Here is a 72089-nt window from a genome sequence, read left to right as displayed (position 1 = left end):
AAGTACATATTGTATCCTTTTCTTCAAAAGTTTTTAATACACACCACTCTTTTTCCAAACTTTCTTTTGATTTTCCTTTTACTAAAGCAGATAGAATGTCCGTATTTCTCGCTTCATATATTCTAATCAGCCATTCTTCCTTAGATGGATTGTTCGGTGTTTTCCAGTATTGAGCATATAATATTCTAGCACATGTAACCATGTAAAGTACAATTCTATTATATTTTGCGTTTTTTACATTGTGGGTCATGTTCAATAAAAATACATGTGGTTCGAAAGGAATGTTTATTTCAAGAAGGCGTTCAATTGTTTCGTGGATCATTTGCCAAAATTCTCTAGCTTTAGCACATACCCACCACATATGGTAAAAATTTCCCTCTGGTTTCTCACATTTCCAACACTTGATGTTGCCAGTTTTATAGATTTGATGTATCTTTTGAGGGGTTAGATACCACCTGTATAACATTTTAAGGTAGTTTTCTTTGTAATTTTGGCAAAGCGTAAATTTATTGGTTCCTTTCCACGATTTTTCGCATTCTTCTAATGTGATTGTTTTTTGTTTTTGTTTTTTGTATCCTGTGCCCATCTTATCATACTATACTTAATGATTTCGTTTTCCAGATCTCTCTCTTTTAGTAGCTTATAATACTTGGCTATATGTTTCCCTTGTTTATCCATCACAATTTTATCTATTTCGTTGGTGTCTGTGGTCAGACCAGGTATTTCTTTATCTATCTTAAAGCGACTCTTTAGTTGGTTATATAAGAACCAGTCTTGCATTTTTCCTTTCTCTTTTAGTTCTTCGTACATTTTCTTAGTGTATTTCCCTTCTGGTGTTTTGTTTATTAGTTCTCCATATCTTAACCATTGCGTATTTTTGTTTTTTGTTCTTCCATAGTATGCTTCTTGTAAAGACACCCATGGGGAAATCGACTTATAAAATTGTGGTTTCACTTTGTACCACACCTTTAGTAATGATCTTCTTACAACGTGATGATTGAAAATATTATTGTCTTTAGGCTTTAAGTACCACATATATGCGTGAATTCCCAAACTTAAATTAGTGCTTTCCAAGTTTAGCAGATTCTCATCCTTCAACGTAATCCATTCTTCTATCCAGTTAAGACAGGTAGCATAATAGTAAAGCTTAAAGTTTGGTAAATTACATCCCCCTTTTAATTTCTCTTCTGTTAAAAGTTTCCATTTTATCCTCGCCTTTTTGCCCTCACATATGAATTTGGTTAGGTCTCTCTGCCATGAGATGAAATATTTGTCATTGGTAATAATCGGAATATTACAAAACAAATATAGCATTCGAGGTAAGATGTTCATTTTAATTATGGCAATCCTTCCTAAAAGAGACATGTTGTATTTACTCCATTTTGCTAGATCTTTTTTAATTTCTGATCACATTTTTGTATAGTTATTCTGAAAGAGTTCGATGTTTCTTTTAGTAAAATAAATTCCCAAGTATTTAACTTTATTTTTTATACAAAATCCTGACATTTCTTTAAGTTTTTGGTCTTCCTCCTTTGAAAGATTTTTAGTGAGGATTGTTGTTTTCTCTGAGTTGATTTTAAATCCAGCTAAAATGCCAAATTCTTGGATGGTTTGTATCAAATAGTTAATGCTTTTGTGTGGGTCCTCTCAGAAAACCACTATATCATCTGCGAAAATTTTTAGTTTACATTCTGTGTTTCTGGTTTTAAACCTTCTAATTTTTTCATCTTCTCTTATTTTGTTAACCAAAACTTTGAGTATAAATATAAATAATAAAGGGGAGAGGGGACATCCTTGTCTCGTACCCCTTCCAATGTAGATTGGATCATTTTGAGTTTGTAAATACTGATGAAGTGGACAAGATTCTTCGATGTGTCAGGAGGACGATGTGCCCTCTTGATCCTTGCCCATCATGGTTGACCACCCAGGGAGGGGATGCAACAAAAACATTACTACAATCTATAATGAATGCATCCCTCAGGGCAGGAAGATTTCCATCACAAGTAAAGCAAGCAGTTGTTAGACCGCTTTTGAAAAAACCCTCCCTGGATCCCCTGGTGAGAAACAATTATAGACCCATCTCTCTTTTACCATTTTTGGGCAAGGTGATCGGGAGGTCAGTCGCCTTACAGCTCCAAGCTGTCTTGGATGAAGCTGATTATCTAGACCCATTTCAAACTGCTTTCAGGGTGGAATATGTAGTTGAGACCACCATGGTTGCCTTAGTCGATGATCTCCGTCTGGGCATAAACAGGGGAAATGTGACCCTGTTGGTGCTCTTGGACATCTCAGCGGCATTCGATACCATAGCCCATGGTATCCTTCTGGAACGCCTGAGGGAGTTAGGTATTGGGGGCACTGTGTTCCAGTGGTTCCATTACTATCTCTCGGGCAGATTCCAGATGGTGATGCTGGGGGAGAACTGCTCTTTCAAGAGAGAGCTGACATCTGGCATCCCTCAGGGCTCCATTCTGTCCCCCATGCTTTTCAACATTTACATGAAGCCGCTGGGAGAGATCATCCGGAGACATGAGGCACGGTGTCATCAGTACACTGATGACACCCAAATTTATTTCTCTGTGTCCCCAACTATTGCAGTGGCTAGGGATGTCATCTCTCCTCTGGATGCCTGTCTTGGATCAGTAATGGGCTGGATGAGGGAAAACAAATTCAGACTGAATCCAGAGAAAATGGAGGTACTCGTGATAGGTACCCCAAGTCCAGGGATGGAGTTTTGTCACCCAGTCCTGGATGGGGTCACACTTCCCCTAAAGGACGAGGTTCGCAGTTTGGGAGTACTCCTGGATCCGTCCTTACAATTGACATCCTAAATAGATACAACGGCCAAGAGTGCTTGGTGTCAGCTTCGGTTGATACGCCAACTGCGTCCCTACCTGGACTGAAATGACCTTGAAGCAATAGTACTTGCACTGGTAATCTCTCAGTTAGATTTCTGCAATGCGCTCTACTTGAGGCTACCCTTGTACCAAATTCAGAAGCTTCAATTGGTTCAAAATGCACTAGCCAGATTGGTTACCGGAACTTCTAGGTTTGACCATATAACACCAATACTGAAATCTCTTCACTGGCTGCCAATTAGCTTCCGGGTGCAATACAAGGTGTTGGCTATTACCTTTAAAGCCCTACATGGCTTGGGCCCGAGTTACTTGAGGGAGCGCTTCTCCCTACATAATCCGCCCTGCACTCTCAGAACATCTGGGAAGTTCTTGCTAGAATATGATAATACCAGGTTAATGACAACTTCACATAAGGCATTCACTGTCGTGGCCCTAAGATTATGGAATGACCTACCGGAAGAGATCCGTCTCATTACTACCTTAGAGGCCTTTAAGAAGGCACTCAAAATAGATCTCTTCCGGTGGGCTTATCCACTGAATTCCATATAAAAAGGTTATGACGACTGCTCTTCCTTGACTGATTGTTGGCTAATGGATGAATTGTAATTTTTAGAGAACTAATAGGAATTCTTGGTAAATTCAGCGTTGGTATTTTAGTGTCTTTTTTTAAAAAAAAAATTAAAATAAATTTTATGAATTAAAATATACTTAGACAAACACTACATAAAGTTTGACATCACATATTTACAACAATACATACAACCATATACATAAATACAATTACATTGATATCCCTGCCACCCTTATACATGTACACCTACCCTACAGACACATTCAACCACCTACATCACAATTACTAAAAAAATATATAGTTCCCATCCTGTTAAGCTGTATATTTCTGTTTCTGGGGTGGGTTACAAACGGCCCTCAAGGGGCTGTTTTCCTGCCGCCGCCATTCGCTGCGTAGGGAAGCCCCAGTGGCCAGACCATGAGGCTTCCCCGCGCAGAGAAAAAGGAGCGCCGAAATGGCGCGCCTTTTCAGAACACGGAAGTGGCGCCGCGAGGGGCGGAGCGCGCCCTCACGGCATCACTTCTGCCGTGACACGTCTGGACGCACAGCGTCCAAGACATCAAAATGGCGGTGCCCATGTGGATGGGCGCCGCCATAAAGTCCGCGCTCCGCACGTACTGGGAGGAAGGGCCGTCAGGAAGGTAAGAACCTTCCTAACCCTAATACGGCCCTTCCTAACCCTAGTACACGCGGAGCGCATACTTTATGGCGGTTTATAACCCACCTTAATTTACTTTCTAGAAATTAAACAGAACAAAAATACCTTACAATTTACCGATGGTTCCACAGATCATCCCTTTTCCTTATATAGTTAATATTTCCACTCAATTCTGTGTTGCCTTTCCATTAGTGAAACACAATATGGATTAATCCGTTATCACACACTCTGTGATTATTTACTATTATTATTTCCCATATAGATTATCTCTATTTCTTCTTTAAGACCGATATCATTACTGACAGATTACTTTCTCTAACCCAAATCTTGTACTAAGTGTCTTTTAAGGTTGTAATCCCACCTCAATCCGTGGGAGAGGCAGGAGGTATAAATAAACTATATTATTATTATTATTATTATTATTAATATTAATATTATTATTAGCCCTTTTTTTTAACCTGGAGGTGAACCCACACCACTCAGCTGTGTTGCCCATGCACCATCATCATACCCTGCCCCCCCTCCCCCGTTAAGGGCTCAAGGTGGCTTACGCCAGTTTTTAGAAACCACATAGTTAAAAATTCACAAAACATAAAAGTTAAAAAGTGATTTAACTATCAAAAATTAAAACCAGTTGAACACATTAATATTATTATGATATTTATTTATACTAAATTAATCAATAAATAAGAAGAGGGCTGCACTCTTAGTTACTTTTGCAGATATACTTTTAGTGTTTGTTTTATGGGGGACATGTTCTCAAATTCCTCCTGGTACAGAGAGTGTCTTGGACACCACATGTAATGTTTTTGGCTTATCAGAAAGTCCTCTAAAAATCTCAGGGCTCCCATCATTGTGTCCACTAGTCTTTCCATCAGCCAGTGGATTTGAACTGTGAGCCTTCACATATGAACTTGGACAATGAGCTGATGGTGGCCTTTCTTGCACTGACTTAACTCTGGCAGGGAAACCGCTATGGACCATGTATGTCTCCATGAGCAGACATTAAACATACTCACCCCCAGAGTCTTGGTCTCCACTTTGAGAAATTTCTCCAGTGGTCCCACTTGTGGGTTGCTGGGATTTCCAACCGGCTGGCCTCCATACTGCACATATTGTACTGTTCCTGGTGGCTGGATAATTGTAGCATCAGGAAGCCTCTGGCCTGCTTGGTTGGCACCATTTGGGGCAAGAAAGACTACTGTTCCATTAGCCATTCTCACAGGATGCCTGGGGTCAGTCACTGCTAAGTTATCTGGAAACTCATCAAAGAAAGACACAAATGAATAGCACAGCCTTGGATTTCAACAAATATAAATCATGCCATTACAAAAAAGAATTGGCATCAGCAAGGGGCAGCTATATATATGATCACAATCTCAGGGATATGCATCATGTCTGAGGATCTCTTGGGCTACTACTGTGGTTCTGCAAACAGTTTTCATCCTGTTTCAGAATCCTACACAGTCCTTTAGAAACATAGTCCTCAATTAGAAACTGAGAACAATATTGAGAACAAGGACTCCACAGTTAGGGAACAAAGTGAGCAGCTATACTGAATCACTCTGGAGCAGGCTAGATTTCCAGAAGAATGGCAACGAGTGTTAAAGAGCTCTCACGTGCACCTTATAAACATGTTTTATATACTCAACACAGGAATAATCAGTGATCACCTACTAGTTAATCAAACAAGCCTCTAACAATAATACTTTTAATGCAGTTTCTCCTCAGCTGTGGCTGAGCTATGGCTGATGCTCAGCTATGGATGATCAGTTCACATTCTAGAGCATACTCTTCAACATTTCACAGATTAAAATTGGGACATGTGTGCAGCAAAGCAACACCAGAGTATGGTCAAAGGGACAAAACGTATTAAAGACTGGTTCCTTTTGTTTTAGCCTAATAGATTCGGCCCCTCCTCTCCTCTTTACCCTACTGAGTTAATTGAGTGCAAACTGCTAGTGCACTTTGAACTCGGTTTGTAGCAATTGAAGCAAGCCAAAGAGGAAGGAGGGAAATGGGAAGAGGAGAGAGAAACTGGGCATTTTAAAAGCAGCCGAAAAAGTAGGATGATAGAGAATTAATCAGAACTGTCCCTGCTAAATCAGGATCATTGGAGGGTATGGTAGAGATCAAACATTCTGCTTTAGAATGCTTGGCAAACTGCTCCATTGAAAAGTGGAGAGCAGAGAGGACTCTTCCTTGGTTTGTGTATGTGTCACCACTTTCCAGAACCAGGAAATGTGTCACCACTTCCCAGAACAATTGTTTACAGTTCAGAGATAAATCAAGTCAGTGATCTGGTCTTGAATGGGAATATTTGGCCATAATCCAGCCCAGGAACCCAGTCTGTGGGGTGACAGTTCCTTGTGAGAGCTGGGCAAATGGAAGTTGTGACAAATGGTAGCTTTGGGCAGCTGAAGGGACATGAGCTTTCTTCCTCTTTTCTGCCCCCCATTCTTAACATCTCTATACAGTTAATAAGCCTATTATGATGATAGCTTTGACTCAGCAAGTACAATCACTATATGTATTCTATGGGAGTAGTCCTTGGCCCTGAGTTCACAGATTAGAATGATGCCTGTAATATAACTACTATGTGCTTTGCAAGAGCTTCCTCATCTTACTTAGGCCAACTTCTTTTAAATGCTGTCTTCACTCTTCTATTCTCTTCTCCTTCCTTCAGTAGCTATTTTCTTGATGTTAATACCACACAAACCTTTCAGTGATGCAGACATGATGATATTAGTATGGTAATGCTGACAGAGTGAAAAGGGTAGGAGGATTTTCCCCCATGTCTTTCCATTTTAAAGTTTTATTCATTTTATTTTCTATTGGCTTAAATTGCAAACATTCATACAAATCCTATTGTTTTCAATAGACAAGCCAGACAGTCTTCTGCTGCTCTATCCTTCCACATTTTCAACTGAAATGTCTGAAAATTTGCAAACTTTTTTTTAAAAAATATCCCCATAATATTAAGTTGTTTGTTGCTGTTGTTGTTGTTTTAAAAAAGAAAGGAACTTTTACACATCTGTTTCAGAATTAGGGTTGCCAGACTGAAAACTAGAATGAGAGCTCCTGTACTTTTAATAGCTGCATAGAAGATGGAATTTCAGCTGGTGTTGCTGGCCATGCAACCAGGTAACAAGCAACACCTGACAGGAGCCCTCCTCTCCAGTTTTCCCTCTGGCTTCAGAGATCGATTTTATTCATGCTCCTTATTTTCATGGAAGTTACAAGTTTTCTATTTGTACAATTAGAAGGCAAACAACTCTTTTCCTTCTTCTATAGCGTTCATCGAACTGGCATTAACTTTTCAGGCACTCCATAGGCAAAGAGATAATTTTTAGAAGTTCACATTGATAGTCCCAGCTAGAGCAGAACAACTGATTTAGTTATGTGTGAGTCACTATTCAACAGCTGGTTGAAATAGTCCTATATAAATAGTTATATTTATGTCCTGCTTTCTCCTGATACGGGACCCAGGGCAGTTTACAATATAAGTTAAAACAGACTGCAGTTAAAACAAGACGTAATACAAAGTTGAAAACGATTTGTTATATTTTAAAACCATTAATTTACAACAATTTTAAAAAAAAGGTTACAACATAGTAACAGTGATAAAAACATAGCACATTTGTTTTGATTTGAAAGACCTCCTGCAATGGACTATGAAAGATCTGGATAAACAAAAAGGTTTTTGCCTAGCCTCATGTAGAAGGGAATTCTATACCCTTGGAGCAGCCACTGAGAAGGCCCTCCTCCATGTCCTCTCCAGACTTACCTGTGATTGTGGTGGGAATAAGAGAATGCCCTCCCTTAAAGGTGTTAAAACTTAGGCAGACTCATATTGGGTCTGGACCAAAGCCATTTGGGGCTCCATATGTTGTAACCAGCAAGTTGAATTGTGCTACAAATGAACCAGAAGCCAGAGTCTACTCTAGTTGGGACCAACTCATAGGATTACAGCCACAGAGTCACAGCTATCTAATTTAAATTGCATTCTCCAGTGTCAAATCTACCCTTTAGAGAGCTTCTGGTCCTCAGATATTAATGGAAAGGGCCTCTGCTTATGTTCAACTGTTCTTCTTGTTATTCATTCAAGTCATTTCTGCTATTTCTTCACAACATTCTGGGTCAAATTATACAGAGTTCCCAAATCAATTGAACCCCCTTCAGAAGAACTTACCTTATACTCTTAGATGTGTTTCCTGCTGTATTGATAATACCACAAAGAAGCAATGAGAAATGAGAACAATAAAAGGAGAGTGTTATTACCTTTGGACTTTGATTCTTGCCTCCCACATTATCCCTTAATGTTATCTCATTTTGCTTTGACCTTCTAGACTTCTGCTTCAGATATTCTCAACAAATTTAGTGTGAAAGGCTCAATATGTTCAGCTTATTGTTAATAACCAGCCCCCCTCCTATTGGGTTAGATCAGGGACAGGTGCAGGGTGTGTGGAGTGCACCAGGTGTCACCCTAAGGGTGCCTTTTAGAAGAAACAGGCTGTAGAGTTTACCTGTGTCCCTTTAAAATGCTGGAGATGGTCTGAGTGGGTGAGGTTCAGTAGGTGGAGAAAGGAGAAGCCTCAGGGTAAAATTTTAAATCATATATATATATATATATATATAATTTTGTTAATTATTTTAATTTTTTCATTAAAAACATCACGTCTTACCAATTTTTCACTTCAACCACACAAAACTATGTACATGTAAATACAGTTAGGCTGTACATATGATATAGTAATTCAAAGATATAATTTTAATTTTGCTTGTTTTTTATGTCACTATTGCCATTACATTCAGTGACAGACAAGAATTATGATTTATGAGTAACATTACTACAAAAAATTTACTAAGGATTCTGTATGATGTGGGATATGGGAGGAGGTCAGTGTGGGGTGTCACCATGAGTTACCACACTGGGTGACACCAATCCTAGTGAGTAAGATATAGAACCTTACCACACAGGGGCTCCACAGAATGTGACAAGAACGGAACGGAAGGGGCCTGGAACAAGTGGGGGACCAGTGGGGGACACATTTTACTGCACACAGAAGTTCCTCACTCATTCCGTTCCCTTCTTTTCCATTCCCAATCTGTCCCAGAAGGGGCGATTTTTGAGAACTGTTCTGAACAGTTCTCAAAAATCACCCCTTCTGGGACGGATTGGGAACAGAAGGAGTGAGGGACTTCTATGTGCAGTAAAATGTTTCCCCCACTCATTCCGTCCCCTTCCTAGCCCCTTTGGGACTGTTCTCGTCATGTCCCAGGAGCCCTGTGCAGTAAGGTCTATAGATTAGCAGAGGAGAAGGTAACTGCCGTGTTTATGTGAAACTGCCATTTAAGTTAAAAGATGTATTGCAAGAATGAAGCTGGAAAATGTCATGCATGATTTTCTTCATCATCCTTTTGTCTTCTTCGTTTGAGGGTCATTATTTCATATGAAGTTCAGGTGTTTCTACAAATTTCTGAAGTCCTCCAGATTTTATAGATATACTTGTCTGGTTCCAGTTACATGGGTCCTTTGTTATTATTAGAAATGTGGGTGAAGTAGGAGGATCAGTTACTGAAAGTGCTCACTTTAAAGCTGTTAAACCAACAAACCCCTCTGGAACTACTCTTGTGGATGTATTTTGATTTTGTCATTGCAATTCCTCAGCTCTGCGAGACTGGCAAAAACATGGGTGTTTTCCCCCAAAAAATCCTCCAAGATAAAGTTGGGTAAAGAACCAAATAGTAAATATAAAAGTAGGTGTATCTTTATCAAAGTTTCTAATTTAGTTTAAAAACTGAGGGCTGGCATCTTGTATTGCAAGATGTATTTCATAACTTAGAGTTATGGATTTGTAAATGGTCACTAATTATTAACTATTATTATTATTAGTAGTAGTAGTTATTGGGCTAGGACCGTGACGACCACACGGCCTGCTCCTAAAGCGGCCTGCCACTGCAGTTCCAAACTGCCACCACCAAGAGGTGGATTATATCCACTTTTTTTTTGATCCGGTCCAAAGGACCAGCTGGTGGGGCTGGATCAGCTTCTGGCTATTTGGGAGTGTGAGTGATCTGAAAGCCATGCCCCCACAGTGGCCGGAAGCCACTTTATTTGGCCTGTGTGTTTCAGGCCACAGACTGGAAACAGAATGACTTTCTCACCCAAGACCCATATTAGTAGGTGTCACAGACTGACCTTGCCTTGTCCCATAAGGGGAGGAAAATTGGCCAAAATAGTATCTCCTAGGATTACCAGAATGAAAACTGGAGAGGACTCCTGTATCTTTAATGGTTGTGTACAAGAGGGAATTGCTTGTTACCTGGTTGCCTGAGAAGAAGCATCTCCTGAAATTTCCTCATCTACACAAGCATTTCAGAGCCAGCATGGTAATGATTTGGGCATTGGACTATGACTCTGGAGAACAAGGGGCCCGAACAGACAGGTCAAAATAAAGCTGCTTTGGGTCACTTTGGAGGTATGCTGTTTAAATGACACACACATCTTAAGAGGCCAAAAGTTGCACCAAAGCTCCTTAGAACTGGATCGTGGCTTTGGCATGGCTTCCAGCTTCTTAGGACACATGCAGCATTTAAACAGCATACCTCCAAAGTGACTCAAAGCAGCTTTATTTTGACCTGTCTGTTCGGGCCCCTTGTTCTCCAGAGTCATAGTCCAATGCCCAAATCATTACCATGCTGGCTCTGAAATGCTTGTGTAGATGAGGAAATTTCAGGAGATGCTTCTTCTCAGGCAACCAGGTAACAAGCAATTCCCTCTTGTACACAACCATTAAAGATACAGGAGTCCTCTCCAGTTTTCATTCTGGTAATCCTAGGAGATACTATTTTGGCCAATTTTCCTCCCCTTATGGGACAAGGCAAGGTCAGTCTGTGACACCTACTAATATGGGTCTTGGGTGAGAAAGTCATTCTGTTTCCAGTCTGTGGCCTGAAACACACAGGCCAAATAAAGTGGCTTCCGGCCACTGTGGGGGCATGGCTTTCAGATCACTCACACTCCCAAATAGCCAGAAGCTGATCCAGCCCCACCAGCTGGTCCTTTGGACCGGATCAAAAAAAAAGTGGATATAATCCACCTCTTGGTGGTGGCAGTTTGGAACTGCAGTGGCAGGCCGCTTTAGGAGCAGGCCGTGTGGTCGTCACGGTCCTAGCCCAATAACTACTACTACTAATAATAATAATAGTTAATAATTAGTGACCATTTACAAATCCATAACTCTAAGTTATGAAATACATCTTGCAATACAAGATGCCAGCCCTCAGTTTTTAAACTAAATTAGAAACTTTGATAAAGATACACCTACTTTTATATTTACTATTTGGTTCTTTACCCAACTTTATCTTGGAGGATTTTTTGGGGGAAAACACCCATGTTTTTGCCAGTCTCGCAGAGCTGAGGAATTGCAATGACAAAATCAAAATACATCCACAAGAGTAGTTCCAGAGGGGTTTGTTGGTTTAACAGCTTTAAAGTGAGCACTTTCAGTAACTGATCCTCCTACTTCACCCACATTTCTAATAATAACAAAGGACCCATGTAACTGGAACCAGACAAGTATATCTATAAAATCTGGAGGACTTCAGAAATTTGTAGAAACACCTGAACTTCATATGAAATAATGACCCTCAAACGAAGAAGACAAAAGGATGATGAAGAAAATCATGCATGACATTTTCCAGCTTCATTCTTGCAATACATCTTTTAACTTAAATGGCAGTTTCACATAAACACGGCAGTTACCTTCTCCTCTGCTAATCTATAGACCTTACTGCACAGGGCTCCTGGGACATGACGAGAACAGTCCCAAAGGGGCTAGGAAGGGGACGGAATGAGTGGGGGAAACATTTTACTGCACATAGAAGTCCCTCACTCCTTCTGTTCCCAATCCGTCCCAGAAGGGGTGATTTTTGAGAACTGTTCAGAACAGTTCTCAAAAATCGCCCCTTCTGGGACAGATTGGGAATGGAAAAGAAGGGAACGGAATGAGTGAGGAACTTCTGTGTGCAGTAAAATGTGTCCCCCACTGGTCCCCCACTTGTTCCAGGCCCCTTCCGTTCCGTTCTTGTCACATTCTGTGGAGCCCCTGTGTGGTAAGGTTCTATATCTTACTCACTAGGATTGGTGTCACCCAGTGTGGTAACTCATGGTGACACCCCACACTGACCTCCTCCCATATCCCACATCATACAGAATCCTTAGTAAATTTTTTGTAGTAATGTTACTCATAAATCATAATTCTTGTCTGTCACTGAATGTAATGGCAATAGTGACATAAAAAACAAGCAAAATTAAAATTATATCTTTGAATTACTATATCATATGTACAGCCTAACTGTATTTACATGTACATAGTTTTGTGTGGTTGAAGTGAAAAATTGGTAAGACGTGATGTTTTTAATGAAAAAATTAAAATAATTAACAAAATTATATATATATATATATATATATGATTTAAAATTTTACCCTGAGGCTTCTCCTTTCTCCACCTACTGAACCTCACCCACTCAGACCATCTCCAGCATTTTAAAGGGACACAGGTAAACTCTACAGCCTGTTTCTTCTAAAAGGCACCCTTAGGGTGACACCTGGTGCACTCCACACACCCTGCACCTGTCCCTGATCTAACCCAATAGGAGGGGGGCTGGTTATTAACAATAAGCTGAACATATTGAGCCTTTCACACTAAATTTGTTGAGAATATCTGAAGCAGAAGTCTAGAAGGTCAAAGCAAAATGAGATAACATTAAGGGATAATGTGGGAGGCAAGAATCAAAGTCCAAAGGTAATAACACTCTCCTTTTATTGTTCTCATTTCTCATTGCTTCTTTGTGGTATTATCAATACAGCAGGAAACACATCTAAGAGTATAAGGTAAGTTCTTCTGAAGGGGGTTCAATTGATTTGGGAACTCTGTATAATTTGACCCAGAATGTTGTGAAGAAATAGCAGAAATGACTTGAATGAATAACAAGAAGAACAGTTGAACATAAGCAGAGGCCCTTTCCATTAATATCTGAGGACCAGAAGCTCTCTAAAGGGTAGATTTGACACTGGAGAATGCAATTTAAATTAGATAGCTGTGACTCTGTGGCTGTAATCCTATGAGTTGGTCCCAACTAGAGTAGACTCTGGCTTCTGGTTCATTTGTAGCACAATTCAACTTGCTGGTTACAACATATGGAGCCCCAAATGGCTTTGGTCCAGACCCAATATGAGTCTGCCTAAGTTTTAACACCTTTAAGGGAGGGCATTCTCTTATTCCCACCACAATCACAGGTAAGTCTGGAGAGGACATGGAGGAGGGCCTTCTCAGTGGCTGCTCCAAGGGTATAGAATTCCCTTCTACATGAGGCTAGGCAAAAACCTTTTTGTTTATCCAGATCTTTCATAGTCCATTGCAGGAGGTCTTTCAAATCAAAACAAATGTGCTATGTTTTTATCACTGTTACTATGTTGTAACCTTTTTTTTAAAATTGTTGTAAATTAATGGTTTTAAAATATAACAAATCGTTTTCAACTTTGTATTACGTCTTGTTTTAACTGCAGTCTGTTTTAACTTATATTGTAAACTGCCCTGGGTCCCGTATCAGGAGAAAGCAGGACATAAATATAACTATTTATATAGGACTATTTCAACCAGCTGTTGAATAGTGACTCACACATAACTAAATCAGTTGTTCTGCTCTAGCTGGGACTATCAATGTGAACTTCTAAAAATTATCTCTTTGCCTATGGAGTGCCTGAAAAGTTAATGCCAGTTCGATGAACGCTATAGAAGAAGGAAAAGAGTTGTTTGCCTTCTAATTGTACAAATAGAAAACTTGTAACTTCCATGAAAATAAGGAGCATGAATAAAATCGATCTCTGAAGCCAGAGGGAAAACTGGAGAGGAGGGCTCCTGTCAGGTGTTGCTTGTTACCTGGTTGCATGGCCAGCAACACCAGCTGAAATTCCATCTTCTATGCAGCTATTAAAAGTACAGGAGCTCTCATTCTAGTTTTCAGTCTGGCAACCCTAATTCTGAAACAGATGTGTAAAAGTTCCTTTCTTTTTTAAAACAACAACAACAGCAACAAACAACTTAATATTATGGGGATATTTTTTTAAAAAAAGTTTGCAAATTTTCAGACATTTCAGTTGAAAATGTGGAAGGATAGAGCAGCAGAAGACTGTCTGGCTTGTCTATTGAAAACAATAGGATTTGTATGAATGTTTGCAATTTAAGCCAATAGAAAATAAAATGAATAAAACTTTAAAATGGAAAGACATGGGGGAAAATCCTCCTACCCTTTTCACTCTGTCAGCATTACCATACTAATATCATCATGTCTGCATCACTGAAAGGTTTGTGTGGTATTAACATCAAGAAAATAGCTACTGAAGGAAGGAGAAGAGAATAGAAGAGTGAAGACAGCATTTAAAAGAAGTTGGCCTAAGTAAGATGAGGAAGCTCTTGCAAAGCACATAGTAGTTATATTACAGGCATCATTCTAATCTGTGAACTCAGGGCCAAGGACTACTCCCATAGAATACATATAGTGATTGTACTTGCTGAGTCAAAGCTATCATCATAATAGGCTTATTAACTGTATAGAGATGTTAAGAATGGGGGGCAGAAAAGAGGAAGAAAGCTCATGTCCCTTCAGCTGCCCAAAGCTACCATTTGTCACAACTTCCATTTGCCCAGCTCTCACAAGGAACTGTCACCCCACAGACTGGGTTCCTGGGCTGGATTATGGCCAAATATTCCCATTCAAGACCAGATCACTGACTTGATTTATCTCTGAACTGTAAACAATTGTTCTGGGAAGTGGTGACACATTTCCTGGTTCTGGAAAGTGGTGACACATACACAAACCAAGGAAGAGTCCTCTCTGCTCTCCACTTTTCAATGGAGCAGTTTGCCAAGCATTCTAAAGCAGAATGTTTGATCTCTACCATACCCTCCAATGATCCTGATTTAGCAGGGACAGTTCTGATTAATTCTCTATCATCCTACTTTTTCGGCTGCTTTTAAAATGCCCAGTTTCTCTCTCCTCTTCCCATTTCCCTCCTTCCTCTTTGGCTTGCTTCAATTGCTACAAACCGAGTTCAAAGTGCACTAGCAGTTTGCACTCAATTAACTCAGTAGGGTAAAGAGGAGAGGAGGGGCCGAATCTATTAGGCTAAAACAAAAGGAACCAGTCTTTAATACGTTTTGTCCCTTTGACCATACTCTGGTGTTGCTTTGCTGCACACATGTCCCAATTTTAATCTGTGAAATGTTGAAGAGTATGCTCTAGAATGTGAACTGATCATCCATAGCTGAGCATCAGCCATAGCTCAGCCACAGCTGAGGAGAAACTGCATTAAAAGTATTATTGTTAGAGGCTTGTTTGATTAACTAGTAGGTGATCACTGATTATTCCTGTGTTGAGTATATAAAACATGTTTATAAGGTGCACGTGAGAGCTCTTTAACACTCGTTGCCATTCTTCTGGAAATCTAGCCTGCTCCAGAGTGATTCAGTATAGCTGCTCACTTTGTTCCCTAACTGTGGAGTCCTTGTTCTCAATATTGTTCTCAGTTTCTAATTGAGGACTATGTTTCTAAAGGACTGTGTAGGATTCTGAAACAGGATGAAAACTGTTTGCAGAACCACAGTAGTAGCCCAAGAGATCCTCAGACATGATGCATATCCCTGAGATTGTGATCATATATATAGCTGCCCCTTGCTGATGCCAATTCTTTTTTGTAATGGCATGATTTATATTTGTTGAAATCCAAGGCTGTGCTATTCATTTGTGTCTTTCTTTGATGAGTTTCCAGATAACTTAGCAGTGACTGACCCCAGGCATCCTGTGAGAATGGCTAATGGAACAGTAGTCTTTCTTGCCCCAAATGGTGCCAACCAAGCAGGCCAGAGGCTTCCTGATGCTACAATTATCCAGCCACCAGGAACAGTACAATATGTGCAGTATGGAGGCCAGCCGGTTGGAAATCCCAGCAACCCACAAGTGGGACCACTGGAGAAATTTCTCAAAGTGGAGACCAAGACTCTGGGGGTGAGTATGTTTAATGTCTGCTCATGGAGACATACATGGTCCATAGCGGTTTCCCTGCCAGAGTTAAGTCAGTGCAAGAAAGGCCACCATCAGCTCATTGTCCAAGTTCATATGTGAAGGCTCACAGTTCAAATCCACTGGCTGATGGAAAGACTAGTGGACACAATGATGGGAGCCCTGAGATTTTTAGAGGACTTTCTGATAAGCCAAAAACATTACATGTGGTGTCCAAGACACTCTCTGTACCAGGAGGAATTTGAGAACATGTCCCCCATAAAACAAACACTAAAAGTATATCTGCAAAAGTAACTAAGAGTGCAGCCCTCTTCTTATTTATTGATTAATTTAGTATAAATAAATATCATAATAATATTAATGTGTTCAACTGGTTTTAATTTTTGATAGTTAAATCACTTTTTAACTTTTATGTTTTGTGAATTTTTAACTATGTGGTTTCTAAAAACTGGCGTAAGCCACCTTGAGCCCTTAACGGGGGAGGGGGGGCAGGGTATGATGATGGTGCATGGGCAACACAGCTGAGTGGTGTGGGTTCACCTCCAGGTTAAAAAAAAGGGCTAATAATAATATTAATATTAATAATAATAATAATAATAATATAGTTTATTTATACCTCCTGCCTCTCCCACGGATTGAGGTGGGATTACAACCTTAAAAGACACTTAGTACAAGATTTGGGTTAGAGAAAGTAATCTGTCAGTAATGATATCGGTCTTAAAGAAGAAATAGAGATAATCTATATGGGAAATAATAATAGTAAATAATCACAGAGTGTGTGATAACGGATTAATCCATATTGTGTTTCACTAATGGAAAGGCAACACAGAATTGAGTGGAAATATTAACTATATAAGGAAAAGGGATGATCTGTGGAACCATCGGTAAATTGTAAGGTATTTTTGTTCTGTTTAATTTCTAGAAAGTAAATTAAGGTGGGTTATAAACCGCCATAAAGTATGCGCTCCGCGTGTACTAGGGTTAGGAAGGGCCGTATTAGGGTTAGGAAGGTTCTACATCACATCTTAAGAGGCCAAAAGTTGCACCAAAGCTCCTTAGAACTGGATCGTGGCTTTGGCATGGCTTCCAGCTTCTTAGGACACATGCAGCATTTAAACAGCATACCTCCAAAGTGACTCAAAGCAGCTTTATTTTGGCCTGTCTTTTTGGGCCCAAGGTTTGAATTCCTCCTCCACCATGGAAACTCACTGTGTGATCTTAGGCAAATGACATTCTCTCAGCCACAGATGAAGGCAAAAGGCAAACCCCCTCTGAACAAATCTTACCATGAAAACTCTATGAAGATTTGCCTTAGGATCAATATAAGACAGAAATGGCTAGAAGACACACCAGTAGCATCATTAGGGGGATGCAGAGATCTGTGTTTCATTGAGTGTCACCTTTCAAGGGGTGACATAACTGGGGAGGGAGTGGCAGTCTCCCCAGGAGACCTTGTCCTGATTATTGGGGGTGAGGGTGGCAGTGGCAGGGGGTGCAAATGTTCAGGTGCCTCTGTGCTGGCTTCTGGTGCCTTTGTCCTGCCAGCTCCCAACACAGGAGGACAGGGAAGAGGAAGAAGAACCTCCATGTCCACCCTCCTCACTCTGGCCAACCCAGCCCCAAGGACAGTACCTGCTGAGTTATGGCACCCTAAAAAGCCAAGAATGTGAGGGAAGGGATATATATATATATATATATTTTGCAAGGAGGGATTTCTCTGAGTCCTGGTACACACTCTTGTGCATGGAAAAACCAAGCATTGCCTGCAGGGGTTGTGTGGCATTGTGTGTGTGTGCCTGTGGGCTTCTCAATTCCCACACTGGCTGTTCCTCCAGTGACTGGTGGTGAAGGGTGAGCCACAATGGGGTGTGAAGCACACAACAACAACCATAACCATTAAAGATATTTGCACTCCTTTGCAATACAGTACTTATTCTTGCCTTCTCAGGAACTCCTCTGCTGCCACCTGCTGAAGTTTTGTATTTGTTTTCATTAACACAGCCCTCAAACCTTTTATTTCCTAACTGAATCACATTTTTGGTAGCCGGGTATGGCTTTAGGCATGGGAAACACACAACAATAATACATTTAAAAATATTTGCTAATCTAATAGTAAAAAAACCCACAACTCTCTTTCACTTTGTTATAGTTCACAATTATATCCCAAAATGTTTCAAAATCATTGTTGCAGTTTACAGCAAGTCCCAATTGAGTAACGTGGAAAACAAATAATGAATACAGTGGGGGCCTCCATACTGGCAGGCTTCTGATCCATGATTTTAACCACCTGTGGATTGCCATGTGTGAACACACACACACACACACACTCTCACTCTCACTCTCTCTCTCTCTCTGAAGCAGGTGCATTCATGTCACCACCATTAAGTAATAAGGGGTGTAATCATCTGTGTGTTTTGCCATACATGAGGGTACCCCTGGAACTGAACCTCTGCTTATAAAAAAGGCCCAATGTAAATTGATTCCTTTACACCTATCTAATCACAAGGCCCATTCACACTACCCAGTTATAGCACTACATTTTACCTGAACTGCCATTGGGCAACATCACTTTTATTCCTCAGATCGGCAGTGAATGAGTGGCATTTACAATTTCTCCTCCAGAGATCTCCTCTGGTGCCTTTGACCAAACTGCAAACCCCATGATTCCATAGGATACAGCCATGGTGGTTAAAGTGGAATCATAGCATTATGTTTGCATGGTGTGATGGGGCCCTACAATCACTACAGTGTGACACTTTTCTTGTTCTTTCCCTCTCATGTTTCAGGCCAGCTGTTCTTTGCAGAAACATAATATATCAAAACAAAATAGCACAAAGTAGTTTTCCTTCACAGCAGGATAATAAATGGCATTATCAGGCAAAAGAGAAATTCCATATCAAAGTTTTATTTAACAAAGCTGACTTGGATTAACAAACAGTTGAGGTGTCACTTTATTTTTTTAAAAAAAAAAATCCATATTCAATTAAATTATATAATTTGCAATTTAATGTTTATCAGTTATGACCTGAATAAAATTTCTTATGAAGAAACCAATGGTACTGAAGAAAAAGTACATATGCTACAGTAGATAAGAGAAGAAACATTTTCTGATGTAGAACAGAAAGAGGACACGTTTCCATCATTTTCAATGGATCAGTCTACTCAAAGATGATGAGTTAGCAAGCACATAGTCAATCTAGATAGGAATTCCATGGTATTTCACTCCTGGAATAGCTGACTTGTCAAGGCTGCTGGTGGGAGGCCTCTCATCACTTCTGCTTTGTGTTGTTCATTCTCTTTTGGGAGATGAATCTACAGCATTATAGACTGAAGGAAAGGAGGGGTGGCCTTCACTGGGAGCCACCACACCTCCATTAACAGCGTAGAACACAATAACCACCAGCTGCTGTAACACAAAAAGACTGGTTCACTACAAAAAATACTGTCGGCATTGTCACTGTCATCATGCTCAACAATTTCATGGTGGCACTGAATGACATATCATTTGTCTAGTCATCAGAATTCAACCAATTGTCCCAAGTTCTTTCTTGATACAACTGAGGTTCATCACACGGGGTTTTTCGCAGCTTTTTCCAGCTCTGTTCCGACGTGACTCAGAGTCCAACAATGCGAATTCATGTGATAACGTGATGTGTTATCACACACAATTTCTTTCTATGGGGGCTCCTTCCATGGGGCTTCTGCAGTGAATCCAAAGTGACTCCTCATTTTGGTAAATTGGGGAAAAAGTGAATTCACAGAATTCGCTTCCAAGCTCACTTCGATTTTATTCCGAATTGGTCTGGTGTGGAATACAACTTTGATTCTGCTCTGGTACACCACCGCAAACCTCCCGGGTTGCAAATTTCCCATGATGCAGCGCTGCAATTTCCCCCCATTTCCTTTCAGTGGTCCTATCACTTTCAGGGCAACTCATTTTTTTTTTGAATATATACATGTGTGTATGTGCGTGAATGTGAATATACAGATCTGTCTGTCTGTCTGTCTGTCTGTCTATCTGTGTGTTGAAATTGCTGAAATGGAAGGGAAAATAAAAAAGGGGATGAACAAGACACAGAAATATTCACAAGGCAAATATTAACACAATGACGCAATTAGGTGAAACAGGAAACAAGAAGTTGCACCCCTTTTCACCCCAGAAACGTACAAGGTCACGATGTATTCAGAACCCACTGAGCATGTGCAAGGGTGCTGATTCGAATCGTTGAATCTGCATGGTATGCACCTGTGTGGTAATACAATTTGCACTCACTCCGCTTTGCATGAATCCACATCACGTGACTTGCCTTGGATTCGATTCCCCCTCAATTCGGAAGAGCAATGGAAGGGCAACCAGGTTTGATAAAACATTCATGTTAGAATGTGAATTCACATAGTTGGACCCGCAGTCACCCCAGATCTGAGCTGCAAAAACCTCAGTGTGATAAACACCACTGTGTTTTGTGCTTTGAGGCTGAGTGACGAGAGTTTTGGTAGAATATCATTCTCCCATCTTTGTACCCCACTTTCCAATTTCTTGTGTTTTCTCCAGTACACTTATGTTATAATAATATTTATTTGTATACTGCCCTATGGGAAACCAATCCGGGCGGTTGACAACAGTAAAATATAAAATACAACAATTAAAAACACTTTATCCCTCCCCCCCTTAAGACAGTATTAAACAGTATAACATATTAAAAACACAATATCAAAGCATAAAAACAATTAAAAACTAAAACCCCTGATATCCCTCTGTTGATCCTCAACCATTACTAAGATGGGGCCACGGGAGGAATGAGGGAATCAGGGTACCTGGGCCGGGATGTTTAATCTGGAAAGGCCTGCCGGAAGAGATCCGTCTTGACAGCTTTTTTAAAGCTGTCTAATGATGTCAACTGACGGATCTCATCCGGCAGGTCATTCCAGAGTTTGGGGGCGACAGCAGAGAATGCCCTCTGGGAAGTCGCTGCAAGCCTAGATTTTAGAGGCTGCAGTAAGTTCTTCCCAGAGGACCGGAGAGCGCGGGGAGGATTGTACGGGAGGAGGCGGTGTTGGAGTTTAATTTCAACTCAGTCAGCCTGAGAGGAAAATAAGTCTTCTTCTTTATAGCCTCCTGCTTCTGAAAGAGGAAAAGATGAAAAGCATCACCTTGTGCATCTCAATAAGGTCTTCTCAGTCTCCAAGCCTGGTATCAATTTCTTACCTAATGACGGTGGCAGCAGGTTGGCTGGCATCCAAAATAAGCGATTGGAACAGTGATGCAAATTTCCAGGATACTCAACAAGAGAAGCAGGGCAGAAAGACCAGCACCTACAGGCTATATAAAGAAAGACCATTTTAAAATCCCAAATTAGGGGTGAGTAGCAAAAACCATCACATGTTGAGTTATACACTCATTATGTTATACAGTGGGCCCTTGGTATACGCGGGGGATCCGTTCCGGACCCCCCCCCCACATATGCCAAAATCTGCGTATGCTCAAGCCCCATTCTGTCCAATGGCGGTGCACGTACACGCGCGCCGCCATTGGACAGAAAAGTCTCCTTCCTCTTTCCTTCTACTTCCTAACTTCCCTCCCTCCCTCCCACCCTCCTACCTACCTACTTACCTACCTACCTACCTACCTTCCCTCCCTCCCTCCCTCCCACCCTCCCTCCCTGCTTACATGGGTCACCCCGCCGCGTTCTCGTTGCCACCGCCGTGGCAGGAAAATCTGGCTGCTGCTCCTGGAGGTTGACCTCGTCCTCCTTGCCGCCGCTGTACAAGGACCAGATGCAGCCTGGAGGTCAACCTTCATCCTCCTCACTGTTGCCGCCGCCGCCACCACCATGAAAGGGCCGGGTGCAGCCTGGAAGCCTCTTGGCCTCCAGGAGCAGCACCCAGATTTTCCCACCACGGTGGCGGCAATGAGAACATGGTGACGGTACGGCGACCCTGGTAAGCAAGGAGGGAGGGTGGGAAGGTAGGTAGGTAGGTAAGTAGGTAGGTAGGTAGGTAGGAGGGTGGGAGGGAGGGAGGGAAGTTAGGAAGGAGGGGGACTTTGTTGCCAATGGTGGCGCACATGCACGCGCGCCGTCATTAGGAACAACTTCCAGGTTTGCCATGCACATATGCTCAAATCCGCGTATAAGGAGGGCCGACTGTACAGGCTTTGTATTAAATGGTGAAGTGATGCAACCAAATACATACCACTATGAGAGGTATATCTGAAAGAGTAAAATATAACAAAATATAAAATCCAAAGAAGGGCTATACCTTTATTGTCAACTCCATTAAATTTGCCAATAGTAAGCAAAATTATTTCATTTAGACTACAATTGGCAAGTTTTATCAAAAAGCACCTAGAGGTTTTTCCAGATGTAACAGTACAGTAACTTCTTGGAAATCCAATGTTCTCTGCCTAAGAAAAGGGCAGTTAGCCTCACACAAGACAGGAACAGTCTGCATTGCAATGGAAGTTACTTTTCTGTTCCCAATGAAGTTGAAATTGTATTACCTATCTTTTTTTTAAAAACTTTGTTCCTAGACCTTACATGGCCAAGAAGGGGAGATGCCTCTACCTGCCCTGAGATCATCTTAACTGACAATAGAAGTAACATCTGAGACAACATATGGGCCCATGACTCTAACATTATCACTTTTCTTCTTCTGTGTGATTTTTCACATCTTTGCTTGATGCAGAGGCCAGTGGCAGAAGTTTGAGGTCTAAATTCCATCTCAGTAGTAGAACTAGCACAGTCTCAACATTTGAGAAGTATACTGGGCATAGATAAAAGGACATCTGCAGCTGCTGTTAGCGCTGAATTAGAAATCTATTCAATCTATTCGCAAGCCAAAATCAAAGTGTTTAACTACTGGGGTAAAATCAATGAAATGGAGCCCGATAAATTACCAAGACTATGTCTCTTAGAACAGTCACAATCCGATCTTCAGTCCTCTTGGTTTATGCAAATAACAAACTTTATAAAGAGCTGTGGTCTTCCTGATTCCTGCACAGTGAATGACTAAGCAAAAAAGGGTGCAAGACAGAGAATCTTGGATATCGAAGCCCAAAAAGATATAGCCTCCCTTAGCAATGTAGGTAATTTAAAATGGCTGAGCTGATTTAAACACTCTTTTCAAAGAGCAAATTATCTAAAAATACAAATGCCAAAATACCTGAGGGAGACATTTACTAGAGCTAGATTTGACCAGCTTGACACCATGGTGAGATATGGAAGATTCAATAGTATTCCTTACAATGAATGAATCTGTATCTGTGGAGACCGAGAAATTGAGGATTTAGCTCATATTTTATTCAAGTGTAATCTGTACCAACAGGAAAGAGATCAGTATCTTGGTCCCTATATCAAAAGAACAATGTTTTGGGATACCCATGTCAGAAACTCTTACTTCATGAATAGCCAAGATTCAAAAATATCTATTATCACAGCTCGATTTTTATGTAAAGCTATACAGTTGAGAGTTAGATATGTGGGGTCTATTGGGATAAATTGCAAAGGTGATGAAGAATTCTGATGTGTGATGCTTCATGTTCAATTTTATTACTTTATGTATTATCATCTTAATGCTGTGATACATTCATATTTATTTATTTTTACCCATTTTTGTATCTTGAACCTGTGGTATAGATTTTTATGATCAGTTTTATAACTATGTCTCATTTTTAGGTACTGTGCTTCTAATGTACTTATATAGGCGGGTTATAGACCGCCACTTTGAGGTGGTCTGCCGCCGCTGCCGTTTGCTCCGTGCGGGATCCGCAGCAGCCACACCGCGCAGCTCCCGCGCGGAGCAAAAAAGGAGCTCCAAAATGGAGCTCCTTCTTGCGGTGCCTCTGTGACGTTGCGAGGCGCCGCTGGCACATTCGCAACGTCATAGGCGCCGCGACACGTCTGGACGCTATGCATCCAATACGTAAACATGGCGGCCCCCATGTGGAAGGGGCGCCACCATGTTGTACGTATGGAATACGTACTAGGGTTAGGGGGGTGCGGAAGCACTGCCCCTTCCTAACCCTAATACGTATTCCATACGTATTTTTTGGCGGTCTGTAACCCGCCATTGTTTTACACTTATATGACAGCCATACAGTACTCTATATACATCTCAGATTCTGTGTTATTACATTTTAGTTCTTTTCTAATTCCTATAGAATTGCTATAGGATTTTATAGTGTGTTTTACTTGTTTTAGTGTTATTTTGTGTTATTTTGAAATGGCCTAAGGGCTAATCAATAAACATTTCTTCTTCTTCAGAAGCCAGTGGAGCTTTAAAAGATTGCATGGTGTATATTGTGGATTTGAGTTGGCCAATGAAGATATCACTCTTTTGTGGATTTTGTTGTATTTCACTGCATGGCCAACACTGCTACCTCTGAATATATAAACTGAAGCAGTATTATCTCCAATTTCAGCAGGGACAGAAGGATGTACTTAGACCAAGCGCATGCAGCCACATGCACAATGACAGTACATATGCAACAGTTTCCAGACGTTGTACATCTTAAAAGGTGTGTGAAGTCATAGTCATAACACCAAACTGCTTCTTTACTGGAATTTATACATGTATAAGACACCAGCAGGATTGTAGCCTCTGTCTACAGATTGGTCTAAATACTCCTATGACCTCATTTACTGTATCTTTTAATGGGCATTTAAAGGGGCTGTGTATATGGGACACAGAACAAATAATAATCCTTTCTACATTCCTGTTAAATAAATTGCAGCTGGTGCTTTCATGTAAATGAGGCAGTGCTGTGAATCTGTTCTGGGTTTCAGTCTAAACTTTGACGCAGGTATCCAAGCTGTTGAAACTTTTTCCAAAACAGTACCTTAGATAGCTCCTTTGAAATGTAAACTGAAATTAACCCTAGAAATGAGAGTGGCTAATTAACCATTTGTTGATTGGCTTTTATTTGAATGAAATTAACAATTCAGAGAGTGAATCATTCAGGTTGTGTGCTATTGGCAGTCTTTTGTGGATTCAGTGTAACCCTTGACCTCTCCCACTGACACCTTAAAGGCCTTGACACCCCCCCCCCTCCAAAAAAAGTTTAGATATTTGGGGCAAAAACAGACTGAAATATTGGGGGGAGGGAAATTTTTTGGTGGCTATGGAATGTTGTTTCAAAGGATTCAAACAGCCCACTCCCATGCTAAACAGCCTGAGATCTGACACACCATCATTTCTGGTTGCCTAAAAGAGTTGTCACAACAATGCCCTGGTGCTTTCCAGAGCTTTGGAGGAGACATGATTTGAGCAATACAGTGGTACCCCGGGTTACGAAATTAATTGGTTCCGCTGCCGCTTTCGTAACCCGGAAACTTTCGCTAGCCGAATAGCCCATAGGCGCTAATAGCGAAAGCCGCGATTTCGTGTGAAATCGCGCCGAAAAGCACCAAAATTTTTTTTCGTAACCCGAAAAAAAAACCGTAACCCGGAACAGTTTTTTTCTTTGGAATTTTTTCGTATCCCGGGAATTTCGTAAGGCGGTGCTTTCGTATCCCGGGGTACCACTGTATAGCCCTTTATGATCTGGTGTGTGCTAAAGCCCTGGACTAAAGGAAAATCCAGTTCAAGTCTCATGGATTCCCTTCTTTTGATAGACCCTTTTGTGTCGTTTGCCTCACTTCCTTTTAAAATCCAGGAGACTAAATGGTAAATTTGGATGCTATTGGTTCAACTCATACTCACTGAGAGGTATGCTTAAATAAATAGTGCACTTTGTTCCTAGTTTTTTTTTTTTACATTAAAATAACAATATTTTAAAGGCTTAATGTAAGAAATATATTAGAGATACCATACATGAAGCTATCTAGAATACCATTTAACTCAGTAGTTAGAAGACATTAGCGTGAGGAGATCCTTCTGCCCATTCAGCTTGGGCATTTGGTTCATTCAAGATCCAAGAGATGGTATACACCATAGCCAATGTAATTTGAATTCATTTCTTTTTTTTTCCAACAAAAAAACTTATTTTCCCACCCAAGCATAAGGATGAGACAAAGACAGAAGATAGCCTTTTTTCTATAGTCATGGTATCAACATTTTGTTACTAACAAGCTCACTTACTTGTGCCAAAGAATATTTAGCTAGGCTTGTAGAATTACTAGTAGAAGAAATAGGTGGATTTACAGCTAGCTGCACTATTAGCAGAATGATGCCAACTGCTGCTAATACAGCACTTGTGATGTTCAGTGCCAGACAACTTTTCACCTGGAAGAGACAGACCATGGATTAGGTTACCATAAGCATACAGAAGATAGTTTCATTTTGATTTTTAAGGAAAAGCTAAGCAGTTGTTAATGATTTTTTTCTTTGTCTCTTGAGTTAAATACCAATCTAGTCATAGCAGAAACCTCATATCACATCAGAAGAGGATGTACTAATACACTGTTGCTCATCAGCAGGATCACTCCTAAAATCTAGGGAAGTGCTGGAATGAAAATGTGATTATCTCCTAGATCAGCGGCTCCCAACCTGGGGATCGGAACCCCTTTGGGGTTGGAATGACAGTTTCCCAGGGGTCACCAGGGACCCCCCTCAGAGCACCACTTCCCAAACAAAGGGCATCCAAGCTAAGCTCATTAAAGCAGCAGCCACCTCCAGGCCCCTCAGGTGCTTCAGAACTGCCCTCAACATCCCCTTTCCTTCCTCTCTCAGGAACATAGAGCTCTGCAAAAAGGAAGAGAGACAGCACAGCCAATGAGTTCCAGTTTCACTCTGAACCACTACTCATCTGCCCCTCTATCCTGGGGCTTTCTGGACAGGTTTCTTCAGAGGTGGTTGGCCACTGCCATCCTCTGAGGCTGAGAGAGTGTGGCTTCTTGCCCAAGGCTCAAGGCAACCTATCCTGGGGCTTTCTGGACAGATTTCTTCAGAGGGGGTTGGCCATTGCCATTCTCTGAGACTGTTTTTGTGATTAATCACTATGCTTTACTTATTTTCAATTTGTAACAATGAAAATACGATTCATAACAGTAGCAAAATTAAAGTTATGGAGTAGCAACAAAAATAATTTTATGGTTGGGGGTCACCACAACATGAGAAACTGTATTAAAGGTTGGGAACCACTGTCCTAGATGGATGAGGCACTCTAGTCAGTGAATACACTCTGGGAGTTAGTCCCAACTTGAAAAAACTGTCCAATGTACCAAACCATATCCTATAGATAAGTTCAGGAATTTGAATAGCTCATTTAAAGTTTGGACTAAAGTCCTGTTCTTTACAAAGTACAGCTAGGAATCCAGATCAGGTATGGGATGCCTCCAACCCGGGCTGGGAGGCGTGCAATAACATCTATTTTTAAATGGTTTCAGCCAACACCTGCCTCAGGAGAAAAAGCTGTGTGATAAACTCCTAAGTCTTTCTGCCCTCATTAAAGCTCCTGATACACTAGTTTTTCTGAGCAGAAAAATTTCAAGGAGAAATAAACATTAGCTTTTTCCCAACACACACACACACTAAGTGATGACAGGGGCAGATGAGGAGTAACAACTGTCCAAATCCACCCCACCCTCCACTGGTCCATGGCTCAGAAGCAGTGTTGCCAACAAGCCTCGAAGATAATTCCCCAAACGTTTGGCCAAAACTCACCAAATCCCCCCCCCCCCCATATCTCACCAAATACTTATTTCAACTCTCAAAATTACCATTAAAACCAATCACCAAAGTCACACCAAAGGCTCTGAAAAGTCCCCGTTTTTGTGTGAAAGTCACCACATTGGCAACACTGCATCATATGATATCAACAGGAATAGGTGATATGCAAAGCAAAGTCCATATGTCCTTCCCTTTGATTGACAATCAAAAACAATATCAACAGGAATAGGTGAAAATGCAATCGGAAGTATGTATGTCTTCCCCTTTGATTGTCAGCTGCATGGGGCCAACAGAATACACGTTGGAATGCACTCAGAGAAGTGAAGGCAATTGAATGTCTGTTCAAAGATGTGAAAGCCTGCACCAGTTCACATAAAACACTTACATGTAGACCAGCCTTTACAGTCAAAGATCCTGAAATAATGAACTGTCCAAAATAAGAAGAAATATGCATTAGATACAATCCATATAACTGTTAGAAAAAAAGTTTTCCATACTCAGAAAAAATGGGTTCTGTGACAAGGATTTCCAGTCTCGAAAGCCAGCTAGTACCAGCCTCAGGGTAGGAAAAGCATTATTCCTATCATCTCATCTTCGCTATATATAAGTAGAACCGGTTCTCCAGGAACGGTTAGGGATTACACCCAAGATGGAGCTTTCAATGAATTTAGTGACCCCCAAGGTTTAGAAAATTACTCAAGGAAAAAAAATCCTTCGGCAAAAAATGTTAAAGGAGGGCAAATTCAGGAAAAAAAAACAGCATGGAGTGATCGCGTCTAGTAGATGTAGGAAGAAACACAAGGAAGAGGTGGTCCTTAATACGCTGCACTTCTGATAATCTTATGTTTCTTTTGGTTCAAAAGTACCTATTCTTGATTTTAAAAAATTATTATGACACAAGGAGGATATTTTTCTATATAGAAAGATAAATTCATTTGTTTCAATGTAATTAACTGATTTAACCCCATGACTGCAAGGGGTTCTTTGAGCTTCTGCTTACTGGGACCCCCTTATGATTCTTGAGGGGAACACATATGCTTCAAAGATGGATTTACACATTATATATGGAAGCAATGTGTGAGGGTGGGAAGGAGTGGTGCAGGCAATTCACACAGAAACATGCGGCACCCCTTTATGGAATCTTGCCAATGGGAATCAATATGTGATCTGGATTTCATTACAGACCTGCAAACTCTAATTTCAAAATCATAATCCCTAATCACACTAGTTTCCCTAGAAATATAATATACTACTTACAAAAACTGCACCCCAGAAAACGTAGCCTGCCTGAACAGCAATAGGTGAGTAGTCTGAATCCGAATCAACAGCTAAAATAGCTCCCAAGCCAATATGCATTAAGCCAATAAAAATCTGGATGGCCTATGGAAAGAAAATGCACAAAACAATATAAATCAGGTCACTGGAACTCCAATAAGGCTGTTGGAAATAACAGGATAAACCTGTGAGGTTATATGTTCTGATCTTGTCTATTAATATAAAACTGAAACGGAATTCTCTTTGTATATAAATTGGCAAAAGAACTCCCCATTTTCAAGGCATTTTATTACTCACAGGTAATGTTCAAATACTGAAAAGGACTTCCATCCACCCCATAAAAGGAAAATGATCTGGGCTTGGTCCTTATGGCAAGCCTATCTTTCAGACTTTATATAATTAACTCTTATATAGTGACAAGAACTCTCAAGGGTGGTGACCATCTCTCAGAAGCTGGGGGGGGGGGGGGGCACACACCTCACTTTTGAAAAACTTCACAAGAAGCCTGGAGAAGCCCAGGTTACATACAGGTTGCCTACTGCTTGGCCATGGAGCAGTGCAATAGGATCCCGTGTCTTTCCCAGAGGAACTTCACTGTGTGATAATCTCCATAATTTCAGTGCCTCCAGTAGTGTATAAGACTGGGTATTCTATCAGCCAGTGGAGCTAAAGGATCTCTGAGCTGGTGTGGTGTCATGATGAATCCAATTTTGTTCAAAGAAAGAAAGAAAGAAAGGATTATCTTATTTGGCACTGCCTTTGTGTCCAAGCCTGACTGATGTGTAGCCTTTTCCAGTATTAGTCCATGTTCTGTTATTTAAAATGGCAGAGCAAGCTCCCCTGCACTTGGGCCATGTTGGCAGTCTTTCCTGCACTGACATCACTCCTGCAGGGAAACCACTATGGACCAGGTCCCTCAACAGAAGCAGATATCAAACACACTCACCCCTAGAGTCTTGGCCTCTGCTTTGAGAAATTGCTCCAGTGACCTCACTTGAGGTGGGTTGCTGGGGGTTCCGAATTCCTGGCCTCCATTTTGTACATACTGTGTTTGGTTAATGGTAGTACCAGAAACCCCTTGGTCGGCTTGATATACATTAGAACCATCTGAGGGAAAGAACATCGCTGGTCTACCATCCATTCTCACAGAATGTCTCCAGTCAATCACTGCTAAATTATCTGCAAACACATCAAAGAAACAAAGAAACAAGTAACACTGTCTCAGATGTAAGTGGATATTACAAATCATGCTCACACAGGCATAGATAAATCATATTGCTGGATTAGTGGTGATGCTACACCATACAACCATAGCATGAGGCTACAACATACAACCAGAAAAAAAAATACATGAAACAAACATCTTCGCTGGATTTGTCATGGCTGTAACTTAATTAGTTATAGTTGTCAGAAACTTAAGAGCTGCACAAGGCAATAGTTCCAGGCATTAGACAATCTGTTTGCTACCTAGTGGGCCCCACAACACAGCCTGACTATTGTAGGATGGCAGCAAATGAAATTTGCATGGACATTTACCACTGGCTATCTCTCCATGCTGCCCAACCTGAGCACCCCTCGAATGCCCTCACACTCAAGGTTCCTTAAAAGGGACCTCCAAAGGAGGAAAGATGGGCATGCAAGCCCAACCTTGCTCTCAAATAGTTGTAGCCCAATGCCCAACCTACCAATCCCCAAAGTTGTGACAGAGTCTGAAAAGTTTACTAAGGAAGAGTAATATTTCCTGAAGCATATACAAAAGTCATATTACCAACATAAACATGCCAGGATCCAAGGGAGTGAGGGTGGGAAGGTGAGATGAGCCACTTCTTTAAAAAACTGCCAGGCAGCTTGGCCCACTCCTGCTTAAATCTCTGCTTGCTGGTCTGCTCTGCACCCAGGGAGAACCTGCCCACCCATCAGCCAGCCACCCAACCAGCTACCAGTTGGGTGGCCACCAAGAGGGCTGGGCCATGACTCCATATTTAATATATGGGCCCTGGGAAAAACATGCAACAGGGGAAGATATCAGCTCCCCAGACCTCCCACCAAAGCCAGAGAAGGCCAGAACCCTTTATTTACCCAAATTGAAACCACAAAAATGAGCTCCCTGGTTTGAAATTACCTTATAAGTAAGCATTCAATATGGTCATTATTCATGAATAATTCCTGTACTGCTCTTTGGACAGTATACAAAGAAAGAATTAGGGAAAGTTGCTAGACTAAGCAGGGAAGATGCAAAAGGATTTGCCTCTTTTTGGTCCTCACCTCCTTCACTCCCTGCCAGTGTTCGTCTTTGTGTTGGGAGAATTATTTTGAGAGATCAATTTTTGTTGTTGTTAAAAGCTCAAGATCAGACATGGCCATTCTGGGGACACAGTGGGAAAGGCATCAAAACTCTTCTTGGCCCTGTCTGTCTTGCTCTGTATCCATTCAAACTTGCATCAGGAGTGCTTGCTACATAAACAGATGGATGAAACTGTCAAATCCATTTGTGCTTATTCTGCTTATTCTCTAATATCAAGCCCATTCTATCCAATTCCTGCATTCTTTTTTTTAAAAAAGAAAAATCGAATGTGTTACTTTTGTCAGTTTCTCCTAACATACAAATACTTACCTGCACTGTTTCTAAAATATGCTTACATGTGGCCATGTTTCTCAATTATAAGTATTTTCTTGTTTTCATTACCTAAATTTCTGATATGTGGCAAAATTTGAAAAGGCCATCCTATAATAGTGTTTTATTTTGTATGTAGTTTAAAACATATGCATTTGCATAAAAACAGGGACCAAATAATTTCTCACCCCTCAGTAACAAGACAAACCATCAGGCATTAGGCAGAGGTTGGACAGAAAATAGTTTCATGAATCATTTCAGGAGGGGTGGGAATGCATTCCAATTCTCCCTTTCTAATCTTCAATTTGTTTCATCAGTATAGTTTGGGATTTTTAGTCCAGACTGAGATTTGTATACATTTTTGTACTCATTCTTACAAATATATAAATTTTTGTACACATTGTTCCCAAATTATACAAATTTGTACATGTGCATTCTGTCTAGGCAATAATGGCCCAAAATACAGGCAAACACATACTGTATACATGTTTCTAATCAAACAGCCTACTGTTCTCAATAGAAAAGTCAGAGAGTCTTCTGATTTGATTTACTGGTTTCCACATGAAACCAGAAAAATCTCAGGATGAAGTTTCTAAATTCAGATGGAAATAAATTGAGGGTTTTATTACACTCAAGAGGATTGTTCACAGGAGTACATCAATGGTAGGGGGATAAAAGGAAAGCATTGCCCCTCCAATAAAGATCCTGCCGCAACAAATGAAAGTTTTCTTCAGTCTCCAAATTTCTAGCATTGCAGAGAGAAGACAGTTAAAATCATTTTACATATAACTCTCATGTTTGGGGTGTTTGCATTCCCTTGGTAACTTTGCCTCCCTTTGGCTTTTTTTTTAAATGACTAAGGTTTATTCTAAATGCCTAATGGGAGTTTTAATTACTGCAATGCTAGGAATTTGGGGAATGAAGGAAAATGCCATTGGGAATAACAGTATTCATATATGGGGAAAAGACACCAACATCATCAGTAGCTATACCACTAGTGCATGGAATCTTGTAGTTTCTTACTTGCAATCCAAGGGACACATTGCTTTCTCCCATTACCTGACATCAACTATATTTTTGCATGTTGATTAAAAACCAAGAATAATTAAAACCAAACTGAGTCAATTCAATGCTCAGTTGAATACATGCATGAATTCAAGTCTCTCCTTTCCATCAAATTCCAAGAAACCTATTATGGTGCTAAACTAATCTCTGAAGACAGTAATGAACCAGGGCCTCAATCCCACTTACAAATAAATCAGTTTGGAATCCAAATCGATGGATCAATTCGACAGTGGAGTGTGGTTCACACTGCATTTGCCCTGATCACATTTTCTTGTTGTAAAATAACCCACTTCTGATTCACATTGATCAATGATTTGATTCCAAGGGGATCCTCTTCAGCAGATGATAATCTGATCATGTCATTTAAAAAATCGATTCCAATCCGCATCCCATTCACACTTGCACTGGATCCATTTATTGCAAAAGATGTAGAAAAAATGGGTGTCAAAAAGAAACATGTTAAATGGATCTACTACATGCCCCCCCTCTCCAAACCGCTTCAGCGATTCGGCTCAAGTCCAAACAAGGGTTATTCAAACCATTTCAAAACAGTTTGCAAACTGGTTTAAAACGTAGTGGGAATGAGGCCCAGATGAGACAAACAAATTGAAGTTTAATCTAGACAAGACAGAGGTCCTCCAAAAGCAGTCAAAATGACTGATCAAGAAATAGAGATTTGGCCTATGTTGGATGGATTTACATTCCCCCTGAAATGTCAGGTTTGAAGTCTGGGTGTACTTCTGGACTCAGCCCTGTGTCTTGACATGGTGTCCAGTTAAGATAATCATCCAATTGCAAAGAATATATTTCACCTTTCTTCAAGTTCTTATATTCTTTTTGGCTTAAAACCTTGTAATCTTGGATTTTGCTAAGCTATCATGCTGTCATAATGAGCTAAAACTAGTAAAAAATCATTGGAGCAAAATACCAATTTACTTAGTCCTTTATTATTTACATTTCTGCCTCACCTTTCTTCTAATGAGCTCAAGGTGTTATGCAGAACTCTTTTAACAACGCCCCCCCCCCCATTGTATTTACTAGTGAGGTGGATCAAATTAAGCAGTGACTAGCTCAAGGACACTCAGTGAGTTTCATGGCTGTATTGAGACAGCTCAAGGGTGTAGCAATGGGAGGGATACAATGAGGGCATTATCCCCCATAAGAATTTTTCCCTCACCAGTGAAACTTTCCTTCAATCTCTTAACTTATAAAACCGAAATCATTTATAACTTCAGATGACAGTTTAGAAATACATTTTAGGCATCCAAAGAAAAGAGGCAGGCAAAGTTACCAAGGAAACTGTAAATATAAGAGTTGTAGGTGTGATCAGTTTTCATTGTCTCACTTTCTGCAATGCTAAAAATTTGGGGCCTGAATTAAAAATTAAAAATTCATTTGGAGAGGCAGAATTTTTATTTTAAGTCTTCATTTTGCCCTCCCTTATAGCTACAGAAACATAAACCTAAATCTCTCACATTACAGTCCAGCTCATCTCATCTCAGTGCACCCAAAGTCACATGACATCACTTCTGGCCATCATTCTGGCTGATTTTCAGCCGTTCTGCTTTCTTTTTTGTAGTGCTTTTCACTTGGGTGTTGGAGGTTTGGAGAACCAAGTCACTGCATTTCTAGGTGGTTTTGGCCACTTTGGGAGCCAAAGAATCAAAGATGACCCCCCCCCCCCTTTAGTCCATCTGCCTTCATCTGGCATCAGAGGGAGAGAAAGACAGCCCCAGCTCCATCAGGCCTAGCCAGAGAAAGAAGAAGAGCCTTCCCTCCAGTTCATCTGCCATGGCCCTGGCCTCAGAGGGAGAGGAGAACTGCTGGATTGGATCCTCTTCCCCACTGCCATTTCCTTCTCTTTCTGTGACATGTATTTTTAGATTGTAAGCCTGAGGGCAGAGAACTGTCTAATTAAATAAAATTTAGTTTTTGGGCCTACATATATCTGCCTTATAGTTTAAGATTGACAGTGGTTCTTCCTTTTTCATTGCAATTTTGTATGGCAGCTAAAATTTAACAGGTGTATGCATATGAACATATATGTTCATATGCATACACCTCAGTGAATATTTACTTCAAATTTTAGTAAAATCTAAACCAGTCTTTTATTTGTAGAACTCAGTTTTAGTGATGCAGTGTGTTTCGACAGATGTGTTTTTGAAACAAAAAGTGTTTTGTAAAGCAGAGAAGGAAATTCTTTGAAATTCTATTCTTATGAGTATTTATTTTCCTTTTCTTTTGATCTTGCACTTCACTGGGAATTCAAAGGTTTGGATAACTTTTTGAAGTTCTCCTGATTTTATAAAATAGTATAGTTATCCCTCCACATTTGTGCAGTAAGCATTCACAGATTTGATTATACATTTATTCCTATATTTGTAACCACCTCCATTGCTGTGGAGGTGATGAAAAAATATGATTGAAAAAACAGGTACTCTCTAGGCATTTCTAAGTCCTCCAGTGCTGGAAGCTGACCATGGAATCATGTTGGAGGACCTAGAAAGGCCAAGAGATGGGGGTGGGGAGTAGTAGGCTTATTTTCGGTTTTCCCATTTTTACAGAGATCTTGCAGCCCTAACCCTCACAAAAGTTGAGTGACAACTATATTTGTAGGAACTTTTATTATTTTTAGAAATGAGGTATGGGTGAAAGTGGTACAGGTATTTAGACTGCTAACTTCAAAAGTGCCTTAACCCACCGGAACTGTTCTTGAATAAATTAGAAACTAATGAAGAAAGCAAGAAATAGTCTTGCAAATGACTTGATTATAGAGAAGCATGTATGCTGAAATTCTGCTTTAAATAACTTTAGTTAAAAGTAAATTTAATTACAAGGCATCATTTTGTTAACAAATTTAATTTATAACTTTTACTTGGTTTTACTTGGTTCCTATCAGTGTCTGCTCTGAATGCTGATGTCTTTGACCCAAAGTGCATGGGATTTGCAAATGGTTTAAAAACTCCCAGAGTATAAGAGCTGCCAAATTACAGGCAGATAAACATTTAGGCTGCCGATTTTAAAAATAATTTGTGGGGTAGAGTTGTAAGCTTCCCATTGCTTCCAGAAAGACCAGCTACCTGTCTCCTTCTCCTCAATTTTCATCCAATCTGCATTAACCTTTCCAGTGCTCTCCTATCTTCCCATGGCACCAGAGCTGCCAAATTTCAATCAGATTACCCAAAAGATCCCCATTTTGGAAACCATTTCAAAATGTTCTCAGACACATATGAAACACAAGTAAAATGTTCATAGACACAAATAGTTCACATAATGTCTGTCTAATCTAAACTATACTCTTTAATATCAAATCTCCTCTTTATAGAGCATCTGTTTATCCCGCAGTGAGCAAAAGGTCTCCTGTTCATGTTTAGAAAAGCTCTGCTATTCCTTCAGAACTGAATCCTGGGTCAGATTAAACAATGTTCCCAAATCAGATTATTCCCCCCAGAAGGACTTACCTTACACTCTTAGATATGCTTGTTCTCAGATTCCCAATCTATCTGTCATCTCACCAGGAAGTAATGGATGTGAGAACTATCCTGCAGAGGTGTTACCATCAGATTTGACTCTTCCCCTCCCAATATGTATCTAGCTCCAACTATCTCATCAACAGCTCATTATCCTATAACACTCCGTATTTCGTCGTCTTCAAGTAAAATTTGTATGAGACTAGAGAAACCTCCAGTTTAACCTTCATGTATGGAAATTCTCTAATTTTCACAGACCCTCCTATGCCAACTTCCTCATTTCCTTTGAGAATCAAGAAGTCTTCTCTGTGAAGTAAGCAGGTGAAGAGAATACCTGGAAGGCGAATACCCCCAAAGTCAGTGTGTTGGAGCCAAACTATTTTTAAAAATCCTTATTTGGGGCTTCAGATATTATAAGCATAGAGGAGAGATGGAAATGAGACCTGTTGGCCAACCACCAGTGCTGAGCTAATGTGGAAAATGTGAAAAAGAAAAAGAAGTATCCTAGCCATATTCAGCCACATATGGTTGGACAACACTCCTTTCTTAGTCCAAGGGAAAGGACCCACTACAGCCCCAAAATATCCTGATTCCATTAAGCTAGATCCAGATTTAGACATAAATCCATTTAAATAAACCCAACTTATGTCAGACTTGCCCCATTGATTTAAATGGGACTAAAATATGACAATCTTATCCTGACTCCAATCAATGGCATCTCTGTAGTTGGTGTCACCCAGTGCAAGGGGACAGCAGGAATGGACTGCCCCACTGCCTTCCCTCCTGATGTCTTATTCGACTGCCCCCCAGCCAGTTGTCTGGCCACCAGCCGGCAAGATTACTGCTTGGGGGACAGTGCTGTGGTTTCTGGATGGCTGTCCAGGGTCCAGCATGGCTGCCTGGGGGAGCAGCGTGCCAAACCCCAAAAACACTATTCTCAGAGCAGCACCCGCTGCTTGGGGATGGTGCTGTGGCATCCAGCTGTTTAGGGTCTGGCATGGCAAACGAGAAGGGGGTGCAACACCCTTTCTTGCTCACCTAGCAGCTGCATGATCCCCATTGGATGTACACCCTCTAGGGCTGTTACCCAGTATGGTTCACACTATCCACACCTTAATGATGCCAGTGACTCCAGTGTACTGCTCTGAATAGATCAGGGTATTTCTGATCCAAACATTTGTCAAGAATATCAGAAGATCCACTGCCAGATCTGTAAAGTAGCTGGTATATCTACCTTCAAGTCGCCTGTCAACCTATGGTGACTCCAAGGTTTTTGTAGGTTAGATATACTCAGAGGTGGTTTTGCTAGTTCCCTCGTCTGAAATACAGCCTACAGCATCTGGCATTCATTAGCAGTCTCCCATTGAAGTACTAATCATGGCTAACTCTTTTTAAGTTCTAAGATCAGACAGGATCTGATGTCTTTAGGGTATTTAGGCACTGCAACAGCAGAAAAATTAGCCTAGATGACCCTAAGGTATCAGTATGAGACATATGCATCCCATGTCATCAATCATGTAGTGGATACAGGGCTCACTGGGTTGAAAATCCAGGACTTTTTACATTATTATAATTATCAGGGAATACAGCAGTATCTGCCAGATCCCTGGCATTCCCCTCAAAGTTTAGCTGCAATCCCCAAAATAGCTGGAAGACATGAGGCATTTCTAAGAGGGTGCAGCCCACACCAGGTAATACCTTGTAAGTGAAGTGCACAACTGCTCCCAAACATCCAAGAAGTGAAGTGAGGTGTAGCTCAGTGGGCAGGAAAGGAAATGTACACTCCCGCACAGTGAGCAAGTGTCTCCTTTCTCCATCCACTGAACTGCACCATACTCTGTCCCAGCAGTTCTCAACCTGTGAGTCGCAACCCCTTTGTGGGTTGAATGACCATTTCACAGGGGTCGCCTTAGACCATCAGAAAACACATATTTACTATGGTCTTAGGAATCAAGATGAAAATAATTTTATGGTTGGGGGTCACCACAACATGAGGAACTGTATTAAAGGGTCGTGGCATTAGGAAGGTTGGGAACCACTGCTCTACCCCTTTGAACAGGCTCATTGGCTGGATAAAGGTCCTCTAGGCTTGGACCTTGGCGACAGCAGCAGTGGCACCTTTGCTGGCTCCTGAGTTCTTTTGATGATGTAGTTGCTCTGCTGACCTGTGTATATGCCACCCCTTCTGAGCAGTCTCAGTGGATGCTGGAGAAAAGGGATAGATGGACACATGCATGGGCCCACACTCACTCACCAGTGAGCAAGCAAGTGTCCCTTTTCTCTGGGGACACTTGAGCCCGGTTGAAAGGCTGGCCTTCTCATATACAGGCTAGTGGATGAACCATGCCACGAGGCGAGCTCAGGAGCTGGTGAAGGACTAGAGAGAGGATAGGGGGCCCAAAGAGCAACCACCCACCAATCTCTGGTCATGAGATCTGCTCATTGGTCATGGATTAGAGCCATTGGTATTTCATTCATTGGTTTCCCTCCTGAATGAAAAGACATAGGTCAGAGACAGGGCAGCTACAGGAGAAAGGTGATGTTGTGAGATTAGTGCCGCAGATACCACTTCCTTCCATCCCATGGGAATCACGGCTAAAAAGCCATGTGTGGTAAAGCCATGAATGAAATCTTCATCTTCATATATTACAGAATATAATGGTTGAGGGTGAGCAACATGGAAAGTCTCATCTCTTCATGCTTTGAATGCTTATGGGCTTCCTGGAAGCACATGGTACATCACTGTAGGAAATGTACATGAACCTTTGGTCTGATCCAGTGAGGTGTGGTACAAGCTATATAAATATTTGTGTTTTCACACATTATGGGTCCAACATAAGCAGGTATGAATCCTTTCTAGTTTAATTATCTACTGGCTCCCACACCTAGGTATACATGATAATTCACTTCAGCCACCAAAGTTATGAGGGAAGCAGTGCTGAAGTAGCTGACAATAAAAATAATTTTTTAAAAAAACATTTCTTCCATGTGGCTTTCATGTGTTAAGTATCAACATCCATGCATATGTGCTAACACAGATAAAATCAGGAGTGAGCAGCTCTAGCCTGTCCCAATCTGGTTGACAGTAGGCTCCCATCAGATCTAAATAGCATAGCCAATGGTATGGGATTAGGATAAGTGAAATCCAACAAGATCTGGGTTAGATCCTTGATTCTTCACCCCTCACCTTTTGCTAGTATTCAAGAGTTTGAAAGTTTTTACATACCTAAATTTATAAATAATACTTTGTTTTTAGGTGCTTACATTCAAGTCTATCTTGAATGTCTAATTAACAATTTGTAAGCCGCTCTGATAGCCTTTTGGCTGCAGAGTGGGGTAATAATAATAATAATAATAATAATAATAATAATCCTAAAGTGATCCTTTCACAGGGTTTTCTTGACAAGTTTTGTTCAGAGGGGGTTTGTGTCTGACTTTCTCTGAGGCTGAGAAAGTGTGATTTGTCCAGTGTGTTTCCATTGCTGGTGGAGTTTTGTACCCTAATCTCCTAGCGTTCTAATCCAACACTCAAACCATTACACCAGGAAGCAGTCAATTGCAATCTGTTCCTTGGGGACTTTCCCCTGATAAAATATATTATGATTGTAGTTTAGTAAGGGAGGATTTTACACCTTTTGTGGGGTAACTCTAACTTTTTATCATTATGGGAGTATTGTTTAATTAAATGGCAGAGAAGGAATATCACATTGTTAAAGTGCTGTTTCATTATGTGCCTTGTGCTCAGTGGTGTGTGTAGAGGAGATAATGAGGTGGACAGGAGGAAAGTATGTTTAGTAAAACAAACCAGTGGCTTGTAGGATTCAGATGCATATGTGTGCCAGATTTTGTAGTTATTAAAATTTACTGTTTGAAACATGGGTAGGTAAAGATTACTTTTTCAAATTATATGTTTTGTGGGTTCTTTCTTTAATTATTCAGTGTGATGTAGTGGTTTGCGTGTTGGACTATGACTCTGTACTAAGAATTCTGTATGGTGTGGTATACACCACACAATGGAGAGATGACACCACAAGTTACCATACTGGCTGGCACCAACCTTAGTGAAGCCACTGCTGGAAAGGACATGAATTTTCCCAGAAATGACATATTGTTAGGAGCTATTCCAGTTGCAATCCAAGTATTTGCGGGGGGGGGGGGGGGGGCTTTAGAAAAGACCTGTTCATGGTAGAGATTAAAAGTGCTAAAAATTACTTTAGATCCATACAGCCACCTGCACTTTGGGAGTTCCTGGGCAGAATAGCTATAGACTATTCTTGGTGAGAGTCTCCACTTCAAATTTTTCCACATGTTGTTACACCCCCTACTTCTAAACTACTCACTTTAAGCTGCAGTGTATGTCAGCTATATTTAAAGATTTTCATATCATAAAGGAAGTCTGCATTTTGATTGTGGATCAGATGATGGGCAATCTACTCAGAATGGTTTCTGCCAAACTGGCCCATGAGTCCTATAGAGATATCCCCACTTGATCAACCATTTTTTTTTCTGATAAAAAAGTGTAGGGGTTTCTTTTTCTTTTTTAAAAAAATCCCACTGATATAATGGCTTAGATAATATGTACTGATCCAGGAAGCACCTGGATCAAAGCAGATTCACTTATTCACAGACTTAGATAAGACATGTGTTATTCTCTAACCCACAGCCTTCTCTTCAACCACAAGATGATACAGGCCTATTTCAATGGTCTGTTAGGATAAATATGGGGGGTACTGAATATGAGGTGACCTAAAGTACTGCATAAATGATTAGTAATGAAAGAGTCAGATGGGAAAAGGAGTCCATCCAGCTGTTGGACAGTAACTCTCAGCAGCACTACTGCCACATAGACAATGGTGAGGAATTACTAAGACACAGCCAGACATGCCTCCAATTTTGTCTGCTCACCATGTAGCATGGAATGGCTGTTCAGGATGGCTTCAGGGGCTTTGCAGTACCTCAGTAGAGGGTATGTAACTCAATGTAGCATAGATCTCTGTGTGAAAATTTACATTAACATGAGGGAATGTTGGATTACAGGCCTTGTTTGTATGCCTTCAAGTGACCTGTCAACTTGTGGTGACCCTATGCATTTCCTCTGATCTTGTCTGTTTGCTGTAAATCAAGGAATGACCATGCAGGGTGTCTTCAGGGATTTTCAGTAAGATGCAGTAAGGGAATATGGCTCAGCATACTGTAGGACTGCATACAGATATTTACAATATGCTGAGGGGATCTTGGATAGCAGGATTTGTGTATTTTTAAGGAGGGGGAGGAGCCTGGTGGCAGCGGGCTCTTTAAAACGCCGGCTTGCCGGCCTCCCCTCCAGGAGCATCGCCCTGCCCAGCACCACCGGGCTAACTGCGGCCAGGAGGACATTTGCCACCTGCCAGCACCACTGGGCTCGTCAGGAGGACCCTCGCTGCCTGCCCAGCACCACCGGGCCTTTTCCAGCGGCTTGGAGGACTCTGGCCGCTTGAAAGCGGCGCTTTTAAGGAGGGGGAGGAGCCTGGTGGCAGCGGGCTCTTTAAAATGCCGGCTTGCCGGCCTCCCCTCCAGGAGCGTCACCCTGCCCAGCACCACCGGGCTAACTGCGGCCAGGAGTTTGTTTGTTTTTTAAAAAATCTTTGGCGGAGGAGGGAGTTTTTGAGGAAGGGTGGAAGCCAGCTTGTCAGGAGTTTGTAGACATGGTCTGTTGTTGGCTTGGGGAGGGTTCGAGAGGTGCGGCTGTGTTAAGCGGAGCTCCTATAGATGTAGTGTGGGGCAGGGGGAGATATAGCGGTAGGAGGGTGGAGACATATTGCAAGCAAAGGCGGGATCGATGCGTAATATCTATCCCACCTTCCATCCACTCTCCTAACCAAAGAGGTCTGAGGGTCAGTCCAACTGTACCACAATCCTTGTCTCTGCTCCTATGCAATGCCAGGTCGGTTAGAAATAAGACCCACATTATGTATGATCTCTTGGAAGATAAGAACTACGACCTGGCTTGCATTACTGAGACCTGGCTTGGGCCTGAGAGTGAAGCGGTGTGGGCACAGGCCCTCCCTGCTGGGTACTCAGTTAAGGACCAGATCAGGGTGAGTGGGCGGGGGGGGGGGAGTTGCCTTGATCCATAAGAACACGCTTTCCCTCACCAAGAACCATGTGCGCCAGATTGACTCCATCGATTGTATGTACTTGACCCTGAAGGCCAAGGACAAGTTAGGGATTCTGTTGGTCTACAGGCCACCCCGTGCGCTAACAGATTCCCTGGCCGAGCTGACACAGCTGGTCTCGGAGCTGGTGCTGGAGTCCCCCAGGCTTCTTGTCCTGGGGGACCTCAACATCCCCTTCGATGCCAGCTATGTTCCAACCGGTGCGGCTCGGGATTTCATGGCTACCATGACTGCCATGGGCTTGTCCCAATTGGTGACAGGGCCTACGCATTCTGCCGGTAATACACTCGATGTTGTCTTCTGTACGGACATGGAGTCTCCGTGGGCAGAGGTAACGAATACCTCTGCCCTGTCATGGACGGATCATTTCTTGGTTGAGGTGAGTATCAAGGCTGCTACCCAGATCCCCCCCCCCGGGGGTGGCGGACCTATTCGAATGGTCCACCCTCAAAGGTTGATGGAACCCAAAAGGTTCCAGGAAGCCTTAGAGGGCTATTTGGTTGGAACTGACGGCGATTCTGTTGACGCCCTGTCTAACACCTGGGATATTGATCTCTCCAGGGCTATACACAGTATCGCTCCCAAGCGTCCTTTCCGGCCTGCTTCCAATAAAAAGCCCTGGTATACGGAAGATCTCAGGGCAAGGAAGCGGGCTGCGCAATGACTAGAGCGTAAATGGCGGACACATCGGGACTTAGCCGACAAGACACTCCTAGAGTCTCATTTGAAGGCCTACGGAGTGGCAATAGGTGCAGCTAAGAATTCTTTCTATGCTGCACGTATTGCGTCCGCGGAGTCGTGTCCAGCAGAGCTGTTCAGGGTTGTGAGAGAGCTCACTCAATTGGCTCCCCCCCTGAACCCACTATTGGAGTCATCTAAAACCTGCTGTGACGAATTTAATAACTTCTTCGCGGATAAAATCTCTCGGCTAAGGGCAGATCTCGACGCTGTTATTGGATCGGAATCAAGAGTAGAGGTGTCCAGTGCTTCCGTGAACTCAGTTATACTGGATCAGTTTGAGTCTGTTAGTACCGAGGATGTGGACAGGATCCTCAGCAGCGTTAGGAAGACGACCTGCTCTCTCGATCCCTGTCCTTCATGGCTGGCAGTTCAAGGGGGAATGGCGACAACAGAAATGCTGTGTCGCATCATCAATACATCATTCAGGGAGGGCCTTTTTCCATCGAATTTAAAAACGGCCATTGTCAAACCTTTGTTAAAAAAGCCCTCCCTAGACCCCCTAATTCGGAACAATTATTGGCCTGTGTCACTGCTGCCATTTCTAGGGAAGGTGATCGAGAGGGTGGTTGCCTTCCAGCTTCAGAGGGTCTTGGAGGATACGGATTATCTAGACCCATTTCAAACCGGCTTCCGGGAGGGCTATGGGGTTGAGACTGCCATGGTCGCCTTAGTTGATGATCTCCGTCAGGGCATGGACAGGGGTAGCGTGTCCCTGTTAGTGCTCTTGGACATCTCAGCGGCCTTTGATACCATCGACCACTGTATCCTTCTGGAGCGCCTGGGGGAGTTGGGTATCGGGGGCACTGCTTTGCAGTGGTTCCGTTCCTACCTCTAGGGTCGATTCCAGATGGTGGAGCTGGGGGACTGTCGCTCTGATAAGAGGGCCCTTACATCTGGGGTCCCTCAGGGAGCGATCTTGTCCCCTATGCTATTTAACATTTACATGAAGCCGCTGGGAGAGATCATCCGGAGACACGGGGCGCGGTGTTATCAGTACGCTGATGACACCCAAATAGTTTTCTCTGTGTCTCCGACTGTTGCAGTGGCTAGGGATGGCATCTCTCCGCTCAGTGCCTGTCTGGAGTCGGTAATGGGCTGGATGAGGGAAAACAGACTCAGCCTGAATCCAGAGAAAACGGAAGTACTAGTGATAGGTTCCCCTGGTCCTGGGAAGGAGGTTTGTCCACCTGTCCTGAACGGGGTCACGCTCCCCGTGAAGGACACAGTTCGCAGCTTGGGGGTGCTTCTTGACTCGTCGCTTCACCTGACTTCTCAGGTGGATGCGACAGTTAAGGGCACCTGCTACCAGCTTCGGCTGATACGCCAGCTGCGACCCTACCTGGACCGGGGGAGCCTTGAAACAGTGGTACACGCACTGGTAAACTCTCGACTTGATTTCTGTAATGCGCTCTACATGGGGCAACCCTTGTACCAAACCCGGAAGCTTCAGTTGGTTCAGAATATGGCAGCCAGGCTGATCACTGGTTCTTCCAGGGTCAGCCACATAACACCTATCTTGAAAGATCTGCATTGGCTGCCTATTCGCTTCCGGGCGCAATACAAGGTGTTGGTCGCGACCTATAAAGCCCTAAATGGCTTGGGCCCAGAGTACTTGGAGGACCGCCTCTCCCCATATAATCCGCCCCGCACTCTCAGGTCAGGAGGGAGACAACTTCTGAGAGTTCCTGTGACGAGATTTGTAATAACTGCGCAGAGGGCTTTTTCGGTCGCTGCCCCGCAGTCCTGGAACTCTCTCCCTTTTGAGCTCCGCTCAGCCCTCTCCCTTGAGTCCTTTAAGAAGAATTTGAAGACCCATTTGTTTCGGCAAGCTTTCCCTACCATGTCTTGAATTGTTATCTGCTCCTGTTATGCTGTTTGATCGTGTTTTAGCTAGTGGGTTTTACGGATGTTTTTATTGGTTTTAAGCTAGGAATGAATGATGGCTTTTATGATGTTGTATGGTGTTATCTTGGGGGATTCCTATGTTATATAATGTATTGTTATTGCTTTTGTTATTATTGTTAACCGCCGTGATCATTGGAACGGCGGTATATAAATAAACCTTCATTCATTCATTCATTCATATTTGTATGCCTTCAAGTCACCTGTCAATTTGTGAGACTCCATGAATTTCCTGGGGCCGTCTTGGTAAACCTGTGGCATGCGTGCCCTCTCTGGCATGTGAAGCCATCCCTGAGGGAATGTGGCAGCCATAGCAAGTAGGGGCACATGCACTTGGCCTGGCTCCTTGCTGCGACCCAGTTCTTCTGCAGAAAACCAAGCCGCAACAAGGAGGGGCCATATGCAGTTCTTCTGGGTGGAAGGCCCACCCAAAGTTCTACAGTCTTTCCTTATCCTCCTCCTGCAACTCCACCAAGCTCAATGGGATGTTGTTTTTAGCCTTCAGCAATTGGGTACCTCTGTGGCATCTTAGTTCACTCTGAAAAGGAAAAGTGCTTGGAAATTGCCCCTTTTTCAGGCGTGGAGAGGAGGACACAGGCTGGGATGGTTTCCAAGCTCCAGAAAGTCATCTTTATGGACTTTTTTGTGGGGACAGTAACTCCCAGAATCCCCAAGCCAGTGGGTGGGGGATTCTGGGAATGCAGGGGTACGTGGAAAGGGGAGGAAGCAGGCCAAGGAGTAAGGGAGGAAGGGTTCAGAACTCCAGAAAGTTACTTTGTGTAGACTTTTTTGTGTGGGGACTGCAACTCCCAGTATCCCCATGCCGTGGGGTGAACCTATTCTGGGCTTTTCTTGGTAACATTTCTCCAGAGGAGGTTTGCCCTTGCCTTCCTCTGAGGCTGAGAGAGTGCGACTTGCCCAAGCTCTCCCAGTGGGTTCCGTGGTTGAGCTGGGATTCGAGCCCTGTGGCATGCCCGAGTCGCATGCTGGCTCTCTTTATGCTTGTTATTGTGCTGTGCCTTCTGAGCTTTATTATGCTGGTTGCTGTTGTTGTGTGCTTCCAAGTTGTGCCCAGAGCACACTCCCTCCCTTCTGAGAGCTGGTTTCTGGTGGCCCAAAAGTGAAACCATCATGAGGCAAGCTTCGTCAGAGGAGGATTTCCATTGCCATCCTCTGAGGCTGAGAGAGTGTGACATGTGTGTGGTGCCTTCAAGCCATTTCCAACTTATGGCAACCCTAAGGTGAAACTAGCATGGAGTTTTCTTGGCAAGTTTCATCAGAGAGGGGGCTGCTATTGCTAGCCTGTGGCTGAGAGAATGTGGCTTCGGTTTCCCCTAGAAATCCCGCTCCGGAAGGTAGAAGTCCCACCCACAAAAGTCCCACCCCTGAGAGGCAGAAGTCCCACCCCCAAAAGTCCTGTCCCCGGCACCTGGTAACTCCCAGTGCAGGAATGCCACTGAGTTTGGGCACTCGGTTTCTAAAAGGTTCGCCATCACTGTCCTAGAGTTTTCCTAGGTAAGGAATATTCAGAGGTAGTTTGCAATTGCCTGTCTCTGAAATATAGCCTACAGCATCTGGTAGTCCTTGGCAGTCCCCCATCCAAGTACTAACCGAGCCTAGCTCTGCTTCACTTCCAAGATCAGATGGGATCTGGTACTTTCAGGGTATTTAAGGTCTTCACTTGAGGAACAGAGGAAAGTGGCAACAAATGACAGAGAGGCCCTCACTACATCCCTGTAGCCAGATGTGAAATGATCACAGCAGCAATGAAATCCCAGGAGAACCACAGAGGATCTCAGTGCTGGTGATATCATTTTGCACCTGACTACATCCTATTCTCCATCTTCGCCTACTCATCACGAAGCATGGAATCACTGCATGGGGTGATTAGGTTTTTGTTGAAGGCTTTCACAACTGGCATCCATAGTTTTTTCTGGGTTTTTCGGGCTATGTGACCGTGTTCTGAAAGAATTTATCCCTGTAAAGATAAAGATAAATTCTTTCAGAACATGGCCACATAGCCCGAAAAACCCACAAAAAACTAACAATTAGGTTTTTGTTCCATCACGCCATGAAAACATTTTTAATGAGGATTAAGAAACAAGAATAGAAAGTTTCATAGATATGAAAGAAACAGGAATGTATGTACCCCAAATGTACACTGAGGGCACAATTTTTTTCTTGAAGGGAGCAATCAATAATTTTCTTTTAACTGCGAGAAAAAAACCCAGTTCTTGATGACTATTTGGGGCTTCCTCCGTGCAAACATAGTTCATCATATTTTTGTGTAGAATACAGAATTTTCTATGCAAAAAACAATGTTTCAATGTAAAACCAATCATGTTTCCTGCACAGAAAATACTGTAGTTGGGAACTTACTCTGTGAAAAATTCACACAAGTGCAGTTTAGGTTAGGCCAAACTGGGGGGGAAATGGATCTGATTCAGACTGCAATATCTTATTGGATGAAATTCTCCCTTTTACCCTGTCCCCTCACTCAACATTTAACCCATATTTAGTTAGGATTTCCAGTCCTACTGCATCACTTTCTTTTCAGTTATTCTATCAGGTACATGTTCTCAGGGCACTCTTAAACAACATAAGATGCCTTACCATATCATCACTGTTTTCCAGACATAAAGAACTTCAATACAAATGCTCATTTGGAGAATAAGAAGATGGAAAATGTTGTAGGTTTAGCTCTCTGAAACACAGAGAAGCAAATACATTAAGATTAAAATTGGATTAAGAAGGCAGTCACTTCATTACAAATAAGCACAAGCAAGTCCAGAAGGAATTAGAATGGAGAACCAAATAAGCAGTGAAGAGGTTTAAAAATGATGAGTGAAATGAGCATGAGCAAGTGGATTAGCCTTTAAAAGGATTGTTGAAACTGCATGCTTTTAAAAAGCTGCTTAGTTTCAGGAATAGCAATCATCTGGTAGATGGAGGAACAGAACCAGCATGGCGTAGTGGTCTGGGTGTTAGACTACAACTCTAAAGACCAGGGTTTGATTCCCTGCTCAGCCACAAAACCCTCTGGGTCACCTTGGACAAGTTACATGCTCTCAGCCTCAGGGGAGGGCAATGGCAAACCTCCTCTGAACAAATCTTGCCACAAAAACCCTATAGGGTTGCCATAAGTCGGAAACAACTTGATGGCACACAACAACAATAGGTAGAGGAACAAGAAAATGAATTCAATTTTTAAAAACATACATCATGTCAAGAGAAGCAACAACAGATAATTGGGACATCTCCATTCTCTGCTTTTGCTCCAAGGTGGCTGAAGGCAAAGATTTTACTAACAGCCAGCTAAATCTACACACTCTGGACAAAAATGCCATAGGTCACTGAACTGACCAAACTGTCCCAGAAGCCTAATGGGTAGAGCTATGTAGCTCCCCAAAACAGGCTCAGGGACATGTAAGGGGGTGGAGGGAAGAGGGGATAGGAACAGTGATTCATCCTGTTTCTTTCCCATTAATAACAACAGTTTTTAACTGGATACCACCAAAACCTTTAAACCAAGAGTCTAGGTCCTAGACTATTTTGTTCTGTTTTAAACAGAACACGTCTGTGCATTGTGATTCTATCAAACAGATTCTCACCTCCCGCCCTACATCCCCACCCCACAGAGGGAGCCACTGTCAACTTGGAATCTCTTTGCCCTAAACTGCAGGGCATGTTCTTAGATGATTGACTGCATTAACAACAACATTTAAACAGTTTTAAGTATATGTGAAGTTGAAGGCTTTCATGGCCAGCATCCATAGTTTTTTGTGGGTTTTTCAGGCTATGTGGCCATGTTCTAGAAGAGTTTCTTCCTGACATTTTGCCAGCATCTGTGGTTGGCATCTGATTTCAGAGTGTGCCAATAATTATTAATGAAAAGTGTTTTAAGGAGTGGAAAAGAGAACTGACTAAGTTTATTTGAGCAGGAAAACCCCCCAGGATTAAATGGAATATCTTAATTGACAGTAAGAGTAGAGGAGGACTGGGGGTACCTGATCTGAACTTATATTACTATGCTTGTGGGTTATCTTGGGTTGTAGATTGGTGCACATTACAGAATGAAAGGATACTAAACTTGGAACATGATAATCTTAGATTTGGATGGCATGAATACCCCTGGTTTGGAAAAATAAATGAGAATAAGGATTTCAATAATCACTATATTAGAAGAAGTTTGTTGAAAATATGGCTAAAATGTAAATCAAGATTCTACCGGAAAATGCCTCTATGGGTATCCCCTGAAGAAGCCCTATTTGGAAATTTTAGTGATGAAGAAAAACAGTGGATTACTTTTAAAGATCTAGTTAAGATAACAAAAGGAAAAGACAGAATAAAGATAAAATCAAGAGAGGAAATAGAAAATGTGGGAGTAAAAATACATTGGTTTAGATATAGGCAATTAATTGGAGCAACAAAAAAAGAGTTAAAGAATATAGGAATAGAAGAGAGTTCAAAGAAGTTAGAAAATACAATTTTTGGAGAGACAAAGAAAAATATTTCCAAATTTTATGAGTTATTATTAGAAAGAAAACTGGAGCAAGAAACAGTGAAGGAAACAATGATAAAGTGGAGTCAGTGTATAAATCATAATATAGATTTAGAAACTTGGGAGAAAACATGGCAGAAAACTAATAAATTTACAATGTGTCAGAATTTAAAGGAAAATTATTATAAAATGTTGTATATGTGGCATCTAACCCCACTTAAGTTGACAAAGATGAACAAAAATAAGAACTCAAATCCAAAATGTTGGAAATGTAAGATAAAAGAGGGATCTTATTACACATGTGGTGGAACTGTAGGAAGGCTAAGAAGTATTGGAAAATGATTCACACAGCATGCATGAAAATACTTGGAGTATTCTTTTATATGAAACTGGAAATGTATTTATTAAACATAACATCAGTAGTACAAAAAGAGATAGAAAATAAGTATTGGACAATTATATTGTATATGATGACATCAGCCAGACTATTGTACGGACAGAAAAGGAAATCGTCTCAGATACCTATGGAAGAAGAATGGATGGAAAAATTATTAGATATGAAAGATTTAGATTTTCTTACAAGGAACTTAAGAGAGGAAGAAACTGGGAAGATACAGGAAGACTGGAACTTAATAATAAACTACTGGAGATGTAAATTGGAGGAAAATAACAATGAAAAATAGATAAAGAAGAACACTCTATTCAATAAAAAGGGAGTAATATTTAAATAAAAAAGAGAGAAATGAATGAAGGGATATGTGTAAAAGGATAGGATTAGATATAATGGAAAAGTAAGAATAATGCATATAGGTAGATAAATAGTACAAGAATTTTGTAATAGAAAGTAGCATATCTGAAAGCTAATGCGTAAGAGGGAAGACTAACTGCTGGATAGAAAGAAAAGGATGAAAAACAGGAACAACTGAATATATAATTTTATTTACGATATAAAAGAGGAGGACTAGCTCAAATTAAAGTTAAGCAAAGTAGAAACAAATCCATTTTAGAAAGAAAACATTTAAGCTTTATCAGTTGAAGGATTCTTTTTTTTTAAGAATAGTTATCAGTAGAAAAGAATATGTGTTAAGTTCTATGTGTTAAATATATACATGTAAGATATATACAGATGTAAAGTTAGACAAGATTATATGGATTTAAAAGTAAGATTGATCAGATAGGATGATAAATCTTTTGAGATTTAGGTAATTATGTGTTTATAAGTTGATAAGTTTATATGTTTAAGTGTGTGTTATGTGTTGTATGTCTAATATTTGTATTTATATAAATAAAATAATAAAAAAATTATAAACCATCTTTTTGTTTAAAATCTGCCAGTAGCTTATAAATAGTTGATACAAGAGTTCCCTTGCCTCATGCTTACGTATTTTACCTAAGGAGGCCTCCCTGATTGCTGAAATAGAAAATATTCTTTTTTTATTTCTATTGTCTTGACTGATCGCCACAAAACCGCTTGTTAAAATATAAAATATTTAGTCCACTAGATACCTTCCTCTCTCTCTTTCCTTTTTATGTGCAATGGACTAACAACTAACATGGCTATTTCTTTGAAAACCTTGTCCTTCTGGGATGTTTGGTTCATAAAAATCGTTTTTCCTTTTCTATTACACTGGAGCTCCCTCTAGAGTTGTGATCGTCTATCACAGTCCTCTAGTACCCATCTTCTCTATTCCTTTTCCAAAACAAAGGATGTTCAGACCTTCCTGCTGCCCCTGGCCATCCCCCACCCTTGCCCAGTATTTGCCACTTTTGTGACAAATTTCTGCTGGAAGAGTGCAGGAATTCAGGACATAAAGTCCATCAATGGTCCCATCCAACCTGACAGAGCTGGAGCAATTTTACCAAGAATGGCAGGATCTGTATGTGTAAAGCTGGCAGTTACCCAAGAATCATAGACTCATAGAATGAAAACACTCACAGCTGTAATTGTTGCCAAAGATGCTTCTGCCTAGTATTGACTCGGCATGTATTGGAGGGGGGGGGGGGGTCTAAATATTCATGCAACCAATATGTGCCAGATTGTTTTTGTTTATTTAAATTTTATGTCACAGTGAAAATATTGTGTATCTTCACAGCACTGAATATTTTGTGTGAATCAAGGTATTACAGTTGGCCCTACAGATCCACAGAGGTTCAGTTCTGGTACCCCCTGTGGATGCCAAAAATGTGGATGATTGCATATTATTGAAAGGTGGTGATGTAAACATGCATGCTTCAGCATGTCCACATTCATCTTGGTGCCGTTTAATAATATGGAGCATGCCGATCTGCAAATGATTGAATTTGCAAATCCAAAGCCCATGGATCCAAAGGGCCCACTGTGACAATGCCAGTTAAATTCGCTTCAGTTTCATGTTGCAATGCAATAAAATGTGAAAAAGTCAAAGGGGGCTGAGTACTTATAATTGTTATTGACTAGTGGCGTAGGGACATAAGGACAGTCTGCTGCATCACACAAAACTCTACACCTAAGGGTGCATCTGCATTATAGAAAGAATTCAGTTTAACACCACTTAAAGTGGTGTGTTCTACAGTGTAGACGCATCCTAGAATACAGTTCCCATACAGGCAACCAGCTACATCTTGAGAAGAAGGGTCATTCCACTATTGTTCTCCAACACAGCCCTTTGCCATTGTAGTTATAGCACATCCTATGGAATCTTGGGGTCTGTAGGTTGAGGAGGCACTAGAGGAGCTATCTGGCCGCACATTCTAAATGCTCCTCTGTAAACTACAAATCCCAGGATTCCATAACTTGTTGTCATGGCAGTTAAAGTGGTATCACAATGTCATGTATAGTGTGAAATGGGCCCTACTAATCAAAGGCGTGCTGTCATCATGTATTATTATTATTATTATTATTATTATTATTATTATTATTATTTTATCCCTCCTTTCACACTCTAAAACAACACTTTAAAAATAGAATTAAAATATATAATAACATTTCTGGTTTCACCATTAATAAAAATAAAACCAAGGTTTTAACTATGAATTTAACAGAAAAGGAAAAACAGGAGTTTGTTAACAAATTGGGATTTCAAATACAGAAAGTAGTCAGATATCTTGGAATATATTTTACCACAAATAATAACCATCTTTTCAAGAATAATTATGAAAAGGTATGGAAGGAATATTAAAATGTGTTTAGGAAATTGGGGAAAGATGAAACTATTTTGGACTGGTAAAATATCAGCTATAAAATGAACTTGCTCCCTAAAATACTTTTTCTTTATCAAAATCTGCAAATTATAGTTAACAACCTATCTTTTAAGAAGTGGGATAATGACATCTCCCTATTCCTCTGGTCTGGGAAAAATGAAGTTATTACAGGATAGTTAAAATGAAGTTAAAATGAAATTATTAGAGGATAGTACAGATAGAGGAGGGCTGGTTTTGCCTAATCTGAGGCTTTATTATTATGTTTGCAGGATACAGATTAAGAATAAATATATAATTTTATTGGAAGGTTTTGAAAATCGTTATGGTTGACATGCTTATATATTATATGGGAAAGATTGGGTTCACAAAGATTTTAGTAATCTTTTAATTAAAAGATCTCTTCTGAGGGTCTGGAAAATTATAAAGAAAAGATGTAAAGATACAATACCAGGTTGGATCTCAATTAACGAGGCTTTTTTAAAATAATGATTCTTTGTGTAAAGAAAGATGGCTTACATATGACAACATCCTGATTAAAAATCAACAAGTTATTAGATTACAAGATCAAGTGGAATTTAGTAATGAGGGTTATAATTGTGGCTGGATTTTGCATAGGCAACTTAATGAAATATTTAAGTTTGATTTTAAGTTAAATGGCATCAAAGATTGGGATGAGGACTTTACAAATATAATAAAGTCAGAGAAAAAACATATAACCAAATTTTATAAATGGTTACTAAAATATGATCTTGAGGAAGAGACAGTAAAATATTGCATGGCAAAGTGGCCTCAAGACATAGGACATAACATTCTTATGGAAGAATGGGAACAAATATGGAAAAAAGTATAACGTTCACTTTAAGTTATAACATCAGAGAAATTGGTTTAAAATGCAATTTCATTGGTACTTAACACCCTATAAACTTTCAAAAATGTGTAAAAAATAAGTATCCAATGCTGGAAGTGTGGAAATAAGCTATTTTTTTCATGTTCAGTGGTTGTGTGAAAAAGCGGTGAAGTTTTGGAAAGTGAAACATTCATTGATCCGGGAGATATTAAAAATTAAACTCAATCTGGATCCTAAATTTTTTCTTTTAAACATGGTGTCAACAACATAAAGAGGCTACATGAAACACTAATATATATGGTTTCAGCAGCAAGAATGTTATTTGCAGCAAAATGGAAGGATGAAAACTGCCCAACAATTGATGAATGGTTTATTAAACTCTATGAATTCATGGAGGCTGATAAATTAACTAAATTATTACAAGGGAAAACAATGGAAATCGTTTGGAAAGACTGGGATCCATTTATTAAGTATTTAAAAGAACACAAAGACTCAAGCTATTATTTGGGGCTAGAGTGATCCTTTGGCTTCTGTTACTAAATTGAGAGATGTTGGAACAATCATGTTTATGAAAGAAAATGTCAAGAAAGCATATACAAATTATTGATTTTGTATAGGAAAGAAGCCCAAGACTAGGAAGTCAAGATTTTATTTAATTGTATGTTTGTTTACTTTAAATTTGGTGTATAGAGATCCTTATAGAGGTGGAAATGGTGGGATTTCTAGGATACCTCTTATGAGATGTTAAATATTTTGTATGTTTTTGTTTGTTTTATATGTTTTTGTATGTTGACTATATGTCTTGTACATTGTTTTAAAGTTGAGCTAATAATTTTTTTAAAAAAAGAATTAAAATAGTGCAATTAAAACAGTAAAAGTTTTTAAAATTACAACATACAAAATTTAAAACATACAATGTTAAAAATAATCTAAACCAACCCCATCCCCCAATAAAACCAGGCCTGCATGATTTTAAAAAGCGTCCTTGAATAAAAATGTCTATGCTTGCCGATGAAAGGCCATCAGGGAGGGAGCCAGCCTAGCCTCTTGTGGAAGGGAGTTCTAGAGGGTGGGAGCAACCACCGAGAAGGTGGATGTGGTCCCAAATGAGCCTGATGAGCGTGGGATAGAGAGAAAGCCCTCTCCTGAGGATCTTAGGGCTCTAGGTGGTTTGTCCGAGGAGATATGATCTCTCCTATGAAATGCTGGGATCTGCTGTGCAGGTAGAGGGATTTAAAATGTTCAGCCAGAGAGTTTCTCTGGTGCCTCTGACCAAACTAGCAACCTATACTCTGGTTTCCTCTGGGCTAGCATATAGCACTGCATTTATATGACACTGCCACAGAAGAGTGCCAGTGTGGTGTAGTGGTATGAGTGCTGGACTACAGCTCTGGAGACCAGGGTTCCAATCCCCACTCAGCCATGGAAACTCACTGGGTGACCATGGACATGTCACACCCTCTCAGCCTCAGAAAGAGGCAAAGGCAAACCCCCTCTGAATAACTCTTGCCAAGAAAACCCCATGATAGATTCACCTTAGGGTCACTATAAGTCAGAAACATCTTGAGAGCACAGAACAACAACAAGCCACAGAAGATGGACTATAAACTGCAATATCGTCAAATACAGCTTAATGGATCATGGTGGGAGACAGAAAAGTACATATGTCCAGTCTTGCACCAGTTGTGCGGGTTTACTAATATCTTTTCAGACCCAATTAAAAGAAGGCTTAAAAGCTTGAGATCAGATCATATTTGCCCATGCAGTCCTACCTGCATGCTAAGATCTATATCAGAGAGTTTTTTCAATAGTATACTGGTGGCTGGAGGCTCTAATGTCAGTGGCAAGGTGAATCCACTCCAGATTTCAGTCACAGATTTAAAGGAGTGACTCAAGTTGCTAAACTTATTTTAAGGATAAAGTTCAGTACCTTGGATAGCTCCAGTAAAATTTAGATGGAAACATGGGCGCGTTACAGACCGCCCGTCTGGGGCGGCCTGTATCCGGCCCTTTCCCTGCCAGATCGGGGCCTCAGCTGCCACAACGGCAGCTTCTGAGGCCCCGATCCGCCGCTTTCCAGGCTGCAGGAAAGCAGCAAAAGGCTGCTTCCCCATGGCCTGGAAAGGGGTGTCCTTGGGGCTTCAAGCCCCAAGGACACCTGGCAGCAGTGGGGAGGAGGAGAAAGGGGCCGCTTGGCCCCTTTCTGCTCTGCGTCACTGGCGCAGCCATGTAAAGGCTGCACCCAGTGACACAAAGGTGGAAGGAGCTCCGAAACGGAGCTCCTTCCGGGGCCGCGGAAAGAGCACCCCAGGCGCCCTTGCGCGGCCCCAGTATGTCACTTCCATGGTTGTGACGTAACAATGGCGGTGTCCATGTGTATAGGGCGCTGCCATTTTGTACGGACCCAGTCCGTACTAGGGTTAGGGGCGTCAGGAAGTGACGCCCCTTCCTAACCCTAGTACGTCCTGGGAACGTACTATAGGCGCGTCTGTAACACGCCATAGTCAAGACTAAAGCCCAAAGTCAAGTGCATAAAGAGAGAAGAACCTTCCGCAACCTGGTGCTTTTCAGATGTGTTGGTCTGGAACGCTCATCAACACCACCAACAACTAGAGATGGTGGGAGTTGGAGTCTGACACAGCTGAAGGAGACCAGATTGGGGGAAGACTGGTAGAGATTTCTTTATTACCATCACCCCAAAGAGATGCTAGGGAGTTGGACTTGTGAGAAAGGGCTTTCTTCATGGCTGCTCCTAGACTATGGAACTCTCTAGGGATGTAAACCTGTCCCATTCCTACTGTCCTTTCTCTTTCAAATACATTTTTTCTTCAGGTAGACCTATGGTTTTTCAAAAGGGTACTGAAAAGGGAGCTTTTAATTTGGATGTGTGCTGCCCTCTTTCAAAAAATTCATTTGTGCCTAGTTATCCTCAAAGTAGTTTTAATACATTCATTTGTGTTTTTAACCATACCTTTTGTATTTACTTTATTCTACCTTGAGTCCGTTTGGGGAAGAGAAAGGCTGAAAATCTACTAAACTAAAATAATGAAGAAAAACTCTGGTAGAGTCATTATAGTGGGCTATTAGTAGCTCACTTTTCTTGGATGGTCATGGGAAAAAATGATGCTTTTTCATGACTTGTAGCTATGCTGTCATAATGAAAAAGTTTTTCCTGAGGCAGTCAAAGCTTACAAGTCAAGATTTCTTTTTCTCTACTGGCAGTGAAACCAGTCAATGCATGGTAACTGTCAGGATTAATCCGTTCAGAGCAGCACAGTCCATGAGAATTGTGTCACAGGGCTTCCTAGACATTAGAACAGAAATGAAGAGAAAAGATATTAGAAGTAAAATGATGACTGACAGTTAAAATCTTCCATAATAACCATGAAAGGTTGCAGGAGATACTTTACCCAAAAGGTTGTCCTATTCTCACAATAGTGTTTTCCATATATTATAAACATGAAGAGGACTCCATGAGAAAGGGAGGCGTGTGTCTGCACTATTGACCTCACTCCAATTTCATATCATGACCACATCTGTTGCTGGCTTTGCTCTGTAAGTTAAACTAGCAGTGAAGGGAAAGGTATCTCAAGGAATAAGCACCAATTTGTATCACGAGTAATGGCTATTCCCTTTGGCTAACCCACTTTCCCTCCCAAAATGAGAGTTCCCTGGAGGCACATGTTTTAGCAATGAGTTCTGAATGCTAGAAGCAGGAAAGGGATGGAAAAACTGTAAAGATCAATTCAGCAGGAGCAGTCTAAGTGGAACATTATTCACATATTGCTCCTGGGGGCAGAAAAGAGTCAAGATCCAAGTCATCCAAGCCTTTCAATACATTTATAGCCTATGATATATCCATTGAATTTTGTCACCATTTCTCTTTACCATAATTCCTTAGTGAGAGGCACTGCAAGAGTTGCAGATCAATATCCAGCCCAGATGGGAGACAACTACAAGCTAGCATTCCCATTGATGAGCAAATTGTACCAGTTTTCCCTTTACTTCCACTTGGTTGACATATGCAGTATGAAATCATGTCCTGCTCTCTAGAACATCTGGAAAAGTCCTTAGCTTGTCCAAAAATACAGTCAAATCCCAGATTCCCAACTAAGAAGCTTTATTAAGATTAGAATAGTGATGAGGGGGAGCAGAATAAAAAGAGACCCAAAATAAATATTTATTTATTTATTTATTGCATTTACCCCACCTTTTCCCAGGATAGAAGTCTCTAAATAACCTGCACTAGACCTAAATCTTAAAGCAGAATCTCAAACTTGGCAGGAGCAACGATCACCAATGATGTTCAGTAGTACAGTGGTTTCCAACCTTTTGTCCTCTAGATGTTTTAGACATCATCTCCCAGAAGCCCAAACCAATATAGCTAATGGGCAGGGATTCTGGGAGGTGAAGTCAAAAACATCTGAAGGACTGAAGCTTGAGAACCAGTGCAGTAGATGACAATGTTGTATGCAATAACTTCTCTTCAAACCTGTAGATTGAGAAAAGTGGTTTATAGCATGAAAGAAGATCCTCCTATTAGTTACAACCACTAAAGCTTAGGTACACCTCAAAGGGTTCTGAAGCAGAACACTTACTCATCTCTCAGGCCCTACTTACCCTTGCCCTTAATATCCAGCTGATTCATTGTAACTAAGAGAAGCACAAAAGCCAACAGGTACAGAACTAGAACTACACAAAGCTCCATACAATAGAACAAAACCAACATGTTGATGCACCAGTCTTCTTGTAGGTTCCAGCCTTCAAGTACAGACCCTTTGTATACGGCATGCCCAGCACACAGGCAAAAAAAGCAGCAATGGCATTGGGAGGACAAGGGTGAGGAGAAGGAAATAAATAAAAGGTCAGAATTGGGAGAGATTCTCAGTTATTCCATGTAGACAAGAATGGGCAGGATAGTGCCAGAGGATATTTGAAAGATGACCACTGAGTTGTTGTCTAAAGGGGGAAGGTAGCGCATTACGCAAGACACACTGTTGTTTCAAAGGGACAAGAATCTTGTTCTTGGGTCTTATTCTACAAAAAAACACATTGTAATTTTCAGTGGAGCTACATCTGCCATTAAAAACTGAGGAATAGATTTTGCTTGTGGTTTTATTCTTTTAAAGTTTCTTCTTGAGTTTTCTATTCAGCCTGGCCTGAATAGCTTGGATTGTCAAAGCCTGTGTTAGCATATGCTTCATAAGATGGAGGAGGATCTGCTGGTAGGAGTTCTCCTTGGTGTATTATGATTCCATCTGGCATGAAATGTGTTGCCTGAAAAATATATTATAATGTGTAACTGGACAGCTACTGTTGACATTATGCTGCACAACCTTCTAAATACTTCCATTGCCTACATTTTCTTTCTTTGGCTCTTCTTTTTGCTCTACTTCTTTACAGCTCCTCCCCCTCCCCCTACTAGCAATGAAAATGAACCAAAGGAAACACCTTGTACATTTTCCCTTCCATGTTGTGGTGATTACCTACCCATCACTTCCTTATCCATTGAGTTACTTACCTCTTCATCACCTTGGTGGCATTTTGCTTCACATCCAAAACTTGAAGAGATGACACCAAGGAAGAGTTCCAGGATAGTAAAGATTAAAAGCACATTCAAAAGCCCTTGGGCTAATTTCTACAAATGCAAAGAAAGCCATGCTATTAGATAATAGGAAAGTTAGAGAATTGCAATCAAAGCATGAAAGCAAATAATTTCATTAAAGATGACAAAATGGAAAACTTAAGTTTGCTTTCAGGCAGCAAAACTGCTCATTTATAATAGCAAGAACTTTTTAAAAGTAGACCGATCAATATTATAGAATCAACGTTATTGTTGTTAAAATACAAAAGTGCTGTGTGGGGATCCGATTCTGAAAGTTTGCAACATATATATTTTTAAAATTTCAGAAGTATTTCAAAAATCAAAAATGTAGAGCCAAGTAAAAGGTTTTGCTTTTGTTTGTTTTTTTAATGAAAATAGAAGGAGAAGATAGTGTGGGGAGTAGCCACTCATCTCTCAAAGGCAGACTGTGAAAGAATATTTTAGGGCGGTCAGAGAGACTGCATCTCTTATGGAAAAAATACCTCCTGCGGGTTATTAACAATAGCAGCAGCAAGCCCGCTTTTTGAAAAAGCCATCCTGGTCTCAGTACGACTGAACTCTCACCAAGATAATTTATTGCTAAATACTTTGGTAGCTTCTGTGGTTCAGAAAAACAATACCAGAACCACATTTTGATAGCACAAACAGTTAATTCACCAGGTTTGTAATGATTCTGTCCTTTGCTCATGGATAATATATTAGACAATTCAGTTGCACAAATGATAATCTAAAATGGAAACAAGTTAAAACATGCTTGTATTTTCAGTCATTGTGACTGTTCTATAGGTTGTAGTGGATCTCAGCCTTTCCCATCTTAAGCCCTACCAATCAAAGAAATATGAGTCAAAGAAACATGATTCATACTATGACAAAAACAGAAAGCCCACTTTAATTAAGAAGAGTATTTGTAATATTTATTGCTTATGGTTAAATTTAAGAACACTTTTAAAAACTGCAATAATATTGCTGGGAATAAGCACACACACACACACACACACACATTCCATTAGTAACTGAAATTAGTACTAACATAGTTGAGCATAAATGTTACTGCCATATTAACTGTAAAACACAAAGAATATATTTTAAAAATTGCAGTAGTATTAATGGGTGTTGTTTAAAAATATATGTACACATATCACTGCCCAGTGGTAACTAGTGATTTTCATGTTGCTATGGTGGTGAAACTGTTCTGGGTTTTAGTATAGAAATACAATTTTTAAAATGATATAAAAGCTATCTAAGGTGCCGAACATGTTGTGAGCATGGCTGGGGAGTAGGAGTAGGAATAAGGGGAAGACGTCTTGGAGGTGTATTCTGCTGAATACGGAGCCTTCAGACCACCCGCCCCGGGGGCGTGGCTCAGGTGATGGGGCTTCCACATGGGGGGCAGTGAAGACGCCTCACCTGGGGCCGTTTCTGACCCGCAGTTTCCAAACCGCCACCTCGGAGGACGCTGCAAAGAGAGAGGCAGCTTCCTCACGGGCGGCCAAAAACGGGGCTTTTTTTTTCTTTTGCCAGCTGGCGGCAGAAAGCTTATGTGCACATTTAAAGCGCCCAAGCCCCTTTAAAACTTTTTCCCTCGCCCTGCCCAAGAACAATAGTGGTCTCCTGCCAGCTGGTGATCAGCTGGTGTTGGCATCCTTGTCCGCTTGCACGTTGCCAATGTCACCAGCATCATGGATGCCTCCTCTCCTTTGGTCCCCGCGCTCTTGCTGAATCTGCAATGCACAGCCACAGCTGTCGCTGCTGCCACCGCTGTCCCCCTGCCATCCCCCATCACCTCCCTTGTACATATGTAAATATTTAAAGTTTTAGGGGTTTTTTATTGTTAGGTGAAAATGGCACAGGAATGTGTGTAGGGGTTCACTTTAAATTCCAAACTTTCCCCGATTCTAGCAGAGCATGCGTACATGTTGCTCTAGGGTTAGGGTTAGGGTTAGGGTTACGAGCATTAAAATGCACTGCAGCTGTGCTACAGCTTCCACACCTGCATGGCAGCTGACGCTGCAATTAAAGCCTGACTGCAAACTGCGCATGTTCCAGGACCCCAACTCATTATGTGACGTAGCAGACACGGAGCTTTTAAATGGGCAACTTAAATTAGCAGCGTAACAATTCTGGCGTACCGGTGCAGCAGCTTACAGATGGAGCTGCGCAGCTGCGCATCATACAGAAAAGAAGCGGGGAAAAGCAGCACCTTTTTAATGCCGCTTCTTCCCGCTTGGGGCGTGCGGGCGGCGTATTCATGGCGGCATTCAGGTAAGGGCCATCTGAAGGCTCTACCTTCATGACGTCATGAACACACCCCTTTTTGCCCGTCTGTATCCCGCCTAAGAAAGTATATTTGTTACGCCTTATTCCTGTTATTTCTTTTAATTTCTTTATTAGTTTTCAATAGAATAAAGTAAAAAGCTAGTTACATTTTATACTTCCATTATTATTCCTGTTATTACATTGTACATGCAACCCCCCCCTCCAAAAAAAAATATTATATTGCATTGGGGAAGGGACTGGGATGCAAAGAGAGACACTTACACACACACATACCAGCCTTGCAAAGCAACCAGGGCTTTTACCCAGGGTTGAGGAGTAGGATTAAGGAGTAAAGGAGTAAAATGTTTTTACAGGAGTAGGAATGGGAGTAAGATTAAGAAATAGTATCCTAATCCAGAGTAAGATAAAGAATAACCCCAAAATCAACACTACTCCCCAGTCCTGGTTGTGAGGCCCAGGACCTTGCATAGATCCATTAAAGTCTGGAGGAAAACCCTATCAGCATAGATGTCACCAGCCATACTTGGTTAACAGGCCAGTTGGGGAAAACCTGGAAGTTATCTAGAGCCTGACACAAGTGACATCACCCAAGGCTTCATAAAGCAAGGCAAGGCTACCTTTTATCTCAGAACTAAGGCGAAGTTTGATATTTATTCATGCCTTCCAATCAAAAGAGTCCCTTATGTGAATTAACAGGATGGGATTGAAGCCATATTCTTTCCGAATGCATAGCTTCAGCATGTGGTTCATTTTGCGAACCGTGCTACATCTAAGCATTGGAAGCAAGAGGAGTTACAGTTATAAAGGTGTGAGTGAGGATCCAGCGCCATCATATAAGATAAAACTTCATCTAATCCTTTTATGGCTCCCATAACAATGGAGACTTCTTATCTCGTTTATTTTGCCTTCCATCCCATTTTAGATACCTCATACCCAGTGGCAGTTTCCCTTCACCATTTAATAAATGAGAGGCAATGTGTGTGTCAACAACGACAACAAACCAAATAAAGAGGGAGTAATACAGAGTACGATAAGACAACCAGCACAAATCGTTATATCAAAATTCAGTGATCTCACAGACACAGCCATTTAACTGATAGGGATATGAGTTCAAAATTTAGAACTGCTAATATAGACTTACCCGCTGCAGCACAAAATTATTGTGATAACTAAAAAAAAGATTTTCATCCATCAGAAAAAGAATTATCCCAGAAGTTGCACCAAGACTGCTCACAATATTTATGCATATACTAAGGTTCACCTGCAAGAAACAAGCATACATATAGGACTCTGGCTATTATGACCTGACAGGGTAACATCATGACATTGGCACCCTTTCTCCATGAATCTGTATCAAGAAAGTGTGATGTGCAGCCCTTTAGGTGTTGCTTAAATGCAACTCCCATCAGTCCATGCCAGCATAAACCATGCTGAGGAATGCTGGGAGTTGCAGTCCAACACCATTTGCCCATTCCTAGTCTTTAGGAAAGAGAATGATACAGTCTTTGCACCTCCTTTCTCTTGGAATAGCCATAGCTGTAGATTGTACCAGAAAAGATTTTGCTAAATGATTAATTTTCATCTTAAAGTTTTAGAATAGTCACACTAACTAGCAGAACTCATCTAGAATACTGAGTTAATTAACCAGTATAAGCACAAATGTACAGTGAGGTAGTTTAGCAACTAGCTGGGACCTAAATTGTTCTCTAAAAGCAAGGCTGGGAAAAGTGCAGAATGAAGCCTGCATGCAACCCCTGGCTAGGGTCATTTTTCTGGCCCCAAGTGGTCAACAATGGGGAACTAATTTCACTTCCTGTTTTATAAAAAGGCCTCTTCTGGGTTTAAAATGGCCTGAAGGCTTAAACGTGATAATGCTGTACACACACCCCACCACCACCTAAAGGAGATTTGGGGTCAAAAATTCACACACACACACACACACACACACACACACACACACAATTTTTTCATCCCAAATGTCCTCTAGGGAGGTGTGCATGACATTGCCATGTTTATGCACTTTGGAACATTTTAGGCCCAGAAGAATCATAGATTCATAAAATCACAGAGTTGGAAGAGACCCCAAGGGTCCAACCCCCTGCTATGCAAGAATACACAATCACTGCCTGCCCCACCCACCCACCCACCAATAGGTGGCCATTCAGCCTCTGCTTAAAATCGACCAAAGAAGAGGACCCCATCAGTCTCCAAGGCAGCATATTCCAGAAAAGAGGCCCCTTTAAAAACTAGGAAGTAAAAAAAACATTTCATGATGCTTTAAAAAATTTTTTTTTCCTAGGCCTGAAATAGGACAGGGTAATACTATGGCAAAATTGTCCCCACACTCCCCAGAGGCTATTTGTGGACATTATGGAGCAAACCAATCATAAAAAATGAATGCATGAAAACTGTTTCATATTAACAAACACTTCTTAGTCATGATTTTGACACTATTGCCACAATTGTAACTCACTTTTCACCCTACTTTTCTAGGCATCAACTGCATGGATGAAGGAAGGGCTGTTTTGTTGAAGACTGGAGCACAAATGAATGATGCTTCCATCAGGTTTGAGGGAAGGGGTTGTCCCAGGAGAAGTTACTTAGGTAAGTACTTGGTTAAGTATAAGCTAGGCTTTAAAAGGGATGTGTATAAGCAATGGAAGAAGGTGGAAACCACTAAAGATGAATTCAAACAAATAGCTAGCATATGTAGAGATATGGTCAGAAAAGCTAAAGCACAGAATGAGCCCAGGCTTCCTAGAGAGATTAAGAACAACAAAAAGGGATTTTGGGGGTATGTCTGTAGCAAAAGGAAGAAGAAGGACATGTTAGGGCCACTGCTTGTAGAAGATGGTAAAATGCCAACATAGGCTAGAGAAAAGGCAGAATTACTCAACATCTTCTTTGCCTCAGTGTTCTCACAAAAGAAAAGGGTGCTCAACCTGGGGAAATTGGAGCAGAGGACAGAATAGGGGGAATTCAGCACAGAATAAGTAAAGAGATAGTACAGAAATACCTGGTTAATCTAAATGAATATAAATCTCCAGGACCTGATGAACTACATCCAAGGGTATTAAAAGAACTGGCAAATGTAATTTCAGAGCCATTGGCAATAATTTTTGAGAACTGGAGAACAGGGGTAGTCCCCGCAGACTGGAGGAGGGCAAACGTTGTCCCCATCTTCAAAAAAAAAAAAAAGGGGGGGGGGGAGAGGATCCCAACAATTATCGTCCAGTTAGTCTGACATCAATACCAGGAAAGATTCTAGAACAGATCATTAAACAAAGAGTCTGTGAACATTTAGAAGGGAATGAAATAATCACAAAACGTCAACATGGGTTTCTCAAAAATAGGTCATGCCAGACTAATCTGATCTGTTTGTTTGATAAAATTGCAGTGGGCCCTTGGTTTCTGTGGGAGGTCAATTCTGGACCCTCCCCCCATAAAAGAAATACCATAGGATCTCAAGTCCCATTGTTTTCAATGGTGGCACGCTCCTGCATGCTGCACCATTTGTGAGCCACAGGTGCGCATGCCATTAATTTAACAGGGGCTCACTTTCCATGTGATGTCAAGTCCTTGTATGTCGAGCCCACATATGGCACGAATGCTCTGTACCTGCTTGGTAGATGAAGGGAATGCTGTGGATGTAGCAAATCTTGATTTCACTAAGACCTTTGACAAGGCCCCCATGATATTCTTGCAAACAAGCTAATAACATGTGGTCTAGACAATGCAACTGTTAGGTGGATTTGTAATGGTTCAATAGCTGAACCCAAAGGATGCTCAGCAATGGCTTCTCTTCATCCTGGAGAAAAGTGACCAGTTCTGGGCCCAGTGCATCTTTATCAATGCCTTGGATGAAAGAATAGGGGGCATGCTTATCAAGTTGCAGATGACACCAAATTAGGATGACTAGCTAATACCCCAGAGGAGAGGATCAAAATGCAAAATAATAATAGATAGCCTGAATAGATTAGGAAGGCGGGCCAAAACTAACAAAGGCCCGGAACAGATGGGCCTTTGCAGCGCCCTCGTCATGTGCAAGGGTTGCCTGGTGGTCAGAATGCCCAGAAGCCCAGCAACCCTTGCATGTGATGAGGGCACCGCAGCTGCAGCGCGCCCACCAGACGGGGCACATAACGATGATGCCTCAGCTGTGCCGCTTCCAAACGGGGCAGCGCAGCTGCGACATCATCGCGACATCTCTGGCACTTTGCTGCGTTGCAGCAGTGCCAGAAAAAGGAGCCACTTCCGGGCACTCATTTTTTGCTCTGCAGCAGCGCTGCGCAATTTGTTTGCTGTAGCACTCCTGCAAAGCAAAGAGAGGTGCCAGGGAGGCACCTCTTTTGGGCGCTCTATACCATGCCAAAATGAACTTCAACAGGGAGAAATGTAAGGTACTGCATTTAGGCAGAAAAAACGAATGCATAGATAAAGGATGAGAGACATCTGGCTTAACAAGACTATATGTGAAAGGGATTTAGGGGTCCCATCACAAGTTAAACTTGAGTCAACAATGTGATGCAGCAGCTAAAAAGGCAAATGCAATTTTAGACTGCATCAATAGAAGTATAGTGTCTACATCAAGGACAGTAATAGTGCCACTATTCTGCTTTGGTCAGGCATCACCTGGAATTCTACGTCCAGTCCTGGGCACCACGATTTAGAAAGGATGTTGACAAGCTGGAACATGTTCAGATGAGAAGGGTCTGGAAACCATGAAGCCCTATGAGGAACGACTTAGGAAGCTGGATATCTTCTGCTGCAAATGCCACAAAATGTTAGCAAAAATTTGGCAAAGTTTGGATCAAATTGGACAAAGTTGGCTTTGTGGCGATCAGTAGGCCCCAAGCTCAGGGGTTGGAAATGCTGGCAAATATGGAGCTTGTGCTATAAAATGATTGCAGAACTTTGGCATTGTAATCCAGAGTCTAAATCTGACAGAATAAGGTAGGAGTGGAGAAGGTGAGTTATTTGTTCATAGTCCCTGAGGAATCAAGTATTAAATTCTAGATTTAGTGTTCATTATCTGGAGTTATTTGAAGTAATTATTTTACCTTGACAAGAACAGATTTCTCTCTCATGTTCTACAGGTTTCTAACTGGGAACCTTTCCAAGTGAGAGACTTATTCACACTTCACCATGAGGTGAATTTCTTTTATGTTAGGTACATTCTCAAGAAGAGGTTTTTTTAAAATCTTACTGTTAACGTTTATCTTTGCCACTGCTCTTTATTCTTTTGCTGGGACTCCATGAGCTTTCATGTTCTTGCTCATGCTCAGAACTGAAACGTTAACTGTTTTGCAGAATAAGAACCTATATGAGAGGATCGAGAAAACGACTAGAGGAATTATGATGGGAGATCTTGCTTGATTAGCATCATGGGTGGTGCCACCATGTGGTATAGTCAGCAAATATTGGGTAAATGCTGCTACTGGCTGCAAATGACCCCCTGCTGCCTGAGCCCTTTCCTCTTGTCTTTTGCATTGGTGGGTACAGCCACCATATTTATTTTGCTGAGATACAAAGGGTGGGAAAGTCCAGTTCCACCATATTTTGTAAAAACAATAACACAGGCCACTTCCACAGACAAGCAATGGTTGTGTGTGTGTTTTACCTACATTGCACCAGAACTGCAACTTCCAACACATTGTACTTGGAGAAATAAAGATGGTAGCTGCAACTACATTCAGATGCCCTAGGAAGTTACCCAGAGGCCAGTCCTGTCTAAATGGGAGGCTTTCTGTGAGCCTTATGTAAACTGTCCTCAAATTTCAAAGGAAGAGTTGGTTATAGCATCTGAGTTTGAAAACATTACTTTTTTGGACTAGAACTCCAAAAATCCCATAACCAGCACAGCCAGTGCTCAACCTGGCAGGGGATCTGGGGAGCTATAACATTTTCAAGCTCTGGAGAATATAATAAATGACACACATACACACAAATTAAACTCACCAGATAGAGTGTTTTGTAATGTTCAGCAGCCACCATGAGAGATCCAGAAGTGGTGAACTGTGTCATACATAAGAGAAGAAACAATATTAGTACTTCACTTCAAGTTTAGGAGGGAAAAGACTCATGAAACCCATTTTAGGAGAAAGGAGGGATATAAATCTGATAAATAAATAAATCCAGTTAAAAACAGGATACTTATGAATAGCATGGTGTCTACAGGGATTACAACATGAAAGCAATAGAGGCCAAGATAATTTGGTCAGGACCAAATTCATGTTGTTGGTTTTTTTAATGTGTTGTTTTGTGTCCTGGTACAGCATGATGACAATGTCAATAAGTGCTTTGATACATAGTCCACCCGTCCACTTTCAAAACACAGGCAACCAAGAGCAAGCTTTACAATGAGGAAATGTGAGGAGATTGCCTCAAGCAGCAGATGCTAAGAGGTAACAGCAAAATGACTCCCAAATGCTAACCCTCCCCTCAAACTGGATAAAACTTGTACACTGAAGAGCTAGACAATTCCTGATTACAATTGCAAATTCAAGAGCTATTGAAATCAAACAAAACCCAGCTGTTATTTAACTTTATATTCTTGAGCCTTTTTGAGTGATGGCATTTTTCCTCTCTTGGAGCCATAAGAAGAGCCTTTCCCTCTTTGTCAGTTACACAGCAAACAGGTAGCTACTGCTACAGTGTGCATATACATTTTAGATTATATGATACAACTTACTAGAACTCCACCCCAGTACACATATGCAGAAGTGATAGTGTACGATATGCATACACCACAGAGATAGGTCAAGATGCTCCCAAAACCAAAGTGAACCAAGCCGATCAGAATCTGTATGGCCTGTAAGAACAGAACAGAAAAACAAGATGAGCCTTACACTGGGAAGAAAGTGAGGAGGTACCATACAATGACTTCTAGTGTCCTTCCCTGACAAGATTTGGTAATATCTTGAAGACCAGAGCTACACTAACCACCTAGATTATCTTCCCTCTGTAAGCCAATCAGAGCTTTCCTAGGGTTTGTCAATGAGAGAACTCTCCTTTCTCTTTGAGGTATGTAGGCAAATACCCACCTCACTTTTTTCTGTTTTAAATCTGTGCAGACATTGATTTGGACTTTATGCAACTAGACACAAATGGAGGTGCAGAATACCAGATTTTTCATAAAATGAATTATGACTATTTAGAAGTCATGCTGTATGGATAAACTAATCCATAAATGAATTACAATTGAATATATTCTTTATCTCCAAGGCTTCTACTGTCTACTTTTTGTTGGTTATTTTCACATACTAGGCAGAGATCAAATCTCTCACTTACCCCAAGCACCTTGAGCTCCTCTCGCAGAAGAGTGATGAGACGTCCTCCTGTGTGCATGTTCTGCCTTGGCCCAGTTTGTTCAGACAGTTGGTTTATTGTGTTGACTGTCATAAGTGGATGGCCACTGTGCTGTATAATTCCTGAAGTTTGGTTGAAGGATCCAGGAAACAAAATCTGGTTTGGGTGGTTAATTGTCACACTAGGCTGAGGAACAACCACAAATACTGGATTGTTCATGCTGAGCAACCTGGCCACTGTAATAGAGATGTTATAGGTTCACAGAAGATAAATGAATCAGTCCATCCATGGAAACTTGAAATTGTTCTTTCTTTCTCTGAATTTGACATGGATCTCTCAGGTAGTGTACAATGACAGAACACAATTCTTTGATGCTGCCAAGCAATCAAGAAAGTTCAAGAACGTTCAAGAAAATAAGCAGGTGCAAGAAATCCTGAGGGATCTAGTGAGGGATCTAATTAGGTGCGATTGGCATTGTGGTTTATGAACTTTTTGGTTTGTTTTTACATTTTTATGTCACCTGTTTCAGGCAAGTCTTTCTAAGGTGGCTTACATATATGAATAAAACATTAAATTTACAAGTTTATCACATTGCTACAAAATGTAACTTACTGCTGCTGTTTTCAATTCAAATTTAAGATACTTCTGGATATTATCACTTGCTTTTTGCTACCAGCTGGATGGATCCCAACTAACTTCCAGCTAGAATCAAACCTTAGCCGGCTGATTTGCAAAGCCGGGAGCTTCCCAGTTTAGCCATCTTCTGCTGCCCTTATCTATCATCTGCAGTTTATTTTCTTTAAGCATGTTGATATTGCTGCTGCTGCTGCTACTGTTGTATGCCTTCAAGTCATTTCTAACTTATGGCAATCTTAAGGCAAACCTGTCACAGTCTTGTCTGGGTCAGATTTGTTTACAGGGATTTTCCTATTGTCTTTCTCTAAGGCAGAGATAAGGTGACTTACCCAAGAACCCAGTGGGTTTCTAGGACCAAGTGGGGATTTAAACACTGGTCTCCCAGAGTCCTAGTCTGATACTCTAGCCACTGTACTATGCTGGCCCTGTCTAAGCCTCCACTTTAAATTATTGGTCAGTAAAAAGAAAAACACCCTATAGATAAATCATTAAAATATCCCAGGCCAATTAAACTAAACCATTAAAAGATCAGCTGAAAGTGTCTTACAAAACCAACTCTCTTGTGAAATGTATTTGAACTACTTAGGAGAAATAGCTAAATAGCAGCAGTGGTATCAACCTTTAAACAATCAAATTTAAGGTCAACTTCTTGGCTAAAAGCAGATTGATACAATGACGTTTATCAAGCGAGGGTTTACCAGCCCAGATCCAGGGCGACTGTGAATTGAGCGATGCGAATTCACGTTATAACGTTAATGTATTTTCATACCTGGTTCCTTTCAATGGGAGCTCCTCCCATGGCGCTTCTGTGGTGCTTCTGGACTGAATCCTTACTGGTTCCTCAAGTTCGCTAAATAAGTGAGTTGACAGGGTTCGCATTGAGGCTCGCTTAAAATTCACTGTGTATTGGTCTGGTGTGGAATGACACTTTCCTTGTGCTCTGGAACACCACCGCAAAAACCCCGGGTTGTAAATTTCCCATAATGCCGTGCTGCAATTTTGCCCCATTTGCTTCTGATACTCCCCCCTGAATGAATGCATTCACGTTTTAATGTGGACAGGAGACATGCTGGCAAGGAGGGGGGAGATGGGGGGAGAGAGAAAGGGAAAAGAAGGGGGGCAAAGAAAGAGAATGGGGTTAGTAAAGCTTCTAAAGGACTCTTTGGGGGTGGGGGGCAGGATGTCCCCCAAAGTGGGGCCAAGGTGGAGGCAGGATTTTCTTCCAAGTAGAACTGCAGTTTCTACACTGGTTATTTTGCAGTGAATGAAATTTATTCTTCTTATTATTATTAATAATAATAAATTATTTCACTGCAAAATAATAATAACAATAACAATACCTTTGCCGCTGGGTGATACATTTGGATGAAACAGAGGGCATTTAGAGATAGGTGACATTCCCTATATTCACATGAGGCTAGGGATGGAGGGTAGATCCAGATGACAGATGTGAAGGGAAAGAAACAGGAGGCTGGAGGGAGAGATGGAACTCCCAGAATTCCATAGCCTCGAGCCAAGGACCCCACAACAAACTCCAACTCCCATAATAATAGTAATAATAATAATAAATATTTAAAATAATAATAATAGTTTATTATTTTAAAATAATAATAATAATATTGATAATTAATTTTTAAAATACTATTATTAATAATAATAATTTAAGTTATTAGTTTGCTGAGCCACCAGAGCTCTCTGGCAGAGAAGGCTGAATGTCTCAGGACACTACAGTTCCCAGAATTCCATAGCACTGAGCCAGGACACTTAAAGTGGAGTTAAACCAGATTATCTCCCCAGTGTGGATGCAACCTAAGAGAAGGCAACTGTTACTAAGGCCTGTTACAGACAGCCAAAATAAAGCTGCTTCGAGTCACAGTGGAGGTATGGTGTTTCAATGATGCATGCATCCTAAGAGTCCAGAAGTTGCACCAAAGCCACACTCCAGCCCTAAGGACTGGAGCGTGGCTTTGGTGTGGCTTCTGGACTCTTACGACGCATGCATCATTCAAACACCATACCTCCACTGTGACTCGAAGCAGCTTTATTTTGGCTGTCTGTAACAGGCCAAAGGGAAGGAGAGATGTAGATGAAATAGATGAGGAGAATGACAAGAGGAAAGATGTAGATGTGGATGAAATGGATGGGGGCTCTGACACGGAGGACCACTTTGAATTTGGCTGCCAGGGATGGGAAAATAGAAGGCAGGAAGAAAGGTGAAGCTGTCATTCACGTGAAAGTGGAATCAGGCTCCCTTTTTCACCCCGGAAGTGCAAAGGTTCAGGATGCGTCCAGAGGCCCACTGAGCATGCGCAAGGGTCCCAATTCGAATCGTTGAATCCGCATGGTATGCACCGGTGTGGTAATACAATTTGCACTCACTCCGCTTTGCCTGAATCCACATCACGTGACTTGCCTTGGATTCAATTCCCCCTTGATTTGGAAGGGCAACCAAAGGACAACCAGGTGTGATAAAACATTCATGGTATAACGTCAATTTGCATCGTTCAACCCTCAGTCACCCCTGATCTTAGCTCCAATAACCTCAGTGTGATAAATGCCAATGCATTTTTAGAACCTGTTTACAAGCCAAAGGGCTCTGTCCCAAGGGTTGGCAGGCCCCTGGAACAGAGTTCCACAAATACAGGCACACCACTGAAAAAGCTCTACAACTAGTATCTTATCACTGAGTCCACAAGTAGAACCTGATAGGCTGCTCTTAAGGTGTGAGTAGT

General features: G+C 41.3%; 2 protein-coding genes across 2 annotated transcripts in view; both read right to left on the bottom strand.

Annotated features, from left to right (window-relative positions):
* Positions 1–5304, bottom strand: part of LOC149314229 (membrane-spanning 4-domains subfamily A member 8-like) — a 13232-nt gene extending 7928 nt beyond the window's left edge. Inside the window, exon 1 of the mRNA XM_089523082.1 lies at positions 5107–5304. Within this exon, the coding sequence (XP_089379208.1) occupies positions 5107–5304 (198 nt within the window). The remainder of the gene's footprint in view (positions 1–5106) is intronic.
* A 24906-nt stretch (positions 5305–30210) lies between these two features.
* Positions 30211–68760, bottom strand: LOC149314228 (membrane-spanning 4-domains subfamily A member 15-like). Its single transcript, XM_089523081.1, has 6 exons — positions 68704–68760; positions 68105–68224; positions 67372–67428; positions 62555–62674; positions 59053–59169; positions 30211–30235 (listed from the first exon to the last, which is right to left on the bottom strand). Exons 1-6 carry the CDS (start codon positions 68758–68760, stop codon positions 30227–30229), a joined length of 480 nt encoding a protein of 159 aa, XP_089379207.1. The 3' UTR covers positions 30211–30226.
* Between the last annotated feature and the right edge of the window lie 3329 nt (positions 68761–72089).

Source organism: Sceloporus occidentalis, unplaced genomic scaffold (genome assembly GCF_023333645.1).
Source record: "Sceloporus occidentalis isolate IW3139 unplaced genomic scaffold, rSceOcc1.0.p SCAF_4, whole genome shotgun sequence".
In the NCBI taxonomy this organism is placed as follows: Eukaryota; Metazoa; Chordata; class Lepidosauria; order Squamata; family Phrynosomatidae; genus Sceloporus; species Sceloporus occidentalis.
This window is presented reverse-complemented; position numbering and strand designations above follow the sequence as displayed.

Excerpts from the sequence above, each read along its gene's own strand:
- LOC149314228 (XM_089523081.1), bottom strand. The coding sequence starts at position 68,760 with ATGCACACAGGAGGACGTCTCATCACTCTTCTGCGAGAGGAGCTCAAG. Across the intron at positions 67,429-68,104 it reads TGTACTGGGGTGGAGTTCTA|TTCACCACTTCTGGATCTCT; the intron begins GTAAGTTGTATC and ends TGTATGACACAG. Across the intron at positions 59,170-62,554 it reads ATAATTTTGTGCTGCAGCGG|AAATTAGCCCAAGGGCTTTT; the intron begins GTAAGTCTATAT and ends TTGCATTTGTAG.